Source organism: Pinus tabuliformis, chromosome X, assembly GCF_031772625.1.
Source record: "Pinus tabuliformis cultivar Carrire ecotype Pingquan chromosome X, CPIR1, whole genome shotgun sequence".
In the NCBI taxonomy this organism is placed as follows: Eukaryota; Viridiplantae; Streptophyta; class Pinopsida; order Pinales; family Pinaceae; genus Pinus; species Pinus tabuliformis.
Window position 1 is genome coordinate 1,640,849,168 of NC_142308.1, and position 72,089 is coordinate 1,640,921,256.

Sequence of the window (72,089 nt, forward strand, 5' to 3'; positions counted from 1 at the left end):
ATGAACATTTGATGAATATATGGTAAAAGAAGAATCTAGTTGGTTTTTCACCCTTTTGGAGTTTTTCCCTAGTCTTTGACCTAAATCCTAGTGTCTCTATTATGTATGCTTTTCTTCTATTATTCTTTTATGTTATATCGCATTGTTGATGTTTATTGTTCTCTCTACATAATTTATAATGATGATATGATGTTACGAGTTGAAGATGAAAACGTGGAAAAGGTCATAAATGCATTTATCTATAGCATAGAATAATTTAGCCCTAAAATTAACCTGGTATCATAGCTGGGCTAAAGAAAAGTCATTGAGATCAACCCCCTTGAATATACCTATGTTGGAGTCCATGAGTCAGCAGAGTGAAAGGGATGAAGATGGCAGAGACCTAAAATAATTCTAGGGTTTGAAATAAACCCTAGGGAGACCTTTTTCTTTTCCAATAGAAGCTAAGGGTTAAAGAAACCCTAGGAGTGGTCTTGACGCAAGGCCTAGCATGTTTTATAATGTTCATGACATGAAATTATCAATGAGAGTCCATTAAGATATTCAAGTACCCGTAACAAATTTAGAGAAACCATAAGAGAAGATGTGGTGTAGGTTCAATTTTCATCATACACATTGATGGTTGGATTTGGCTACCAATGAAAGAGATAAAGGATACAGATGGTACTCATGGGGATGCATCTCTTCTGAAGATGACATTGACATATGGTTGATGAATAGTGGTGCATCTTGGCTAAGTTGGAGGCTAGATATAGAGGGAGTTGACAATCCTCATTAAAGATAAGCATTTCCAAGTCTTATATTATTTCATTATGAGACTTCTCTTGTTTAGATGTATCATTTTAGACTATTTTTCATTTTTCCTGCATGAATATTTGAATGCTTATAACATCTTCGATGAGGACGTGATTAAGGAAAACAAATCTTTCTTGATGATCATCAAGATGCAGAGTAATGTTGGAAGAGTAAGCTCCAAGAGGGAGTTGGTGTAGGAAGAGTAAGCTCCAAGAGTGAGCCAGTGTAGGCTAATGAAGAAGCCACTCTCATATCTAGAGAAAGGATGACAGTCCTACCTCATCATCAGGTACACTTTCATTATGTTTATTTATTTTTTTATTATTGCTCCTTCTTGTGTCCTAGGGTCATCAGGTACAACGAATGAATGTAAGGACATAGTCCTCAATATCGGGATTGAGAAGGATGCAGAGCCATCTCATGATTACAGTAGGCACTTGGAAGTTGGACAAGAGCTTAGACCTTGAAGGAAGGATTTTAGTCTGCCAGGTTGATAACTATGATTGAAGAGGCTTCCTATTCATAGGGAGTATACTGCCAGGTTGAATTCAACAATCTGATGAGATGATAAGAGTTATATGTCCTTCATACAAGGACCATTCTAGATGACAAGATACAGTAGAGTCAAATGCTTCCACGATATTAAATTCATCATTGATAAGGAAGATGATCTCAGAGGGAGAGGGCTAAGATGATATCTTAGACTCAAGCAAGTCCCCTGGATTTGACATACTTGGATTGATGGACATTTGATGCAGACTCCCACCCCTCTTCAAGGTTGAAAGTATGTATTTGATATCTAGTTCCATATATGTTAATCGTTTTTTTCTGGATCATATCATATATGTATTCAATACCAAAGGGAGTTAACCTTTGAGCCCATATAATCAACTACTTGAGATTAGAAGTGTAATAGAGAGTTGGTAAGGAATTCCTTGTTAAAAGAAGTATGCTATTAGATACTTGGCATGTTGGATTATACTAAAACAATTGAGAGCGAATCCTCTTTAGATTTAGATTTGATGATGATTTGGCAGCTACATGGATACTTGTTTTTCATTTTGAGCTGGATAGAACTTGTACATGTACATTAGATTGTTGCTAAACATGTGCTAAGACATCTATTAATCATGGATTGAGATACACTTCCAGGCTCGATGGATACACTAATGTCGATGGATTGGATATGTTGTCAACAAGAAGAGTACATTAGGGTTTTGTAGCTTGTGGTCTACCATGATTTACTAGATGATCTAAAAAAAAGAAGTTTGTTGATTTGAGTATCGCTGAGGCAGAGAAAATTGTGATTGAGAAAGATCTGTGGAGAGTTGTTTAAGCATTTGTTGGACATGACTATGGTATAATTCAATAATATGAGTGGGATATGACTCTCAGAGAATCCTATGTTTTATGACCGGTCCAAGCATTTTGAGATTAGATATCATTATATCTAGGATATAGTGTAGAGGGAGCAGTGAGGCTTCAATAATGAATTGTTGTGGAATTGAAGAAGTGAGGCTTCAACAGATGAGAAAATTGTTCTTACCAAGCCTTTGCCAAAAAGGAAGTTCTTGGTCTTTAGTGAACAACTTGGACTGATGGATGTGACCCTCCCGAGAAAGGGTCATGGTTGATTGAGGATACTAAGTTATGCTCTTCTCCCCTATTTGAGCTCCTAGGGAAAGGAATAGAAACAAAAAGATCACGGGGTTGAGGGAACTCTAGACAATAGGATGTGTGATCCTTGTCATTTATGGAAAGTTGGATATCTTTCCTATTGTCACTGTAAGGTGTACATGATTCTTGTGATTTATGACAAGTTTGGTATCATCCCCTGCCATCAAGTCTGGGACTTGATAGAGTATACCCCAGTATGCATCCTAACCACAAGTTGGGCTTGTCGGGATTGCCACCCATCTGGCCAATGGGTGAGGAGATACTTGGGTTTATATGATCCTTTCCTCTAGTAAGTTGGGTATCCTCCCCAAGTTAGTGGATGTAGGTTTTCTACCACTTGATTCTTGAGGGTTGATGTGTGATCCTTGTCACTTATAACAAGTTGGGAATCATGCCTATTGTCTTTAGACAATAGGATGTGTGATTCTTGTTACTGATGGAAATTTGGGTATCCTGCCTATTGTCGATAGGATATAGGGTGGAAGATTAATCTCCCCTATTGTTCGTGGATATGGGGTGGAAGTCGAAGCTCCTCTATGATGATTCTTCTTCTTCAAATTGAGATATCATTGTTCAATTGATGATCAAAGGAGACAAGTTGAGACAATATGTGATGAGATGAATATCTTTTTGATGTAGCTAAGATGAAGGTCATGGAACTTGACCTGGAAACCAATAGGGTTTGAAAGATATAATCAATCTCCCCTACCATTAGATGTGGATTATTCTTCCTCTATGAGACGAGATGGGGTAACATGTATATCTAAGATGAGACTTATGATGCAGATGGAAATTCCTCCCTAACTGAGAGGGAGTCTTGAAAATTAGGTCAACTATGGGACAAATTTCCCCATAGAAAACCATCCTTCCCCAAGGAAAGTCCATCTTGCCTCGAGGAAGAATTTGAATTGGTTAAAGTACAATATTGCTATTAATATGTTTGGGGCACTCTTCTTGTTATTAATATGGCACAAAATTTGGGCAAGCAATAATTGAGAAAATTATATATTATGAGCAAATTCAAACTTGTGATTTCCCCTCCAAATATATTAAGTCGGCTTCTCTATTATGAAAGGTCACAAAGCCCTTTTGGATCCTCATTGAATTGTATAAAAGGAAACTCTTGGATCTCATTCAAGGCACATCGATCCTCACATTGTCCAAGTTCTATGTAGCTCGCATTTGTTTGGGGGCTCGTCGATTACCTGTGGCACTTGCAAATCTTTATGGATCGATATACAAGTTATGTGGATTGATTTACATACTCTCTGATTCGCTTATATTATTTTGTTGCTCATTGTGACTATAAATTATTACAGTGGCTCATATAATGCTTTGTTGCTTGCATTGGTAACTAGAGTGGCTTTTTGTTTCTATTGGATCATATGAAATCTGAGAGGCTCACTTTCTTTTGGCTTGTATGAAATCTTAAAGGTTCGCTTTCTATTGGCTCGTATGTGTTGAATATGTTGTCATTGATGTTAAAGCAAGAGCAGGGGTAGGTGTGCAGGATTTTATTGATGTCAAAGTAGGAGAAGGAGTATGTATACAAGGGATGGTGCAGCTAAATGATGTACTGGGTTGAAACCCTATCCCTAGGGTTTGGCTGCCTTAGAAGTTGAGCACACCGTATAGTGGTTGGAGTTTTTGAGGAAACAGAACATCAATTTTGCCTTAGAGCTCCTTGTTAATGGATTCTTCTTCTCATACTGATTTTGTTAATATGTGGAGCGTCTTCAACGGCCTCACAGTTTGAAATATACACTCAATCAAAGTTGAAGACCTAACTTGTGACCCAAAATCCCAAAGGGTTGTTGATGTGGAAGATTCTCCTTAATGACGATGTGGCAGCACATTATGGCACATATAGATAGGATATTAATCAAAAGAGTAATTTTTATTTAATTATTGATATAAATAAATTTAAGGGAAGAAAATTTTGAAAAGAGGATCGTTATTAAAAAGGTCATGAAGGGGTTTTAATTAATGGTTTGATAAAAAAATGAATCATTCCTAAAGTACAAAGTCGGTCTTCGTGAATCCATTATTTAAAGTTAAAATTGGGGTTCCCTCTAAAATATTTAATTGGACTGTTCTCAAAGATTGTATCCACATTCTATATAAAGGCATCTCAGAGGATATGGTTTGATGAGGAAGAAAATAAAAAGGACTTGGGTCAATCACCTGCGGTTGCGGTTCTGTGAAGCGAGAAGACGTCTGAGGAAAGGGAAAATTTTGGCAAAGGGTCTGGATTTTATTTTGTTAGCTTTCACCTTTCTTTTTGGCAGAAGGGTTTCGTGGGATTTTTCTTTTTGTAGGCTTTCGCTGGAGGACGTATATCACAATTATAATCTCTAGCCATGGAGCAACGTACGACACTATGGAATGTCTCCATAGGCAGAAGTAATCGATGATTCTTGGTTATGAGGATTCGTGGATCTTGTTATGGTATAAGCTCTCTTCTAATACCTAGCGTCTGCATCGAAGACAAAAGTTATGATTCTTTTTCTGTGACCTCGGATCTTCTACCTAGATCAGGTCCTGTTCTAGTTCGATTTGCCCTTCATTTGAGCTAGGAAATGAGCCATAATTATACTTTAACATTGGCTGGCATCTCTAAAATTAACATTCAGCTCTGTGACAAAATGAGAAGAAGGCCAGAATCTGAGGAAACTCATTTGGGAAGAGGTCCTCATTAAATATATGTGAGTTGACATATAGATGACTAAAACTTGCAGATCTAAAGTGTCAATTTGTAAAAATTAATGTACAGCTTTATGGACGCTGGAGACTGTTGTAGCCCCTGTAGATTCACTGGGTAATATTATCAAATACTAGTGTGGACAAAAATCATCACTTCAAGGATCATATTACTAAAGACATCTAGAGATCCCTTTTGATCCCGCAACAATCCTTCAACATGTTGAGCATATGTCACCACATAACTGAATTAATTTTGGTTTCTTCCCTGTGATGAAAAGTTGTGACGTTTTCTGAAGATTATAAGCTGTCATCTAAAGGCCATATTTGTGGCATGAAGAGGAGTATTATGCCGCAGATGAAGGTCATCTTAGCCACAGTCTAAGGAAAAAAAATGGTCTGAAATAAACGCTAGAAGAATCCTCCTTTTGAGCCTTCATCACTGATTTCATGACACAAATAATGACCGAATTGCTAAGAAGTCGCATCCAATTATGGTATGATTCCATGTGAAGAAGACTTGTTGAGACGTTTCTTCCCGAAATACAAAATCAAAATTTTTCATTCATCTCTGAAGAATTATGTCTAAAAGAACTACCCCAAATGAATTGAAAAGTGGTGTATGGTCTAGATAATAGCAAATTTATAACGTAGTTTTTCAGACCTAAATTCAAGTCTACCTAAACAAACTTTTTTCACTGAATACAAAAGTATACATTGAGGCCAAAATTTGTGTAAGGATTTCCCTGCGTGGAGTTTCACTTCCACATTTTTCTTTGTGCTACAGTAGTTCCATGACTAGTGACCGACTACAGGATTCTCAAAGCTTAAATCAATGATAGGACATTTTAGGAACATTGTGTTGATGCGTTAAGATTGTATTGATGATTCAAAATCCTATCGGTGTGTTGTCATTAGTTTTATATTCATTGATGGTGAATTGCTGAACATACTCAAATTGATGATAAACACAATGCAATGTGACTGACATCGTCTACAAAGAGGATGTTGGCAGAGTTGAAGTAGAAAGACACCAAAATTGTTACAACTAACGATTGCAGGCATATTTTATCAGTAGAGACACTAAGTAACCCTTATCAATAACATTAATGATGTAAGTATGGGGGATTACCACAATATGACAATGGCAATAATGTTGGTATTTCAGTGACCTTATTACACAGTAGCAACTTGTGACCTTGATATAAGTAGTTGTAACAATAATCCTGAAAACAATGAACTAGTGACCTTGCATGGCAGTGGATAGTAATCTTGGTATGACAATGACGTACCATATGCTTCCTTCCATCATCGCTGGTAAATGTTGTATGTCCATCAAACATAACACAACACTTGGTTTGGACGAGTTATTTTGTGTACTATATTTTCATATGATGTCGCTTTATGTTTTGATCTGATGCTTGGAATGTTTTGAAGTAGTAAACTAACCAATTGTGTGAAACATTAAGGAAATACTGATTCGCCATGTTAAGCACACACATGGAATGGACAACAGATAAGATAATTGTGACATTGCATTTATTCATTAATATTTACATATTTATACATTTCCCTATGACCAGTGGTCTCTTGGACTCCATTGACTATTCATATTTCACACCAACCCTGTTGGCTTGTATGGGCCTAACCCAGGTTTAGAGGTGATTTAGCCAAACAAATCTCAGTACTACTGGCCCTTTCGGCAAAAGTGCGTGGAGCGCAGACTGAGGTCTCACCCGAAGTAGTATGGGAGGGTGCTAGAACCAGGTTTCCGCACCCTGGGGATGTCTGATGGGCTTCTGGAGGTTCACGGTACGACCCGTTGCTACACATACTTGCTATTCCTTCGCAACCGGTGCTGTTGTTTCTGCACAGCCCTACTCAGGGCGCGACCCGTATAATACCCTGGTTCCGTGCTAATTAACTGATTACTTGTCTTGTGTATGTAAGATTAATGGTTATTACAGCATATTCAACAATCACATCAGTGTGCGCGATACATAAACCAATATAAACATAAAGAAGACAATGCACAACAAATACACAAAAATAAGAATCAACTTCTCTTTATTAATCTTCAACCTCGATTACAGACTCGACACTGCCTACACACTCAGCTGCAGGGGTCTGTGCACTTAGCTGCGGACTCTACTAGGCCTCTACATACTCAGCTGTAGAGCCTCTTCCTACTACTATGACCCAATACACTTAAAATCCTACTTTAAGCTCGAACCATTCCTTCGCTATCTACTATCTTTACAACCTAGATCCTTGCTCAATTTATACAATCCCATGGTCCATGGACCATGGGTAGGCCGACATGACTTTTCATTACATTACATTACTTTAGGGTGGACAACCCTATGACTTAACCTCTACTTCGCGCTCCGCGCCTGCAATTCGCGGAGTCTTACAAAACCTTTTACCAAAACTTGGGCTTTGAGCCCCAAAACATGTTGTGGGGGGGATTCCATGCCCAACAGGCCCCCAACACAATCATCGTGACTCGTCCCGAGTCACTCTGCTGGTGCGGTGATCTTGGCATGGAGCCCCTCCAACTGTTCCCGTACTGCTCGGAGGTCCGCGGCACACTGTTCTGTGGTTTGTTGGACCTGCTGCATGCGTTCCTCTGATGCTTCTTTGTGAGGATCCGCTATCTGCCTTAGCGCATATATCTCCTACATTTGTGCGAGCTTCCCCTCAATCTCAGCCGTAATGATGAAGGCCTCATCAATCCAAGGCTAGACGCGCGCTTTGAGAAGTGCCTCTTTCTGTCTTGCAGCATCCACCTATTCCTTCAATGCCCTCGCTTGCTGCATCTTTGTCAGCCATTGGGTGAGGACGACTGTCTGCGCAATTCCCCTTACACTGTCATACTGCTCCTTCATTTCGCATGCCTCTGTTTCCAAGCGTTGTATGTTACAAGGATGTGAGGACGTTAAAAGCTTGATCCAACATACGAGTACAGTCCTGCACTGCTCGTCCAATTTCTTCCAAGCCTATTTGAATCACACTAATGCATTGTTCTTTAACTTCTGGACGAGTGGAAGGTTGTGTCTTCATCCGCAGCTTAGCAATCTAGAGGTTCAGCTCTAGCTATACTCGCGTTGTTTCCTCTCGCGCGCTTCGGACTCCACTGTCCAGACAATGGATCCGCATCTCTATGGGTAGGTCTGTAGCGATGGACAATTCTAGAATGCGTTGGCATGCTTCATCAATGGTTTGCACGATCTGTTGATTCTGTGACACTAGCTCGTCACGCTGCAGGATGTGCTGTTCGATGTTGATCTTCTACTCACTCAATACCTGGATCGCGCGACCCTTCCTGGCGCGTAGCTCTACTGTTATGTCATCCTGCAGGTGGTACAGGGTGTCTTGTGGAAGGGAAGCCAAATTTAGGCCAAGTCCCTTGATCTTGCCCACCGCGGCTCTATCCTCCTCGCTCTCTGCTGTTACCGCTCCTTCCAGTAGCACTATGGTGTTGGCCATCTTTGCACGTAGCAGCTGCTCCGCTGTTGATGTACCTGTGGTGCCATAGGCAACTACTGTTCCTTGCTGTGGGGACCGCACCTGAAGTTCCTACAATTGTGCCCTTAGGGCCCCCAACACAATCTGTTGCTCCATCATGGCTTCCTGGAGCGCTTCCCTGGTGACCTCGCGAACCCTGTCACCAATGTCGTAGATGTCGCCTGTGGTCAGTGTAATTGGTTCGATGTCTAGTTTGGATGCCTTAACCCTTTTCCGTGGACCTAATCTCTCTATGACACACGACCATTTCAGCTGGGTGGACGTTGTGCTTGGGTCCACACCTTCTGTTGTGTCTACTCCCTGTCCTGGAGACAAGTTCTGGTCCCCTTCCTCCTGAGTCATGGTGGCCCCTGTTTCTTGCGCTGTTGTTGCTTTTTCGGCAGCCTTTCCCTGCTCTACGGCTGCTTTCACTACCTCGTGGACAGCCCTTACCTCCGCGGCCGCTTGTTCGTTACGTATTTGATGGGCCAAGTGGGTGATACACAACTTTGTTGCAGTCTTCTACTTTTGTGCTGATGTTCTATCCTTCGTCGTCAGATCCGGGGTGCGCCACTTGGGAGGCCATGATTCCAGTACTGAGAAGATCGCATCATCAATGACGATAAAGGGGAGCTTGGTCCATGTCTACGTCGGATCTTTACACGCCTTGATATACACATTATGCATATCCACCTTGAAGTCCGCAAAGCTCCACAGACTATTGTACACTGTGGGGGACAGGCACGGCCACCTGTTGATCCACATCCGGATGCTTGTCTGCATGAGCACCCAGAAGATATTTGTTTTGTGGATCCGCGTGGCATTCTTCTTAGCCCAGAGCGACGCGTACTTTGCGGCCTTTGGTAAGTCTTGTTCAATATTAGGGAACTGACCGTCCTCAGGTAGTTCCCCTGTTACCAATAAAATCGACAAGAGCAACCACGCATAGTGGAAGGTCTTGCCCTGCTCCTGGGCTTCTTTGCAGTTAGTTAGGAACTCCTCGCAGAGGAACTCGACCCAGTTGAATTGGACCCCCTCTACGCATTGTTCTGTCAGTGCAACTACTAGCACTGGTACCTCGTCTCCGTGGTATTTTCACATTACCTTCCCGGCCAGGAGTTGGGTGGCTACGTACACCCCTTTATCTTTAATGTTGCTGATTGTGTAACCCCTCTTTTTCTTTTCCAGTTTGTATTTCTTCTTCATGGCCTTTGCGAGCGCCAAATCTCCGCTTTTTCTGGGTATCTTCGCGGGGTCCTTTCTCTTACAGGGGAGCCGAGAAATCTTATGAATAAGATCCACCGTGATGGGAATAGGCTCCTCCAGCCATAAGTGCCCATTGTGCACCACGCAAAGCAATTGCATGATAACGAAAATTATGATAGGCGCATGGTGAAAGTGTGGAATCCATAGTAGCTGGAGTAGTCCGGCCTTCTCCACACCACGCAGCCATTTCTGTAGCTCTAGAATTGTAACTAACCCCTCTGTGCTCTGCTTCATGAGGTTCTCAGTCTCTAAATGTGGGAACTTCTTGCTATCTGCAAGGTCCCAATCTTCAAACTTCATTGTGGGCACATGGCCCAAGGCCGAGCCCTCAAACACAATTCCATCGGGGAGGAGCGGGGTTTGGAGTGCGCTCTTAGCAGCATCCAAATCCTTGGGTACCTTAGCTTTCCCTTTCTGCGGAGGAACATACTCGAGCAATTTCGCTGCAGTGCGCACCGGCTAGATGTCTTCTTCCATGTCTTCTGCTGCTTCTATCTCATCTACGAGAGCCTGTAGGTCCTCCTCTTCATCGTCTGTCTCAATGGTGACAACCTTGCCCTTTTCTTCCATGGAGAGTTTACCAAACCATGGATTCTGTGGGGACATGCAGACTGGTCCCGTTGCCTGCTTATCTTTCTTGGGCCTCAGCGTCCGAGGTGATTTCATGATTTTCGACGCGACCCCAGTGTCTCTGGGAATATCCTGCACCGTGGGGTTCTGCACGGCCTTGTCGGTGGTTTCTTCAGCACAACCTAAACCTCTCCTAGTGGTTGTCATCTTTCTTGAGTTGTCTTTGGTTGTTCATGAACTTGGGGGCTCAAATCTCGCTTGGCACTCAACACTCTGTGCTCTATATAATTGCTCAAATCTCAAATGAGCAAGTGTTGTCTCGTGGTTAGCCCTTAGAGTTTTAGTGCCTTTTGAATTCAAATCCAATCGTTCCCCCCAATTCCGAGCCATCAATGATTTCTTGCTGGCAGATTTCCCTAAATCTAGCTCTTAATTCATGTCTTAAATGTCCATTGCCCCGTCTCTTTTGCCTTAAATTAGACATCTCATCATGAACAGTGACACCAACGGTTACTTCCTAGCCTACCTGCGCGGCAGTGCAACCCCCTGTGCGCGGGCGTGAACCTTGTGCCATGCTGAGTTTGTGTGCACCTCCCTCATTGTGCAGCTCCCAAACAAACTCTTTTAGAGTCCCGCGCTCTCTTTCAACTGTCTGGAGCGCTGAGACTGTGCTTCCTCTAGCTAGTCAGGTGGTCACACCACCTGTGCGAGACTTCAACTCGCCTTCCTGCATAGTCCGTGGAAACTCCTCAATTGTCTGCGCGACCGCCGGCACCACGCGTTCTACTGTGTGCAGTGCGCTCCCCCGGTCACTGTGTTTGGTGAGGTGCAGCCATAGCCATGGCAGCAGAGTCATAAATTCTTAGCGACACTCTTCTAATGCAGTGGTATGGTCCTCTGTGTCTTTCTTTGTCATCCTTGGTTTATCGATGAGACATGCTTGCATGATCTTGTCTTCCAACCTTTTAATTTCAGTGTCCATCCACATGTTTTTCTTCCTCAATCGTACCTGGTCCTTTTCGAGTTTGCGAAGTCTAAGGTTCCCTCGTCGGATGGCTTCTTGAATCCTTATATGTTTGACCTCGTGTAGATGTGGGATTTCTTCCTTCTGGTCATCATGCACTGTCACTACTACAAGGTCCAGTACGTGTGGATTCCTTTTTGTATTTTCTTCAGTAATTACCGTCTCCATTCTGTTCTGCTCCTTTGGAATTGTCTCGGCGTTTGGGGTTTTGCACATGGTTCGATAGGCCCATCGAACCACTGGCACGTGTAAGTCCCATTCATTTCGTCTCGCCTGGTGAACCTCGTTCAGTACTCCGTACACCCTATCGAAGGTTTCGTCGTGGAGAACTAGTAGCATGCATTGCTTTCCTTGCTGCGATTTTTTCTGATTCTCTATTCTGGGGCTGGTGTGCGGTTGTGCGGGTTTTATAGCATATGTCTATACCCATCGAGAAAGGTGGGTGCACAAGTTGTTCTGCCCTTGTTGACTGATTTGCATTTGAAGCTAGGTTTTTCCAAACCATAGGCACATCATCCTTCTACATCCCCGGTAGTCCGCAAAATTTCCTTGATGCGTACCCCACCATCATGTGGGTGTTGCGTGCAGTTCCCATTTCAGCGCATTTAACTGTTGTTGTTCTAGTACTATGCTTTCAAATTTTCTTAGAAATTCATCCATCGATGTTAATCCATCATATGTCGGAAGCTCCCTTGCCTCTGTTATCACGCAACATAATGATCTGGTCATTATGTTATAGTTCAGCATTGTTACTTCGTGCAGCTGATTCTGCCATTGCTCTATCTCTTCATCTGAATCCGAAGTGCAGGAGCTTTCGCGCTCCCATGAAATCCTTCGATCTACAGTCAGATTCACCCAATCGTCTCCTTGTGCAGTTATCTTGTAGATACAGTCAAGATCGTCATCACTATCATCGTTGCGCACTGGTTCAGTGTATCGCGCTCCTTCGGCTGGATCTAGCAGTACTATTACGCGTAGTGACTTTTCTCAAAGATTATTTTGCGCTTCTTCAAATTTATAACTCCATTCATATCAGTAGCCCAGTCGATTCCCAGTAGTGCGGGATAGGGATTGTTGTCATCGACAATCTCTATCACTTCAAAATCCACCTGCACGCTCGCACCTTCAATATCCACTATTACCCCTTGCAATCGTCCCATGGGAAAAATTTTCTGTTGGTTCACCATTCGTAACTGAATAGGGGACCATTGTAACGTGAGTCTACCCATGCGTTCCCATTTTTTCTTTGGTAGTACATTTGCGTCCGAACCCAGATCCAAGATTACCTAATCCATTTCATACTCACCTATTTGCATAGTCAACCTCATTTCCCTTCCTATGCGCAATGCATGCTTTCCAAGTTTCTGGACCACGTGCAATTCTCTTGATCCCGTGCACCTAGTGATAAGTTGCTATAGTCCTTTGACTTCCTTGTTGTCACACAGTAGTTTCATGCATGTCTCCAGAAAGGTAGTGAGCATTGAAGGATCCATCCCTAGTTCTAGTTGATCCTTACTACCTGAAGTGGAGGCCTTTGTAAAGCTCTTCTTAGCTTCCACGAACGTCTCCTTTGCACGTTCTAAATCAAACTCGGGTTCCTTTGTAGGAGCCTTGCAAACCCACACGCTTTCTTATGGATGCTTCCCTTTATCAGCTCCCATGGTCATACCAATCTTGAGCATCATGTTTACATTTGGATCTTCTTCGCGCGGCTCAGACCTCATCATTTGTAAATTCTGGGTTGGAGGGGGTTGGAGTACCCCCTTTTTGTGCATCCTCGCTATCAGCGAAGGGCAATCTTCTGCCTCATGATCAAACTGAGTACAGTACCAACATGATATTCTAGTTGGGTTTGTACAATCGTGGGCATAATGCCCTGGCCCTCTGCAATTGTAACAAATTATTTGGCCGCGACCCCTTCCTAGTCCCATTGTGCCTCAACCCCGACCGCGCCCAACCCCGACCGCGCCCTTGAAACCCAGTGCACGCCATCCCTACATTTGGGTCAAGGGCTCGCATTTCGGTCTGCACCTTGTAGGCAGGAGTCCGATCCATCATTAGTTCATAGCTTCGGCAGGTGCATTCGTCATTGTTATAGACATTTTTGTGCCTTACAGCTCTAAGCATGAAATGACCATAAACCAAGGGCTCCTAAGTCCCTAAAAGTGTTGTTCCAACCCCTAAAGGAACAAGGTCAACAAATTACAGCTTCTCCCAGAAGTTCTCCACCAGAAACTGCTAAGAATAAGTCAAATCATGATCATTTCAGCTGCTCCACTAGCCAAGTGCGTTGCATAGCACCTAAGTCCACTAGCTAGGTGCATTGCAACGCACCTAAATGCACTACCAAGGTGCGTTGAGCGGGAAATGACAAATGGTAGTGTCATTCCGCGAGGTGGAGAGACAATGGAAGCTTCCAGAATCTTCCCCAATGACACTTGCCTCACTGAATTCGACCAAGGATGAGTAAGAGGCTTTCAGTCTCCAAGTGGAAGCAAGAACTGACAGAGAGAAGCCACTAATCAAATCATGAGCTGACTCATCCTCCTTGCATACATCTATATATGGATCCCTCATCCCAAAGATCCGGGGGCTGGAATTTTGCACATTGTAAGGAATTGCTGTTGGTTTTGAGATACATATCAGAGAATTGGGTGATCTATGCTTTGTTGGGGGTGAAGAAGGGACTTCTTTGCTGGGAGGTTGATGCTGGGTCAGGAATCATCAGTTGTAACTCCTCCTGGATCTTCTTGTATATCAATAAAACTATTTGAGTTTCTTCTCCATACTTGTGTTTCATTGATGCTTGTTACATTTGTATGGTTAACTTAAATCTGATCCTAAGTTATTTATGAATACAAACCCATGTCTTTGTATAGTTTCTTTCTTCTGTGATCTTACAGGTACTTGGTGAAGCTGGGCAAGTAAGGGAGCAGGTAGCTGGAAGCTGTCAAAGAGGAGAGGGATTGGATCAAAGGACTAGCGCAAGACACAGGTTGGTTCATCCTATTCCTCTTTGTTTATAGCTCATAAAGAAGAATACAAAAGTAGTTTTCTCTGTTTGTTTCTAAGGTAGCTGTCACACCTTAGTGGGATAGAGGAGTTCTAAATAGACACTTTTCCCGATAACAAAATGGCGACTCCACTGGGGATCGTGTCTAATTAGTTTGTTTGTGTTTCTCTTGTTGTTTGTTTCATAAACTTATAAGTAGCAATCGAACTGCATTTTCCATTAACAAATGCAAAGTAGACATCTGCTGCTTTAATCCATCCACTGGATCTGTTTATGATTTGAACAGTTGATTCATAGACCAACTGATTGCCCTTGTGATAGCTCTTAGACCCCCCCTTAGATCTACCTCTGATTGTGCATTACTGATTGCTTTTACTCGGCCAAAAACCAAAGATTAAACTGCAAACCGTGACCCAGAACCCGGATAGAATTCTCGTTTCTGCCCCAGCGCAGGCTCTGTGAAGAGGTTCTGCATTTCAACGCATTTCCCGAGAAGGCTACCTGCACTGCAATGCAGTTTCTCTGTGTAACAGGTGCGCTGATCAGCCTAGCCCTGTGCAGCTGAGGTTCTTTGCTTCATTCTTTCCAGTTTTGTCTCTGATTTTTGCAGCCTGTGATCAGTATATGACTGTTTCAAACCCCTTTTCCTTACTGATATTCCGCCTCATTTGTATAAAAGAACTATAGACATTTTTATGTGTTTGTTGAATCGTTTACAATTTTCCATTGCAAAAGTAGAATAGTTGTATTATCGTCCTTTGATTTAGATCTGTCGCTAGTGTCGATTTTGATCATAGGATAGAGTTTATTTTCTGTTGATAGTCGATTATGCTTTTAATTTTGCCTTTGGTTTGAATTTGTGACTTTCTAGTGTCGAAACAAGTATTTATTTCAAAATCATAAAGTGTCGTAATCTCTACCTTTTGATTTCGAAAAGAAGCTTGTTTGTGTTTGTCGCTTGAAAGCAAATTCAGATTTGTACATCAACTTTCTTTTTAGGCATCAATATTAAGAAAGTGAAAAACAAATACATGCATGTGCATTTGCATATTGACAGTCTGTTTGGCTTGATTTAGGAAAGTGCATTTACAGTGTGCTCTTCGCTCTTTGCGAAAAGATTATGTCTTTCTTTTCCCCTAGTAGCTAGGATTTTCATTGCTGAAAAGAGATAAAAGTTTGTTTATCATCTTTAGATTGCATTTTAGGAATTACATCTACATCTCTTGGTGAACCCAAAAGGCAAACTTCATAAGAAAGATCAACTTAAAATAAATTCAATGAACCTAACAACGCTTTGGAACTTAACGTGCAACATTTAGAGGTCCAGGCTAGAGACGTATTCTGGCGTCGCAAAGCCTGGTAACTGTTGTCCTCACTGATGGTTGGGTGATTCCTCCACTTTGAGACGATAAGTGCCAGTACGGACTTGTGCTCCCACATACCGTCGAGTATATATTGGGAGACCCCTATAGGCTTAAAACCTTTTATCCATAGGAAGCCGTGTCGGCCGCCCTACTGATCGCAATGCACCGAACACAACATTCGGGAAGATTGACTGCCGTACCGTAAAAAGTATTCTGCAGTTTTGCGATTGGTTTGGTACTCCCTCTACCTAGACCTCCAGAGCAGTCCCTTTCGTTCCTTTTCAGAATCCTTAACAGAAAAGGTCCATCTGAGCACTTGTCACTTCAGGCTCATTAAAAATCGAAGGAGACTAGAGTCATCTTTTGTTTTTTCTCGACTCTTAAAAACTGAAAAAACAAGTTGTGTCAAAAGCGTCTAAAATTCATTTAATTCGAAAACATACCTTCCCTTTATTTTAGTTGATCGAGTAATCCACAATCATGGAAGAAAGTAAATTGAAACCTCGTCGTTCACGGAGGCTTACGAGTCAACCGTCTTTGTCTCCGAAATCGAAACCAGTACGGACAAAGCGAACTCGTTTAACCGGTTCCAAATCTCCTATCAAAGTTAGAACAAGTGTTCCAACGACATCAGAGACTCCGGTTACTCCAAACATTTCTGGAATCCCTGCCTCAACAGAAGAAGTTCAACAGCCACAGAAGGACAGTGGTACTGATCCTAGTTTGAGAATAAACACTTGTGTTACCGTACCAGTTCCATCTACAACCGGTTCGGAGAGTCTTACTCTTCAAACATTTGTCGCTGCTTCTTCGGCACCAGAAATATTTTACGGACCTGACGGTCTTCCCCTTCCACCTGGTCTAATTGCAATAGAATAAATTGTAGAAGATCCTCAAATAAGTACTCCAACGCACTTTGGAGTCGGGATCACTCTATATCCTTCGACATGAGAAGTTAGTCTACCACCAGCGGAAGTTCCTGTAGAATCGCTAGGTAATCTTTTGGATAGACTACAAATGTCGGAACAACCGTCAACATCTAGGACTGTGTCATCTGACACAGCGACGGCAGAACTCCCTGCTATCACTCCGACAATGTTCGCCGACATACCATCTGTCCCTACTAGCTCTCAACCGCTAGAAGGAGCCCACTTAGGGGCTATTTCGACAGTCTGGTCCGTTCCTGTTTGTTCATCCGGAATAATATCCGGAAACTCTTATGTTGAGTCTCGACAAATTGATCCATTTGGAGGTCAATTTGGGCAATCCGGTCCCCAAGGGCAAACAATTCCCTTGAGTTCTGTATTACCACCGTATGGGGGGCAGTATGCCCTTTCATTATCCCCTCCGGGAGGATATCCATACGGGAGTTCACAACAGCATTCAGGTTATACTGGAATTACATCAAGTGGTTGGGTACCTATACTACCTCAACAACCAAGAGTTGTGTATTCGATGAAACAGTGCGTACCTATGTCAAACATCCCGACTACGCCAGCTATTGTGACGGTGTCGCAAGTTCAAGCGATGCCTGTTGTATGCCAACCTCAAGTTTCTCAGGTTGTAATGCAACAGCCCCTTGACCCTGCGACTCAACCACAATCGTCGACTAGTGGGGCAAAACAGGTCCAGACGGGTACAATTACCCCTCACCTTGGTCAAACGGTTAGTATCGGACAACAACACATGGCCTCACAACCATGGCTGGTGCAATACCAACAACCGCAATTTCAACAAGTATACCAAGGTTCTGAGCAGCAAATCTTTGCGAACAGTGGACAGCCGTACATTCAAAACGGTCAAAATCAACCATTTTACAATGGTCAAGTCCACCAACCTTACCAAACATACCAGCATCAAATGCATTATGCCGGTATGCAAAGACCAACTGCTCAGGTGATTCCATCGTATCCTGGGTATGCTTCACCTAACCTGAATCAACAGTTACCATTCGTGGCAACTTTAGAGTTACCTGATTTAAACCGGTTAACAAACGATCCAATTGCTTACGCCCCTTGGTGGCCAGCGATTCCGCATAAACTTCCATCAGATATTCCTAAATTTAATGGAAATCCGGGGGAAGATCCATCAAATCACGTAATGACCTTTCATCTATGGTGTTCATCAAACACCCTAAATGATGATTCGATAAGACTTCACCACTTTCAGAGGACGTTAACGGGTCCAGCGGCAAAATGGTATATTGAATTGCCTAGAGCTTCTTTCAACAACTTCAGTACCTTAGCCACAACCTTTTTAACCCATTTTCAATTACCAATAAGGTACGAAATGGGAACAAAACTTCTTACCAACTTCAAACAGACAACGGCCACTCACATATCTGATCATATACATGAGTGGCGACGTCGTCGTAGGATGGTAAAAACGTACGTCCCCGATCAGCTTTTAGCTGAATGGTTTATTAAGTCATTACTGCCTTCCATCACGGAAGATGTGGCAAAGGGGGGAGTCATAACAGAAGAGCAAGTTATCGCTCGTGCACAATATCTGGACTTGATTTACACTCAGTCCGGCATGCTCTACGACAAAATACCTGACGCCCCTAGACCGGAATTCTCAATTCCTCCTCCTCCTAAATCGAACAATGACTCTCATGCCGGCGATGGCGTGATTGGCACGATAGACACGAAATCGACAAAGGCTACATCCAAGAAGGCCCATAAGATTTCAGGTCAAAATGCAAAAGATGAACTTCTTGCTTCGGAAGTAAATGTCGTATCGACAGATAAGGGCAAAGAAACCAAACAACCAGGAAGCAAGAAGAAAGGCAAAGGGAAGAAGAAGAAACAGGATGAATCATCACCTGAAAAATCTTCTTCAAACCCTCCTGGAAATAGGAAACCAAGATTCCCATGCATGATATGCAATGAGGATCATCGGACTGCAGATTGTCCACACAGAGCTGAGCTTAAGAAGTTCTTTAAGAATTCGAAAACCTCAGCAGTGTTAACTGATCCGTTTCCAAATCCAGGAGCAAATCTGGTTGAAAGTGGAAATGCTTCCCCGTCACAAGTGCTAATGTTGTCGATTTCAAAACAGCAGCATGATGCTTTGATTTCGACAAGGAACAAAGATTATGGGAATCCATAGCTGTCGAACAACAAGGAAAAAGATCAACCAAGCAGTTCGACAACAACTTCGACAGAAGTTGTACCACCCACCATCCCTGAATTGACGATAAAACTGCCGAAAGGAGTAGTACACAAGTCGACATTTAATCCCCCCGCTAGAGTGGCACAACATTATAACATAGTGGAAGATTTGGCCCAATCGCCATCTGCTATTGTTACACAGTAATTTGTCACTGCCTTCCTGTCAGTCACCCTGCTGTGCCAATCACTAAGTTCATGCTTTCTGAACCGGCCCAAAAACCCATTTTTCTAAAGTTTTATTCATCAGCGCGTCTGTTTGCAAAATACCCGCGATGACTGGCGCTCCATAGTGTATTCCGTGCGCTGCCAGCTCGGAAGGACATCACTTTTCCGCGCTGGTCACCAGCGTGCCTTTCCCGTGTTCTTCCGCGCTGACATGACTGTCCCAGTTATGCAGACGCGGCGACATCGCATCAGTTGCCTCATAATCCGCGCTGATCCAGTTTGGGCGAATTTGTTCAAACAGCCAGCCTTCTAGATCACTCCAGGCTTGGTTGTTAGCTTTGTGAATGTCGACTCCCTTCTATGGCATGTCTGTTCGACCCTTTGCAACAACCTTCCCTTGAAGATAAGCTCATCCTTCCACCCTTTTAGGAGGCTCCTTCTCCTACATATACTTCCACCATTACCATGAGCAGCTAGTTAGACATAGCTTGGATTGTATAGAGCTTATAGTGCTCGGATTGCTGCTACTATAGGTATTTGGTGTGCTAGGTGTGGAAGTGATTGATTGCTTAGGGAAGGTTGTTTTGTGTTGCTTGTGTGTGAGAGAGAGTTGTTTGTCTTGGGAGAATCATCCTCAAAGGTGAATGCTTGAGATACATGCTGACTGACCCCTCCTGAGAAGGTTACCGACGTCAGAACATTTGGTTGTACTCTTCTCTATTCTAATTAATAATAGATGACTGCTATTATTGTTCCATTCTCATTTGTACTTGCAATGGTTAAATGTGAGTTGCATCTTTTCTGACTGATGTATGGTTACTTTTACTAGATTTCACGCTTGTGTTTGTTTCTCCTTCGTGTGTGCAGGTATCTATTCGCGGAGATCGCGGAGGATTGTGACCAGCCAAAGCGAAGGAGCGAAGGCAACATCTCTTCGTCAAACGACAGCGCTGGAATCCAAGTAGGTGCTCTTTACCTCTTGTTTAATTGTAATTAGGAACATGCATGGCAGCATTGTTTGATTGTTGCTAGACCCTTGCTGGGCTAGTAGGGATCGCCTCTACCCGTAGAGGGGATTTACCTCTCCAACAATTTGGCGACTCCACTGGGGATCAGCCTTTTTGTCTCTTGAGTCCACTTTTGTGTTTGACTTTGATTGGTCTCTTTTTCCGAGATTCTGGGATTGTCTCTCTGCTTATAAACTTTCTGGGTACATCTGGGAAGTGTCTTGATTGTTAGAAGGCTTTTGCCTTTGGTTTGGGAAGTTTTGCTTTGGCTTTGCTTGTTTTTTATCCTCAGCGCGTTTTAACTCGGAACAGTCACGCTGACATCGCGCCCCTGTTTCTTTGGTATCCTTTTCATCGCGCCTTTACGTCTAACAGTCGCGCTGACCTCGTTTTTAGAGACAGCGAGCTTTATTCGTGTCCTTCCGCGCTGGCATCGCGTCCCCGCTTCTTTGTGATCTGTGTCATCGCGTCTGTGTGGTTTCTTTCCGCGCTGACCTCGTTTTCCTGAGACAGCGCGCTTTATCCTTGTCCTTCCCCGCTGACGTCGTAAAGTTGCTACAGGCCTCCTCCTGTCAGCGCCGAGTTGCTGAAGGCTACCCGCGCTGGTCCTGTAAAGTTCATTTTTGACCAAATTAACCTCCTGAACCTCTTGCTTTGACTATCCCTTCTTCTCTCCACCTGCTCTATGACTTGCTTTTCACTGTCTGAACTCTGAACTCCTTGATTGTGAAGTCTGGATCCATAGGGTTCCGTTTTGCTTAGTTTTGGTTTTGCGAATACCTTCACTTTTGCTTTCGCTGCTTGGTTTGTGTTTACACCGTCACTTTTTCGATTACTGAATGGTTTTGAGTCTCTAATTTACTGGTTGTAACTCTCATCCTTCGGGTGTTTTCCCTTTTCTGTTGATTTTGCACTCTAGCCCTAGGGTATCTAGTGGCCCTGTGTGTGTCAAGCCTTCCGTAGGGATCTTGTTTGCTTGTTTGACCAGCCAACTTCAGATTCATTTGTGCACTTGTTCAGTGATTGTTGAAGTGCTTTCGGTTGTGTTTCCGAGTGTTTTTCGCTTTCTCCTTGCTTGCAATCCTTGCTTGACTTGCCGAGCTTAGATCACATAGCTCGTGCAGAACTTAGTTTTCCTTTTGATTTGGGAATCTTTGTTGAGTGTTTTGGGAACTTTGTGTGCTTTCATTAGGCAATTGCATTTTGCTTGGTGTTCTGGTTCCTCCAAATTATTTTAGATGCTTTGTGTCACTGAAAGAAAATCAAACTAGTGGCTTTGCTTTTAAAAATTGAAAAGGAAAAGAATGTTTCATTGATTTGCATTTTCAAAAGAAAAAGTTTCCTTTCCTCGCTTTTAGTTGCATTAGGCTGTTTGATTGATTGTGTTCGTTTTGTTTGTTTGAAATCTCTTTACCCTTCTATAGCTAGAATTCATCGAACAAAATGATTCTCTTTGACATGTAGTTTACATCTAGGTAATTGTGAGAGAACATACGATAGGACCTGAAATCGAAACTTAATCTCAAGATCAACTATAAAATGAACCGAATGAATCTAAAAACGCATTGGAACTAAACGCAAACATCTAGAGGTCTAGGTTAGAGACGTGTTCCGGCGTCTTTAAACATAGTCACTGTTGTTTCACATTACGGTTGGGTGATTCCTCCTTCTGTGACTCGATAGTGGTCTAACACGGACTGTGCTCCCACGTACCATCGCGCATATAGGGAGACCCCACTAGGCTTTTATCCTTCATCCATAGGAAGCCGAGTCTGCCGCCTTACGATTCGCAATGCAGTGAACACAGCATTCACGAAGATTGACCACCCGTACCCTAAAAAGTATTCTGTGGTTTTGCGAAAAGTCTGGCAAACCTTTTACCTAGAATCTCCAGAGCAGTCACTTTTGATCCTTTTCGGACTCCCTAAATGAAAAGGTGTAAGTGAGCGTCTTGTCACTTCGTGCTCATTAAATATTCGAAGGAGACTGGAGTCATATTTTCGTCCTTTTCTCGACTCTTGAAACATGAAAAGGTCAAGTCTAATTCCAATGTCTTAAAAAATTTATTCGGCCACGATAACATTTCCTGTTAGATCTTGTGTGCGCTAGTTTGAGTAGGGTTGTCTATCGTTAGTTTCCCTTAGGTTTTTGTGTAGGGTTTGTCATCCTGGCTGACCCGTCCACCCCCGATCCAAGTGATCAAGGCTCTCCATCTTCGGTTCCTTCTGAGGTACCAGTTGTAAGCGATACTCTTCCTGTCATTCCGAGTATCCAGCCCATCAACGTACGTGCCCCAGGTGACGTAGATTACATAGAAGATTGGAATCCTATCTCGGAGCCCGATTATACCCCTCGTACCCCTCGTACTCCTCTCTGTATGTCGTCTCTGATGTCTACTTCCCCTATGGATGAGACAGCTTCTAGCACCGGTGAGACGCCCGTGGCGACCGACATTGAGACCCTGATCCCGGCTTCCTCTCCACTCCCTCCACGATACCAATCAGTGAGGGATAGGATAGCCGCTAGGACTACTTCTACGACTATATGGGATCCTAGTCTCATCGCCTCCACCGGGCCCTTCGTTTCGCAACCCCTTAGTACACCCCTTACGTCAGGGCTTAACATGCCCGTTACCTCAGTTCCCACTAGACCCACCGTCTGTGTAGCACGTTCGACTCCGATCGTCAGTGCTGTACCGGCGTCCTCATCTACGAACCCTGAAGCTGGTCCCTTTTCTGGTGGCATTCCAGGAGCAGGACCGTATGATGCTTTTGGGCAACCCATTACGGACCCAGATTACGAAGGTCCCCTCTTTTATTATGATGAGAATGGTGAGTACCTCGAGAGCATTTCAGTCCTTCCTCATCGTCCTTTCGAAGAAAATGAGGAACCTTTGAACATGAGGTACGACCCCACCTCTCATGTTTTTTATGGGAACCGGGATCCTCCCGTATAGCCTCACGGACCACCCAATCAAGGCCAGCCGCCTTATGTGCAAACCCCTCAAGGGCAACCACTTTATGGCCTGCCTTACCCAAGACAATCTGGGGGCCCACAGGGACAACCCTACCAGGGACAACCCTCAGCCATTGGAGGTCCGTCGTATTCGTTTCAAGGTCAACCTACTGGGTATCCAGGGCAACCTGGTACTCAGCAAGGTTACCCGACTGGACAACCAGGGCAGCCTTACGTTCAGCAAGGCCAACCCGGTTTCTCGCAAGGGTACCCATCTGGACAAACTGGGTCAGCTTATAATCCTCAAAATCAACCAGCAGTCCAGCAGGGATATCCTCTTGGGCAGGGTGGGCAACCCTATGTTCAGCAGGGTCAACCCACTGCTCAATCCATGAATCCTTCTGGGCAAGGGGGGCAACCTGCTATACAGCAAGGCCAACCCTCTGCTCAGCCTATGCACCAAGGAGGGCAGCCTGCTATGCAGCAAGCCCAGCCCTCTGCTCAGTCTGGTCACCCTGGGGGGCAAACGAGCCAACCTTCTACGCAGCAAGGTCAACCCGCTATCCGCCCTAATCGTCCAGCTGGACAAGCTGGTCAACCTCGGTGTCAACCAGCTATCCAGCCAGCTCAGTCATCCGTTCCGCAAAGACCACCCTTGGTGGCGCATGGACAACCTGGTGCCCAGCAAGTTTATCCTGCTGGCCAACCAGGCCCATCTCAAATCCAACCAAGTCAACCTTCGGGACAGATGGTTCAACCCCAGCCGGTTCAAGGACATTACCCTGGGCCTCAAACTCAAACAGGTTATCAACCTCCTTACCAAATGCAGCCTACCTATCAGGCTCCGTATGGGGCCCAGCAACCATATGGCTACCAGCAACCCCAGGGGAAAAATCAGTTTGCCCCGTATCAAAATTATCAGCAACCACAGGTCACTCCTTACCAAAACTATCAATATGGTGCACCTGCGGGCCAAGCTGCTAATACATGGGGTGCTGGGGGGCAGTATCAGGGTCAATCGTCCGCATATGGACAAAATCCGTATGGGCAGAACCCCTCTGGACAAGGTCCCTACACGCCCGGCCCCCTTGGACCCGGCCCGTCGGGACAAGGTCCTTATGCGCCTGGCCCTTTCGGGCCAGGTCCGTCGGGACAAAGTTCTTATGCTCCAGGCCCTTTCGGGCCAGGTCCATCTGGACAAGATCCTTGGGGGCAACCACCATCTGGTTGGAACCCTAATACTGCCTCGAACCCTCAGCCTCGGATGTCCTTTAATCCTCAGCTGCCATTTTTAGCGACATTGGAACTTCCGGATGTGTCCAAGTTAACAAATGATCCCATTTTGCATAATCCATATTGGCCGCCGGTTCCAACTAAAATACCTGGTGATTGTCCAAAGTTTGACGGTAAGGCAGGAGAGGATCCTCAAGCACATGTTATGACTTATCATCTTTGGTGTTCATCGAACTCATGGCTTGATGACTCTATCCGGCTTCGCCTCTTTCAGAGGACTCTCACCGGTGTAGCTGCCAAATGGTATATTGAGCTGAATCGCGGTATGTTTCAAGACTTCAACTCGTTAGCTATGGCATTTTTAACCCATTTTCAGTTGCCCATTCGGTACGAGACTAGGACTAATCTCCTCACGTCTTTGAAACAGGACATGGCTACGCATATCTCTGATCATATACATGAATGGAGAAGGCGTCGTCGTTTGATCAAATTCTGGATTCCTGATCAACTCCTGACCGACTGGTTTACAACCTCCTTTGTGCCCAAAATTGCAAAAGATATTGCCATGGGAGCTTGTGTTACTGAAGAGCAAGCGATCACGCGAGCTCAGTACCTAGACTTAGTCTATTCTCAGTCAGGTACTCTATATGAGTATTTGCCAGATGCTCCGAGGCCTGGGCAGACCAAGGCTCCGCCGAAACCATCAGTAGATGGAGTCATTGGCTCTGTCAATTCATCGTCGAAGAAATCCTCTACAAACCCTGGAAAGCAAAAGCAAAATGCTTCCCATGAAAATGCTTCTCAGGGCCCATCGAATTCTGTTAGTACCTCAGAGGTTAACGCCATTCAGTCCACCGCGGCGGACAAATCCTCGAAAGGGAAAGGGAAGGGAAAAGGAAAACCGAAAAATGAGAATAAACAACCCAAGCAGGAACCTTCTAAAAATTCATCTGAAGATGGAGCCAAGCGAAAACCTAAATACCCTTGCCTCATCTGTGAGGAAGATCACTATACCAAAGACTGCCCTAGGTGGTCTGAGGTTAGTCGGTTATTGAAAGGCGCTCCTGGACCTCCTGCCGTGTTGAAAGAACCTTTCCCTTCCCAACAGACGCATCAGGTGGCTGACCCTTCTCAGTCCTCTTCCTCGTTCGGTTCTCAAGTGTTCATGGCTGGCACCATTCCCATCCATGTTTCGACTCGAGCAAAAGATTATCCTTCTTCAGCCGGGAAGGAGCCGAAGATTCCCTCCAGCGCTCCTCCATCCAGTTCTGGTCCCCTTCACATCGAACGGCCCAGCGCTGAGACGATCCCCCGACCCCCTCCTAAAGGTGTACTCAGGAAGTCATCCTATAACCCAATGCTCGTACCGCCCAGCACTATAGCATTTTCGAGGACTTAGCTCAGGCTCCATCTGCTATGTCCGCGTTAGAAGTCCTCCAGAGCTGCCCCTCACAGAGGAAGTCCCTGCTATCAGCCATTGGTGGCATCGACCCGGCAGATTCGGATTTGATTACTTTTGATCTCGAGGGTTTTTCCCAGAGACTGCCTCACCAAGTAGCATTCCTTATCCAGGTCATCATTAATAGCAAAACGATTCATCGTACCGTTATTGATGAAGGTGCCTCAACCTGTATCATGTCAGTCGCTTGCTGGAAGGCTATTGGTTCCCCCACTCTGAGTCAGTCTCCTACGACCCTAGAAGCGTTCGATGGAAGAGAATCTCGCCCTTACGGTATTCTCCAACGTTTACCCATTTCCTTATAAGGCAAGACAGTCGAAGTAGAGGTAGAGGTCGTTGACGCAAATCTCACGTACAACCTCCTCCTTGGCTGCAGCTGGACATATGCCATGCAGGCCGTAGCGTCCTCCTTATTCCGTGTCATTCGTTTCCCTCACCAAGGAAAGATTGTCACGGTGGACCAGCTCTCTTTCTTCGCCTCTTCCTCCGAAGGTAATGTGCCATTCGTGGAGCATACCTCCAAGTCCTTAGAAAGTGTGGGAGCCAGACTTTTCAAAGATCCTGCTTTGATGGGAGTTTTTCCCCTCCCACCTCCCAATTTCGCCTCTGTCAATATGATCTCTGTACGTTCAGATCCATGGGTTCTTCCTCCCCCGAATCAGGAAGACTCTTGGGGCGATATGATGCCATTGAGTCCCGCCGAGCTCAATTACATCGAGATTGTCGCTGCATCGGCTCCACCCCCTGAACCTGCTTTTCCAAGCAGTGTTCCCGATTCATATGATCATTTCCCATGGTTAGGAGATGAGCCTACTTCGGACCCTTTGAAAGAGATTTTCCCGTCCGATGAGGCCATTATAGAGATTATGTCTCTAGAAGAGCTCCCTTGGTCAGATCACCACCATCGCTCTTCGTTTCTCCCTCCCCATCCGAAAATGGCCGCATGTCTCGAGCGGTTTGCTTCATGTGTCCCATCTCCGCCTCTCCAAACACCTATCCAGCTATATCAAGTGTCGTCGGAGGGCAATTTGGTAAATATAACGCAAACCCAGCCAATCGACATCTCTGTCAAACCAGGGATTGTCGAGAATATTTTCATTGGAGTCACATGCACTCCTGAGGAAGTTCAACTTTATACCGCTTTATTTCGTGAATTCCGAGATGTCTTTGCATGGTCTTACGAGGAAATGCCCGGCATCGACCCTAGTATTGTGGTGCATGAAATTCCTACTTACCCAGGCACTAGGCCTGTTCGTCAGCGCTTACGTCCGGTGCACCCTCGAAAGGCTGCAGCCATCAAGGCCGAAGTTGAAAAGCTTCTTCGAGCTGGTTTCATTTATGCCATTCCCCTCACGGAATGGGTATCCAATATAGTCCCTGTAAATAAAAAGCAGGGTACTATTCGGGTCTGTGTTGACTACCGCGATATCAACCGCGCCTGTCCAAAAGATAACTTTCCTACGCCTTTTATTGATCAGCTTATTGATGACTGCGCGGGAAGCGAGATTTATTCCTTTATGGACGGCTTCTCTGGTTACAACCAGATCAACATAGCCCCCGCAGACCAGCACAAGACAGCTTTCATTTGTCCTTGGGGTACCTTCGCTTATAAGAAGCTCCCTTTCGGTCTCAAAAATGCCGGTGCCACTTTCCAGCATGCGATGTCGTATGCTTTTCATGATATCCGACACATCGTACAGCCTTACCTGGATGACCTCCCAGCTCATTCAGCTAAGCGTCCAGACCATCCATCTCATTTACGCGAAATCTTCCTCCGCTGTCGACACTACCGTATTCGACTTAATCCGCACAAGTGTGTCTTCTGCGTGGAAGATGGCCGACTACTCGGGTTCATCGTCTCCCGAGAAGGCATCCGCTTGGATCCCCTCAAAGTTGAGGCCATTTTGAATCTTCCTCCCCTTGCCTCTTTGCAGCAATTGCAGAGCTTGCAGGGAAAAGCTAATTTTCTCAGACGATTTATCCCGAATTATGTCGAGGTGGCTAAAGGCTTCACGTGGTTATTAAAGCAAGACACACCCTTTCGTTGGGATGCCATCGCCCAGGAGTCTTTTGAGCGCCTTAAAGACCTTCTTGTCTCAGCTCCGCTCTTAAGACCTCCGAACTATCACCGCGACTATATTCTCTACTTAGCTGCCGCTGACACCACCATCGGTATGGTTCTAGTGCAGGACGATGATGCTGGCACCGAGCATGTTATCTATTATCTTAGCCGCAACCTTCTGGATACGGAAACTCGCTACGCATACATCGAAAAGTTGGCATTGGCAGCTGTCTGTGCCATCCAACGATTCCGGCATTATATCCTATTGCGCACAACGACCGTGATCTCTGATTGCAACCCCATGACCTACATTTTGTCACGTCAGCTGCTGGGGGGAAAATACACGAAGTGGATTGTAATCCTCCAAGAGTTCGACTTGGAATTCACTGCAGCCAAGTCTAAGAAATCTCTGGTCTTTGCTGAACTGCTCTGTTCCTTACCATCTCACTCTGCACCATCCCGCTCAGAGGAGCATATTCCGGATGAAACTTTGTTTCTCATCAGCACCCTCGACCCGTGGTACGGGGATATTATCGTATATTTACAGATGTCTTCGTTCCGTCCCAACGTATCGAAAGATGCTCGACGATGAATTCGTCACCAAGCTCAACCATATCGTATCTTGGGCGATACCCTGTACCGCCTCGGCGTCGATTCTGTTCTTCGCCGATGCTTAACTCTCGAGGAGGCTGAGCGAGTCTTGAATGACTGCCACTTCGGCGCTTGTGGCGGCCATATGTCCGGATATGCTACCGCCCAGAAGATCCTCCGGGCTGGTTATTTCTGGCCTTCCATCTTCAAGGATTGCATCCTTGCTGTACGTGCATGTCACGAATGCCAGGTTTACCACCAGAAGATGCGTGCACCTGTTGCACCACTGCACCCTGTTGTCACCGTAGGTCCATTTGCCAAATGGGGCATCGATTATACATCCTGTAACCCTCGTTCGGCCGGGGGGCATGGGTACATTATCGTTGCTGTGGATTATTTCACCAAGTGGGCCGAAGCGATGCCTACATTGAACGAAGACAGTCACACAGCGGCGCAGTTTTTATTCAATCATGTTATCACTCGTTTCGGAGTCCCTCAGGCTATCGTTACAGATCATGGAAAGCATTTCCGAAATCATATGATGACAGAGCTAATGACCCAACTAGGCTTGCGCCAAGATAGTTCGTCACCATACTATCCACAATCTAACGGTCAAGTTGAAGCCGTGAACAAAGTTTTGATCACTATGCTTCAACGCACCGTCAATACGCACAAGTCTAACTGGCATCTTATGCTTTTCCCAGCCTTGTGGGCCTACCGGACTTCTGTGAAGGATGCCACCGGTTTCACTCCTTTCCAGTTGGTTTATGGACTGGAGGCTACCCTTCCCGTCGAATGCGAGATTCCTTCATTAAAATTAGCTGTCGAGTTACTTCCCAACACCACTCCGGTGGAGGAACGGCTTCTTTACCTAGAACGGTTAGACGAGACTCGTCGTTTGGCTTCTCTGGCTATCGAAGCGCAGAAGAAGAGAGTCAAGGCTCACTTCGACTAGAATATTCATCCTCATTCCTTTGTTGAGGGAGATTTAGTACTGCTCTATGACCAAGCTAAGGATAAGCTGGGGGCAGGGAAACTCGAATCTATGTGGTTAGGTCCCTACATCGTGAAAAGAGTTTTACAAAATGGCGCATATGAGTTGATTGATTATGAAGGAAATCCTCTTGACAAGCCCCGCAACGGGCTGTATCTGAAGAAATATTATGCATAACTTCGCGCACTCACTTTGTATATACGTGTGTTTTGTGTGTTGTGCATGATTCCGTTTTTGCTTTGGTGTGAAGGCGTGTTTTGCCTCTTATTGTGCTCTCTTTTTCTTGTGCAGATGTCTAGTGCACCCTATGTTGGTTTCGCTGATGGCGCCTGCCGTAGCACTTGCAATTTTTCATCTGCGGCGTGGGTGATCTACGATCCTCACGGAGAATTATTAGACCTTCAGGGTGTCTGCCTAGGTCGTACCACTAACAACGTTGCCGAATACAGCACTGTAATTGAATTACTTGCCGAAGCAGTTGACCTCGGCATCCGAGAATTAGTGGTGAACCTGGACTCCCAGCTGGTCGTCCATCAGCTTAACGGGCGATATTCCGTCAAAGACCAACGCATACTAAGGTTGTACCTACGTGTAAGATTGTTGGAACGGAACTTTGATTACATTACTTATCAACACATTCCAAGACGATTGAATACGTTGACTGATGCATTGGCAAATCATGTGTTAGATAGACATTTGCGTAACAGATAACATCATACAAGAAGAGATAGAAAGAATAATAGAGTAAAGCATATGTAAATATTTTCTCAAGCATAGTTTGCATGTGTGTGTGTGTTTTAAGCTTGTTTAAAAATATAAAATACATGGGTCATGTGTCGTGCAAATTCATACACAAGATCACAGTTGTACTGAACAATCGCATAACATAAACAAAACATCATCACATGTAACAATGATCCATCCAAAAAGCCGGTATGTATATATATATCGTGTGGCGCACTAAGGCGCTCAAAAATAAGTGTATATGTCCAAAAAAATCAGTACATCTGAGTCATGTGTCTCAAAATAACAGTGGAAATAAAACCTAGGTAACTATTGAGCCGGGTGATGCTCTTTGTAGTACACAGCTGCTCGTGCTACCCGCCTCAGAAGGCGGTGCACCCTGGGTTCCACCCCCACTGTATGGATCTGGTGCTCTAAGGGGACCTCCTCGACCCCCTGGTAGTCAGGCACTCCCTCCAGCAACCCCTCAAGGTTGCGAGCTACAGTCTCTGACGTGTCAACCCCTGGAGGGACTAAGGCCAGGGCTCCAGCTCCCTGTCCCTCTCTCCGTGCCTCGGCAGCCAGGCCAATCGGTCTAGTGGGCCCCACATCTGCATACCATGACATTTATTAGGACATGTACATGAAAAATTCAAAAACATTACAAAACTGAAAAAGTCAAGTGTTATACCTGCATCATCCCACTGTTCCCCTGGGGGCAGCACCATATCAGGGTCATTGCGGAAATCCATACCCGCGTATGGCCAGTCCTCCACGAAGATAACCTGCTGATCCAGCCAGTCCCGGAAGAATGCTCCCCAGGAATGCGGCCAGCCACCGCCTCCGCGTGGCATGATGCGAGCCCATCGCGTGGCCCTCGTCTCCCGAGGATCCCTGGGAGCATCCACGGCCATCGTCTGCAGCCGCATGGCTGGCACTCGCTCTAGGATAAGCGGGACTAAGATAGACCCGTAGCCGAACTGCTTCGTCTCTCCGCGACGACAGTTGCTGAGCTGCCTCTTCATGTTGTTGGTCACCGCTGTGGCCCAATCAAACACAGTAGGCTCAAGGCAATCGAGAGCTAGCATAAGGTGAGTCTTCGAGGCCTCGTGGTTGGACATGCTTCCCGCTGCCCGGGTCACCATGAACAGGATGGTGCGAAGGACTATGTTTCTCACCGTGGGGATTGCCACTTTCCCACTCCGCGTCTTCTCGGCTTCTGGACATACTCGAGCCATGAGATCGTCTAGAGGACCGCCGCCAGGTCGTTGTCCCTCTATGATGGGCCTTGCACCCCGGCGTGACAACCCAGTCAGGAAGAAAATGTCCATATGGTCGAATTCAATGTCTTGGCCCCGGATGGTGAATTTCCCATCCACCAGGTTCCATGCCCTGATCAGTAGCTCGAGGAGATCATGCTGGGCCCTTAAGCGCGGTGTGAGGAAGAACTTCATGAACCCGCATGCCCGCATGGCATTGCAGCACTCCACACTTGCAAATGCAGCTATGTCCTCAACCTCGTGCACTCTTTCCTACCATTGGAAAGCCATTGCGTCCTGCACAAGCCATGAAAAGAAATTAGAAGTGCTGGCATGAAATTTTTCACGTTCAAATTGAAACAAAAAAAAATTTCCGCGCCAGCGCGGCTGTTTTAAAAACAGCCGCGCTGGCCATGACAGCCCTGTGTTATTTTTCAAGGTCAGCGCGGAAGAACACGGGTTTTCCGCGCTGACCCGAAGTTGGGTGCGTTTTGTCCTAATTCGGCCAGCGCGGACCCGCGTGGGAAATCCGCGCTGACCGAGAGCGCATCCATGCGCCAAGAATTTGTCCAATTGGGCAAATTCGACCGTTAAAATCCTATAAAATATGATCAAAATGCAGGGCAAGGAGAGGAGAACCTACCTGGAAGAAACGGTTCGAAGAATGGTGTCCGTACGAGCTGGAAATCACTCCATCAACTTTCTGGCTTCTCCACGTCCTTCATGTCCCAAAATGGTAAAATGGTAAAAATAATTTTTCACCCTCCCCTATTTATAGTAAAAACTCATAAATGACCATATTTTGGTTTGCTACCATCTTTTGCCATGGATTTAGCCCTAGCCCTATTGAATCCATGTTTTAATATGTTTTTTACACATATCGAATGGATTTATGCGGGTAGTGTTCCTGTGCAGGTTTGAATAGACGGTGAAAATCATCATGGTCCTGAAATCACTTGGTCCCAACAATGTCGTCTTTGAGCTCTTTTCCGACATAAAATGAGAAAAGATGGCCGAGCCTCCTTTCAGCTCGTTAAAGGGAACGAGAGGCGGTCATTTTAAGCTCTTTTTCCGACCGTATAACTTAAAAAGATTGCCGGGTGTTTGTCGTTTCGCACTCGTTATCGGCTCTAAAAACGACGTGTTTTCGACCGCTTTTTTACTTTTTCAGGTCAAGAACACTATTTACGAAAAGTACTCCTCGATCATAATGGTCGGGCGGTTCTTTCGAGCATTGTTTTATACTTTTTCGTGCTCGAGAGACACAACTGTACGAAAAAGGAGCCCCTTGGAGTCTTCTTTTCTGCTGTCTTTTCAGGCTCTCTAAACAAGAAAAGACGCCGAGTTTTTCCTTTGTCAGGCTCGTTAAACACTTGATGACATCGGACATTGTCAAAATGACACTCTTCAAGCATATGCTATCCCCGTCAAGCTTGTCATCCAAAAATAACCGGGGTACCTGCCAGAAATGGTGGGGAAAATGGAACTGTAATCATAGTCGTGTCGGCAGTATGTCGCTCTTGAACATGGCACTCTTCTGCTTCGTGTCTGGGTGGGACCATCTCATCTTGTTTTTCACTAGCCTCCGTGGGTTTGGGTTATCCCATTCGACCTCTCATCTGCCCATTGTCATCATCACTATACCCTTTGCTCATTTGATGTCAAATACTGCCAAACCCGCTACAGTGCCGCCGAAATGTTCAAGAGAAGTTGACCTCTGCAATAATACAACCTCATCTGCTATCTCACACAAATCATTTTTCCTCTGTCTCACGTCGATGATGTGGGAAACATTATGGCCCACCTTCGATCAAGGTCACTTCCTGTCGACTTCAGCTCATTATCCGGGAAGGTGACTTAGAGACTCCCTTCAGGTGCCTTAGAGCCTGCATGCCTCAATGGCAGGTTCTTCGTGTTCGACGCGAGGTTTACATCATTGGCCTCCGATCGAATGATTCCGTGGGTGTTCGACACCAGCTCATTGATTCACATGCCGCGGATTGTACCTATAGTACCTTGAGGGCCATTGTCATTATTGGTGGTACCTCTCGCGTCTGTTAACAGTTTTCATCATTGACTGGTAATCAGACGATGTTCATGCATGTTCGACTTCAACCCATATATTCACATGCTTGAACTTGTACTTTGTTCGGATCGGGATGGAGCGCAAGACCCTGGATCTCTGTCTGTTATGGTCCAGGTTGCGATTTTGTGGATGATCATTACATTACTCATTGATGGATGGCTGCGCCCATACCCGAGTCTTCATGGATGGCTGCGACCATACCTTGTCATTATTATGGTCTCTTCAGCTGGGTGGCTGCGTCCATTCCACAGACCTTTTCGCATGTCTTTTTGGATGGCTGCGCCCATGCCTAGACTGCATGTACTTGATTGTCAGAGATTTTCGGTCCTTCCTGGCGGTGTTCCAGTTCGGCGTGTGTTGTAAAGCATTTCACCCCTCCCACTCTCTCGGTCTTCATGCTTTAGGGGGCATCTGTTACACAGTAATTTGTCACTGCCTTCCTGTCAGTCACCCTGCTGTGCCAATCACTAAGTTCATGCTTTCTGAACCGGCCCGAAAACCCATTTTTCTAAAGTTTTATTCATCAGCGTGTCTGTTTGCAAAATACCCGCGATGACTGGCGCTCCATAGTGTATTCCGTGCGCTGCCAGCTCGGAAGGACATCACTTTTCCGCGCTGGTCACTAGCGCGCCTTTCCCGTGTTCTTCCGCGCTGACATGACTATCCCAGTTATGCAGATGCGGCGACATCGCGTCAGTTGCCTCATAATCCGCGCTGATCCAGTTTGGGCGAATTTGTTCAAACAGCCAGCCTTCCAGATCACTCCAGGCTTGGTTGTTAGCTTTGTGAATGTCGACTCCCTTCTATGGCATGTCTGTTCGACCCTTTGCAACAACCTTCCCTTGAAGATAAGCTCATCCTTCCACCCTTTTAGGAGGCTCCTTCTCCTACATATACTTCCACCATTACCATGAGCAGCTAGTTAGACATAGCTTGGATTGTATAGAGCTTATAGTGCTCGGATTGCTGCTACTATAGGTATTTGGTGTGCTAGGTGTGGAAGTGATTGATTGCTTAGGGAAGGTTGTTTTGTGTTGCTTGTGGGTGAGAGAGAGTTGTTTGTCTTGGGAGAATCATCCTCAAAGGTGAATGCTTGAGATACATGCTGACTGACCCCTCCTGAGGAGGTTACCGACGTCAGAACATTTGGTTGTACTCTTCTCTATTCTAATTAATAATAGATGACTGCTATTATTGTTCCATTCTCATTTGTACTTGCAATGGTTAAATGTGAGTTGCATCTCCAAGTGGAAGCAAGAAATGACAGAGAGAAGCCACTAATCAAATCATGAGCTGACTCATCCTCCTTGCATACATCTATATATGGATCCCTCATCCCAGAGATCCGGGGGCTGGAATTTTGCACATTGTAAGGAATTGTTGTTGGTTTTGAGAAACATATCAGAGAATTGGGTGATCTATGCTTTGTTGGGGGTGAAGAAGGGACTTCTTTGCTTGGAGGTTGATGCTGGGTCAGGAATCATCGATTGTAACTCCTCCTGGATCTTCTTGTATATCAATAAAACTATTTGAGTTTCTTCTCCATACTTGTGTTTCATTGATGCTTGTTACATTTGTATAGTTAACTTAAATCTGATCCTAAGTTATTTATGAATATAAACCCATGTATTTGTATAGTTTCTTTCTTCTGTGATCTTATAGGTACTTGGTGAAGCTGGGAAAGTAAGGGAGCAGGTAGCTGGAAGCTGTCAAAGAGGAGAGAGATTGGATCAAAGGACTAGCGCAAGGCACAGGTTGGTTCATCCTATTCCTCTTTGTTTATAGTTCATAAAGAAGAATACAAAAGTAGTTTTCTCTGTTTGTTTCTAAGGTAGCTGTCACACCTTAGTGGGATAGAGTAGTTCTAAATAGACACTTTTCCCGATAACAGTCATGCCCTACTGACCTACAGAAATTACAACAATTGCTGGGATGTCTGCGTATACTTCTGCAACAGATGACAATTATCCATGGTGTTTTTTCCTCCTATCTAGCAGATCGCACACCATAATGCAGACACCGCGCTCGGCCCTACCTGTGCCTCTGATCTTAATGGCATTGGCCCTCCTCCTACCAAGTAGTTCACGAACACTAGATAGTGGTCCTTGTCGTGCCCTTGGCCTTTGCATTTTATGCAACATACTTCCTCTCGCACCTCCGACTGAGGTGTCCTGTCCTATTTCAAACTTTGCATCTCCAGACACAGATTTTGTAGTTGCGCGTGGATTTGTTGGACTCCCAACCAGGGTCTTGTATAGGGTTCTCATTTCCATCTCCAATGCTTCGGCCTGGGTGGAAAGTTTTTTCTATGACAACGCCATCCTTAACTGTGGCGTAAGTGACGCCACAAACTATGCACGATGTTGTTCATTTATTAATGTCATATTGGCTTCGCGGATCATACTATTCAGCCTTTGATCCAGATCCCAAGGGGTCTCGCCCAGGAGCATCCCGATCTCCTTAAACCTGATGATTGATTGTGTCTCTTATTTTGGCTTGCTAAATTCCCTGTTTAGCGTGGCCTGGATCTCTGTAATTCCTACATTTGGGTGGTCATTAGAATGCTTGATATACCATGTTAATGCACGATCCTGTAGCGTGCTCACCAGTGTAGCCTTTTTAATATTATCATCCACGACGCCATGTGCTTCCCATACTGCTCTGACCATGAACCAGAATTGGTCTGGATCTTCATTTCCCACTCCTCTGAATACTGGTAGTTTGATCGCACTCGCCATACTGAACTGTGGTGGCGGAGGTGGGGTGGGTGGAGATGGAGGTGAGGAGGGTGATATGGGTGGCAGTGTGGGTGGAGGTGGTAAACGCAGAATTTGCTGCCTTATCAGATTGACTGCGCTTCTCGGAGAAACTTTCATGAGCTCTTCCTCACTTTCCCACGAGGGTGAAATTAAGGGACTATTTTCCAACTCCTTACTACTTCCGCTCCTGTAGATCTTCCCGCTTTGCGTAGTTCCAAACATTAATTTATTCACATAAACCACTTTTCACACAATAGCATCTTAGTCCAAGTGTTCAAAGATTTAATATACTTACCTAGTGGTCCCTTGAGAAAATGTCACTCTGCCTCACTGTAGCTGGTGGTCGTGTCTACCGCGAACTCAATCATAAATCCTCCTATTATTCGGTCGAGCCAATGGTCCACAACTCATGCTATCTTATCTTCTGATGCTTCTATTCTACGCACTAATTCTGGAGTCCACACTATTGGTCTGTCGAGCCTACACCTTCCCTGGTTGTCTACTAACTTTGCGATCCACTCATACAGTTCAGAAGAAAAGGATGTAAAGAAAATTTCATGGATTTCCATATACAAGTAGCGCTCCAACCACTGTTCCTTAGATACTCGCGGATGTTTATTCTCCTACGCCGCGAACTCGTGAATCTTCTTGTCCAACCACTCTTCAATTTCTTTCTTCATTGGATTCTAGTGGCACGACATCAGAAATCCTTTATGTAGATCCCGGTCCTGGCAACGGAACCATTTGTTGGCTTGTATGGGCCTGAACCAGGTTCAGAAGTGATTTAGCCAAGCGAATCCCGATACTACTGGCCCTTTTGGCAACAATCCGCGGAGCACGGATTGAGGTCTCACCTGAATTAGTATGGTAGGGTGCTAGAACTAGGTTTCTGCACCTGGGGATGTCTGATGGGCTTCTGGAGGTTCGTGGTACGACCCATCGCTACACGTATTTGCTATTCCTTCGCAACTGGTGCTGATGTTTCCACGTAGCCCTACTTGGGGCGCGACCCGTATAATACCCCAATTCCGTGCTAATTAACCAATTACTTGTCTTGTGTATGTAATATTAATGGTTATTACAGCATATGCAACAATCACATCAGTGTGCGTGATACATAAACCAATATAAACATAAAGAAGACAATGCACAACAAATAAACATAAATAAGAATCAACTTCTCTTTACTAATATTCAACCTCGATTACAGACTCGACACTGCCCTATGCACTCAGCTGCAGGGCTCCGCGCACTCAACTGCAGACTCTACTAGGCCTCTGCACACTTAGTTGCAGAACCTCTTCCTACTACTACGACCCAATACACTTAGAATCCTACTCTAAGCTCGAACCATTCTTTTGCTATATACTATCTTTACAACCTAGAGCCTCACTCTATTTATACAATCCCATGGTCCGCGGACCATGGGTAGGCCGACATGACTTTTCATTACATTACATTACTTTAGGGCAGACAACCCTATGACTTAACCTCTACTTCGCGCTCCGCGCCCGCAATTCGCGGAGTGTTACAAAACCTTTGACCAAAACTTGGGCTTTGAACCCCAAAACATGTTGTGGGGGGATTCCATGCCCAACAAACCCTTAACGATTAGGTGTCCAAAATCCCCCCCTTAATCCGAGGGGTATATACGAGTCCAAGAAGAGCGCTGTAATACAAAGATGCAAAAATGCATGGCAGCAATTGGTTGAATGTGCTATATCAAATAAAGGTATAAGGTGGGAGAACTTGAGGTCCCAACCAGCAATGGTTTAAGGATGACCACCAACACTAGAATGCTTAGTGCAGTTCCTGGAACTCTTCCAAATTTGGAAAGAAGATGAAGTCTCCTACTAGAGGAAGTGATCCCATTTTTTGTGTAAAGGAAGACCTTTTGGTCTTAACCTAGAATGCTTGGTGCAATTCCTCGAACTCTTCCAAATCTGGCAAGAAGTTGCTAGTCTTCTGCTAGAGAAAGTGTCCCTAATTTTTTGAAAAGGGAGACCATCAACCTAGAAAAGGGAGGTCTCAACCTATAGAAAAAGGGAGAACCTCAACCTGAAAAGGGAGTCCACCAACCAAAGTGCATGCTCATGGGCTTCTCTATCTCTGGCTACAACTCAGAATCTAGGTATTGTTGACTCAGAATCTAGGTATTGTTGTCTCTACCTATAGGCTCAAGCACCAGGGTCACGTTGTGGCTCGGGCTTGTTTGATTTATCTTTGAAACTTGTAGATGACTATCGATTCCCCCTATCAGATACAAGGTGAGAAGATGAAGATAAATCAACTACAATACTTTTCATACTCAAGAATAAATTCTATGGTATGATTGGAATATATTCTTGGCAGTTGAATCCCATTGCCAAGAAGCGATCCATCCAAGATAAATATTTATTCTTATAGGAGGCATGTTTCTAAGACATTTGTTTGAATGATGAGTGTGTTGACCACAGTTATCATATGGATGAAGATCAACATAATGATCTCTCACATGGAAAACTTGGTCACAATGTTGGCATCTACAAATATGTTGTTGTATAGGAGGAGCAGGAACAGGTGAATATGAACTATCATGCAAAAACACAACACTAACTTTATGGGCTTGGAGTAGTCTGGAGTATGAAGAGAAACCACCTTATCATATCCAAGACTTGTTTTATGCTTGTTGTCAACAAGCTCTTCCCAAGGTCTAATGATGGGCTTGGGAAGTGTTGGATGAATTTCTACATCTCTATGCAAGTATGCTCCTGAAATTAACATTTAATGGGGATCAACCTCAACTTTACTGACTTGATCACTTGTTGGCTATTGATGAGTGTCTGTTTCAACCTAAAATAGAGGATTTTTCTTAACAAAACAAGTTTATAATGATGCATTTTTTGTTGTAACTCATCTTGATGTAGTTGTGATTCAAGTTGCAAAAAATAAAATTTTTCTTGTACATTTTGTAGACAAGTTTGAATATTTGTGAGATTGTCTTTATTGACTTTTACTGTATCATGAAAAATGGAGTGTATTAAATCATTTAGCAACTCTAATAACTCATTAATTTTGGCCATTTTTTCAAACTTGGAAACTAAAGGTGTCACAAAAAGTGCATCTTACAATTAATATCTTAGGCTAGAATCTACACAAAACTTGTTGATGGAATGGGAATTTTCTAGTTTGCACACCAAATGGACTATAGCTGCATTACTACAAATTTTTTTTTGGATACTTCTACTCAAACACTACAATGAATCTCGATCAAAAAATCAACATGAATAACTAGCATTAAGGTTTGCTTACATTTTTCAATTGGATGCGCTATTGTATTGGTGCTCCAACTCATATTTAAATGGTAAAAACAAAATAATATCTCCTTTAATCCCTCCTCTAATAAGCTTTTGTGAGGCAAGCCTTTAATAAAATATTCCTATTATCAGATGTAGCAATTGAAATTAGGCGCTCTAGGGACAAGATTTGCTTCACGATCAATCAATCTTCATTCCCTTGGTAGTTTTCTCGTATTACTTTTCTGAGAGGGATTTCTTGATGTCTTCAGTGCTAGTTGTGATGATTTCCACAAATTCCCAAAATCTTCAACTTTCACATCCAATCCAAGCTCTGCATCGATGTCTTCCAAGGCATATATGAGAAGGAACTCATAGTTTCCATAGTTGAGGAAGTTGAGAGGCTCTGCAACCACAATGTGGTATGAGCTGATGCACCCCTCTAAGTGTGCAGGGAAGGATAGAGTGGTTATTCATTGACGTTGAACGCTTGAAAATGGTGGCACATTCTTCTGTGGGTTCTTGATTTGTATGATAAAGGATCCTTTGGGTTCCATGTTCAAGGAGGGTTGAGGCTCTCAACACCTTCAAACTTCGAAACTTCGACTTTGAAATGGTTAGATTATATGTTTGATTCCAGCCAAGTAAAAATTTTATACAAGCAGTGTAACCCTGTAGAGATAAATAAATTCATAACAAAACACCATTTATGACAACTCCCTCATAGTGAAGAGCCATGGTCACCATGGATCAAAATCCATGTTTTTATATATTTGTTAATCAGTAACAAAGGTTGAACCATAACCGCAAGAGCTTTTCTCCACATGAGAAGAAAAGTATGAGATGCAAAAAGGAAATAGTCAATACTTCACCCAAAGGGCATGGTACAGAGTTTCGTTTTTTTCGTTCCATTGTTAGAAATTGAGTTCGTTGAATGGAGCATTGGAGTGGAATACTCAATGCATCCCCCTCCCATGGTATCTCGACCAGAGTGGTTGCATATCTTTGTTGTTCTCCTTTTACAATACGTCGAGTACATCCGGGCTTGAGTAGGACATAGGTAACAAATGTCAAAGACAAGCTACATTTCTGTAAGGGTAGAAAACATTTCTTTCACCCCACAAAATAAGGAAATGGGAACACACTACTAATAAAGCTCACAATTAAAAATAATTGCTCATAGAAAAAATTCTAAAGGAATCTCTAAGCATTGGAAAGCGTACAAAAAAAGGTAGAGGGGCAGGTGCAGAGGAACATTAGGTAAAACTTATGACCATAGATTAAGAAGTACACGAATGTGCACAGAAAATGCCACAAAATTAGTGGCTCAAACTTGGGTAGGGAAGGAGTACGCTCTGATACCATGTTAAACACGCATATGTTAAACACACATATGGAATGGAAAACACATAAGATAATTGTGACATTGCATTTATTCACAAAGATTTACATATTTATACATTTTCTTGTGACCCTTGGTCTTCATATACCAAGTGGTCTCTTGGACTCCAATGACTATTCATATTCCACACCAACCCTTAGTGGATTAGGTGTCCAACACACCCCCCCTCTCAATATTTCCAAAAGTATGAAATCTCAAAGGCTCGCTTTCTATTGCCTTGTATGGCATCGCTCTTTTATTGGTTCATATTATTCAGTGGAATTAACATTGCTACAAAGTCACATTGGAATCACTTAACATTATACAGTGGATCACTTTCAAGCTCACACGGTGGCATCACATCACTATATGTGGAAAATACACAATGGCTTTACATGGTAAATATATACAATGGTTTCACTTGGTAAATATACACGATGACAACGCATGACAAATACACTCTATGTATGACATCATTTCTATGTGTGGCATTGCTTACATGTTCTTTGTGGGGGGTCGCTTCTATACTCTCGTTTGAAATTGACCTCAAAATGACAGTGATCTTAGTACATGGTAGTGATATCAATAATCTTGCTTATGTTACAGGAAGGTCTGTAATAGTGAACTTAGTATGGGCATGACACTTGGTATGAAAGTAACCTAAATGATCTCAATTAGTATATGGTTAGGGATGTATGACAACTCATATGATAGTAATATACATGGCACGATGATGACACTTGACAATGATGATATTGATGACACTTACTGCAGACAATGATATGAAAACAACTCTCTTGGACTTGTTTGATTATTGAAGATTAGATTGTTCAGTTCACAAACATAGTTGTGAACTAACTTGTGTTGGCCCTAAGAGGTTTGATGTGATTAATGAGTCTCTTTCTAATTGTACTTTTTATGTCAGCTAAACATTTGATGAATATCTCATAGAAAAATAATTTGGTTAGGTTTTATCCCTTATGGGGTTTTGCCTTGGTCTCTAACATAAATTTTTGTGTCTATATTGCGTATGCATTTCTTCTATTGTTCTTTTCTATCATGGAACATTGTTGATGTTTATTGTTCTCTCTACTTAATTGTTGATAATGATATTATGTTATGGGGTGAATATGAAAATGTGGAAAAAGGTCATAAATGCAATTATCTATAACAGAGAACAATCTAGCCATAAAATTAACTCAAATGTATCCATTAAATCAAGTTTATTCTAACAATATGAATGAACATTACAATGTGAATAGAAATAAAAGGTTGAATTAGAGTTTAAGTCTCTTCAATTATTTTTATTACATGAATAACATTTGCTAGGTTAATTGAAAGATTAGACAATTGTGCTATATGTTTTATAAGAAGGAGAATATGTTTCCCTCTCTGATGGGGTCAAGTGGTGGAATTAGCTTTAGATCACCCCCTTTTTATTTCCCCCTAGTGAGATCATTGGTGTAATGACAGAGACTGGAAACCTCCAAGGGACAAAGATGGCTTCTGAGCCTTAGAGTCTTCTAGGTCATGAATGCGCTATTTGTTATCACAAAAAAAGTGGTCACCTAGCCAAAATCAATAGGTGGATCAAAATACTCTATGTTAGTATGAGTTTTATACATTAAAACCGACTTTCACCTAAGTAAATAGCCTCAGGAACCATTTTCCCTAAGTTATCTATTAATTAATCAACTTACCTTAGAATACCACATAAATTTATTAATTTAATGTTTTTTCTCATAACCTTATCCATATAGGTGAAAACAATCTTATATATTTTCACTAACATTTTCCATTTCCATAGGAATAATTCAATAAATCATTTATTTTATTATTATTATTTAATCTTTTAAACGTTCTTATGGAGATAATTTTATTAAATCATTATTTGTAAATTATTGATAACATATTTTACTATGTCACTAGAAGTAAATTTAATAAATCCACTGTTTATTAATTATTTCTAACTATTTGGCCCATTCTCCATTAATTAACTCAATAAATCATTATTTTTGAGTTAGTTATCTAAATAAAGCACACTAACCTTTATTTTTTACCTTTTCCTCTCACAAATAACAATAAAGTACCAAATCAGTTACATCTTGATTTGGTTCAACATATATTTTATTATATTTGACCTCATCAAATCTAGCTAACATTTTATTATAAATAGAGAGGTTCTCCTTCTAATTTCTCATGATCCATTTTCATCACTAAACGATCTTATAACTCTTGAGATTTCTCCATTAGAATCTCTCCACTTTTTCTTCTTTTTGATTTTGGATTATTTTTCCCTTTGGAGAGAGTGAACCACACAAGCTGCAACAAGGATCATACACAAATCCCGCCAAGGAAGATGATTTCCTTTGAGCCATACTCAAGCAGAGCTTCTCACTAGGTGAACAAATAATAAGTCCTTTTTGGGTTTATGGAATTTGCCTATGTTATATAGCTCCATATACTTTTGTTTCTCCTTTTTGGTTTCTATTTTGGAATTTTATGCAAATCTTATGACAACTATATTGATATCTTCCACTCCTATGGTTTATATCTAATTCTTCATTGTTTCTCATTGGATTAGTAGCAACTCGTGGAGAAATTTGGCTAACCCTTGTGTATAAAGACATTCAACAAATGGTGACTCCACTAGGGAGATGAACATGTCAAGTATCAGGTTACATTTTGTAAGCTTTCTCCCACATTAATCTTTTAGTAATTTTCCATTTTTGGTGATTTTTGGAGAAGCTTCATGTCTTTTTTCCTTTTCAAAGTGTTTTTTTGGTCACAAATATTGGAGCAACAACATATGCCAAATTTGGAGTAGACCCTGAAAACCAGAGGCCTCAAAAAGTCAACATAGGTTTTAACCCATTTTCTGCATTAGTCAATGCATTAAATTCCCCAATATTTTCACTGGTCAACACACTTCCAGGTCATTTATCTGCATTGGCAAACATTTTACTTTTTTTCTAGTTTCTTCTAGTTTTTCTAGTTGTTTCTTGGTTGTAGGGATTTAGTATCCCTCTCCAGTTAATAAGCCTTGATCTCTTCACTTTATAAACCCTAGGAGGAAGAAAGAAACCCCTTTGAGGGCTTCTAGTACTTCACCAAGCTGGGTTTGGAGTGTTGAATAGGTAGTTTACTATAATAGGTAAGATAAAACCAATATATGACTCTTTTATAGATATGATCACTTGCTTCTCCATTAGATCTTGAACTTAAGAAAGTCCTTCTTTTGACCAGTATTGATCTCCCTTTGCTTTTCTCTTTTGAACCCCCTTTGTGCTATATTTTTTTGAGTCCCGTTTGCAACCATGAACCACGGTTTCCATATTGTAGCCTTTATAGAAATTTGGTTCTAGGATATCAAACTAGATTCCCTATCAATTCTTGATTTGTTTTCTACTCATTAGAGCCTCCTTTTCCCCCTTTTCTGCATCTTTTTCTTTGTGAAAAACCATCCTAGGTTGGGTAATAAATTTCTTATGGTGAATAATTGATTTCTATTTAGTTACAACATATTGTTTACTATTTTATGTAGTTTACTATCTTGAATTTAAGTGCAAAGTAAATTTATTTCATGTTGCATTACACATGCAGTTGCATACACCTACACAACACTAAGTTAAAATGCTTGGTTCATGACCCTAATATGAGCCTCTAAAATCAACCCTAATATAATACACATTAACTAATACCACTTAGGCATCAAAATAATCTACTATTTAGGTTAGGATCAATGGGATATACATCCAAACAATAACCATTGATTTCTATACATTGAAACATAGAGGTTATCTATAGGGAGCTCAAAATCCTTCACCATCTAGTGGTAAAAAATGGTGCATAGAAGAAAATCGTGAAGGGGATAAGTCTTAGACTGTGGATATTGATGGTTCCCCATGAGGCTCCCAACTCTTGGTTGGGAATTCCAGTACAAAGTTGACACCCAGAAGCTAAGATTCTCTTGTGCCCATTGAATGAAGGTAACCTTAGCGGCCATTCTTGAAGGAAAACCACTCTATAGGTGGTGATTGTGGGAAGCAACCACACCTCTTCATACCTTCACTTAGCCTTGGCCCAGATCATCTAGTAGCTTGGTTCTTTAGAAGGCCATCTTGAAACACAATTTAGGAATTATTTGAGGCATAGTTGATCTTCTAGGTTAGAGTCTTTTTATTTTGATAGGACAAGACTACTTGATGAAATTAGCATAAGCACTTATTTAGGAAACATCATTGAACAACTACACATAGTGGACTAAAGTTACATCAATGTTGATACCGAGGTGATATTAGACATAAGAGGTATGTTCAAATGCACATAGTTAGATGCTCACAAGGGATATGAAGTTGTTGATCCCATAGATGATGAAAAGTAGAATATATGTTCGATGTTCTTTACCATCTCCACATCAGGGGGGGAATCTCTATAATTGGTGGATTGGCTCCCTACTTGGTCATAAAAAATGTTTTGGGGGTCAAATGTAGGGGTTGGAGACTCCTTTATGAGCAACATTGATTTCACAAAGAACGATGAGTGTATCATGAAAATGTAGAAGATGAGGGACATGATGGGAATAATGTTCATACATTTCACACAAAGTAGATGGGTGGTTTACGCATAAGGTTTTATTCTTATTATATGAATCAGGGACAATGATTTGCACTTTAGGGACCATTAAATCTATCTTAAGTTAATCCAAGTTTATAATACCATTTAATTCAGGGATCTAGAGACAATTATTGGTGTTGTGGCCTTAAATATCACATAAAGCACAAGGACGTGGAGGCTTTGGTGCAAAATTTTGGGTGCTCACATACGAAGTTGTCTTCTTAGTTCCCCCTTTCTCCTCGACCATGCACCCCTTTTTAGTTTCTTGTACAACAAGAGTAGACTCATGTTGAGGTTATAGCGGAACTTAAGAAACATAAGGGGTCATTAAGAGTCAAAGTCGTATAAGGTTTGAGGTGGTTGGGAGGAGTTGGAGAAAGAGGATCCAAGTACCAAGTATTCTTATTGTCACCCTTGTTAGCCTTTTCATATTTTCATATCGATTATATGAAAAGGGATGTTGAAATTGTAAACCATTTAAATATTTAGCTTGCGTTTTTGTAGTCAACATCATACCTTGTCTCTCTTTCTCTCCAATATTAATAGGTTGAATTACTATAATATAAAAATCAATGTACATTGTCAATAATTTTGTCTTACACTAAAATCAATGCACACTATTAATCCAATCATTTTAAAATTAATGTACCGTCATACATCCAATTACATCAAATCAGAAATCAACATCTACACTGAAATCAATGCATCTAATGCAAGAAATCAAATAGGATTAGAAAAAAACATCTACACTGAAATCAATGCATCTAATGCAAGTAATAAAATAGGATTAGAAATCAACATCTACACTCAAATTAATGCATCTAGTGCAAGTAAGAAAATAGGATTAGAAACCAACATCTACATTGAAATCAATGCATCTAGTGCAAGCAATAAAATAGGATTAGAAATCACCATCTACATTGAAATCAATGCATTTAGTACAAGCAATCAAATAGGATTAGAAATCATCTACATTGAAATCAATGCATCTAGTGCAAGCAATCAAATATAATTAGAAATCAACATCTACATTGAAATTAATGCATCTAGTGCAAGCAATCAAATAGGATTAGAAATCACCATCTACAATGAAATCAATTCATTTAGTGCAAGCAATCAAATGGGATTATAAATCATCTACATTGAAATCAATCCATCTAGTGCAAGTAATCAAATATCATTAGAAATGAACATTTACACTAAAATCAAAGCATCTAGTGAAAGAAATCAAATAGGATTAGAAATCACCATCTACACTGAAATCAATGCATCTAGTGCAAGAAATATTCTTCCCCCTCTCCCCTCTCCATCTATATATATATCTCCCGCCATTTCTCCTTCTTTGCCTCTCTATCTCCACCCCTCAAACTAACACACTCTCTCACTCCACATCTATCAATATCTCTATCCCTCCCTCCCTATCTCCATATCTTGATTCTCTCTTCTTCCCTTGCTTCACATTCCATCTATATCTATATCTCCCTTTGTCTCTCTATATCAGCCCCAAAACATACACTCTCTTTCTCCAATATATCTATCTATCATCCCCTCCTCTCCCTCTCTCTATCTCTCTCTTCCCCTTCTCTCCCTCTCCCCCGATTCTATCTCTCTTCCATCCTACTGTCCTCTCTCTATCTCTCTCCATCTTCCTTATCACTCCCTTTCTCTCTCTCCAACTTTCTCTCTATGTCTTTATTCTTACCTCCCTCTCTCCCCCTCCATCTCTATCTCTCTTTCCCTACCTCTCTCCACTCTCTCACATCCTCTCTCTCTTCCTTCCTCTCTCTCTCTTCACCCTCCAACTCTGTTACTATATGCCTCTCTCTCTCCTTATCTCCCTCCTTCTCTCCATATCTCCTTCTTTGTATCATTATCTCACCCCCAAACATACACTCTCTCTCCATCTCTCCCTTGTCATTCCCTCTCTCTCTCTCAACTTCTCACTCTCTGCGTCTTTATTCTTCACTCCCTCTCTCCCCATCCAACTCCATCTCTCTATCCCTCCCTCTCTCCTCCTCTCTCTTGTCCTTCCTCTCTCTCCATTTGTCTCCTTGCTATAGGGATTAATGCACGGGTGGTTGTGGTGGAAATACCCTCAAGGATATTCCCAAGATCCTTGGCAGAAAGATCAAATTAGTTGCAGCTGATAGAAAGAGACATGTACATATCCATATAAATGAAATTATAATCAAAGCAAAAGGGAAGAGTTTTACCTCAGATCTTGGTGCAGTGTTGCTAGAGAACCCAATGTAGTGGAGTGGAAGACCTCTCAGCTAGCTCCTAGATCAATACTTGCACATAGACAAGACGAGAAGTAATACTACAACATATAACCTTGATAATCAAAACAAGAATACATAAGGATATCTAACTACACATATCTAAGCTACTCATAATCAATGGTATTGCATAAACATGTAAATGAATCATAACATCAACACCATGGAGTAGACAACACAACTGCAGGTCTATATTAATGATAGGAAAGAGTGATTACAACCATCAGTTGCATCAAGCTTCCCTTACTCCTCCAGCTCCTCTCTCTCTCTCTCTCTCTCTCTCTCTCTCTCTCTCTCTCTCTCTCTCTCTCTCTCTCTCTCTCTCTTCTTAACCTCTTGGTGAACCAATGTCTCATGCAAAGCTTCAACAATAAATAGGCAATCCTTTCAATTCTTTTGACCCCTTTCATAATTCCCCAAGCCTCAAATATATAAAATGAGAGGCTAAACCTTGCCAACTCTTTCATGAGTTCCCTTTGGAAAAAGATGGGATGTTTCCATGCTTTATTTCTCTTTCCATTTTCATTAGACTCCATTAGGAATAGAAATATCCTCAAACAGGTCGAATCTGGATGTTTCCTGCTTTTCGGGCTGACATATGAGTAAATAGTGGGATATTATTCAGTCAATCGCTCCTTTGACCTCTGGAAACTCACCAAAGCTAAATAATGTTTCCCATAAGGAAACAGAGAGAGTTATCCTAGGGACTAACGCTGTTGGTTCATGGATGAGGAGCATTGTTGAGAAGGTAAATCCCCTCTACGGATAGAGGCGATCCCTACTAGCCCAACAGGGGTCTAGCAACAATCACACAATGCTGCCACGCATGTTCCTAGTTACAATTAGACAAGAAGTAAAGAGCACCTACTTGGATTCCTGCGCTGTCGTTTGTCGAGGGGATGTTTCCCTTGCTCCTTCGCTTCAGCTGGTCATAGTCTTCCGCGATCCCCGCGAACGGACACCTGCACACACGAAGGGAAAGCAAACGCAAGCGTGAAATCTAGTAAAAGTAACTATATGCCAGTCAGAAAAGACATAATTCACATTTATCCATTGCATAAACAAACGAGAATGGAACAATAATAGCAGTCATCTATTATTAATCAGAATAGAGAAGAGTACAACCAAATGTTCTGACGTCGATAAACTTCTCAGGAGGGATCAGTCAGCATGTATCTCAAGCATTCACCTTTGAGGATGGTTCTCCCAAGACAAACTAGTCTCTCTCTCTCACACAAATGTCACAAACAAACTTCCCAAAGCAATCAATCACTTCCACTCCTAACACACCACACCTATAGCAGCAATCTGAGCACTACAAGCTCTTGTATAATCCAAGCTAAGTCTAGCTATTTTCTAACCAGTTGCTCATGGTAATGGTGGAAGTTTATATAGGAGAAGGAGTCTCCTAAAAAGGTGGAAGGATGAGCTTATCTTCAAGGGGAGTAGTTGCAAAAGGTCGAACAGACATGCCATAGAAGGGAGTCGACATTCACAAAGCTAACAACCAAGCCTGGAGAGATCTGGAAGGCTGGTTGTTTGAACAAATTCGCCCAAACTGGATCAGCGCGGATTATATGGAGACTTCCGCGCTGTCAGCACATGACAACAACTGAACAAGCCATGTCAGCGCGGAAGGACACGTGAAAGCCGCGCTGTGCGTCATCGCGGAAAAGTGATGTTCTTCCGCGATGGCAGCGCACGAAATACACTGTGGGGCGCTGGTCATCGCGGTTATTTTAGGAACAGACGCGCTGATGCACAAAACTTTGGAAAAATGGGTTTTTAAGCCAGTTCAGGGATCAAACACTTAGTGATTGTAACTCCTGGACACAGCAGGGTGACTGACAGGAAGGCAGTGATAAATTACTGTGTAACAGATGCCCCCTAAAGCGTGAAGACCGAGAGAGTGGGAGGGGTGAAATGCTTTACAACACACGCCGAACTGGAACACCACCAGGAAGTACCGAAAAATCTCTGACAATCACATACACGCAGTCTAGGCATGGGCGCAGCCATCCAAAAGACATGCGAGACTGGTCTATGGTATGGACGCAGCCACCCAGCTAAAGAGACCATAATAATGATAAGGTATGGTCGCAGCCATCCATGAAGACTCAGGTATGGGCGCAGCCATCCATCAATGAGTTATGTAATGATTATCCACAAAATCGCAACCTGGACCACAGTGAGCAAGGATCCAGGGTCTTGCACTCCATCTCGACCCGAATAGAGTACAAGTTCAAACATGTGAATACAGGGGTTGGAGTCGAACATGTATGAACATCGTCTGATTACCGGCCAATGATGAGAACCGTTAACAGACGCGAGAGGTACCACCAATAATGACAATGGCCCTCAAGGTACTATAGGTACAATCCGTAGCGTGTGAATCAATGAGCTGGTGTCGAACACCCACGGAATCATTCGATCGCAGGTCAATGATGTAAACCTTGCGTCGAACACGAAGAACCTGCCATTGAGGCATGCAGGCTCCAAGGCACCTGGAAGGAGTCTCTAAGTCACTTTCTCGGATAATGAGTTGAAGTCGACGAGAAGTGGCTTTGATCGAAGGTGGGCCATGATGATTCCCACATCATCGACACGAGACAGAGGTATTAATAATTTGTGATGAGATAGCGAACGAGATTGCTTTGTGGCAGAGGACAACTTCTCTTGAACACATAACGGCACTGTAACGGATTTGGCAGCACTTGACATCAAATGAGCAGCGGGTAGGATGATGACGGCAATGAACAGATGAGAGGTCAAATAGGATATCCCAAACCCATGGAGGCTAGTGAATACGAGATGAGATGACCCCACCCAGACACGAAACAGCGGAGTGCCATGTTCAAGAGTGACGTACTGCCGAGACGACTGTAATCAAAGTTCCATTTTCCCCACCTTTGCAGGCAGGTACCCCGATTATTTTTGGACGACAAGCTTGACGGGGGTAACATATGCTCGATGTGTGTCATGTTGACAATATCCGATGTCATTGAGTGTTTAACGAGCCTGACAAAGGAAAAACTCGACGTCTTTTCTTGTTTCGAGAGTCTGAAAAGAATGCGGAAAAGGAGACTCCAGGGGGGTCCTTTTTCGTACAGTTGTGTCTCTCGAGCCCGAAAAAGTATAAAACAATGCCCGAAAGAACCGCCCGACCATTTCGATCGAGGAGTACTTTTCGTAAATAGTGACTTCGACCCGAAAAAGTAAAAAAGCGGTCAGAAGTACGTCGTTTTAGAGCCAATAACGAGTGCGAAACGACAAAAACCCGGCAATCTTTTTTAGTTTAAACGGTCGAAAAAAGAGCTTTAAAGGCGACCGCCTCTCATTTCTTTAACGAGTCGAGAGGGGGACTCGGCAATCTTTTCATCTTTAAACGGTCAGAAAAGAGCTGAAAGCAGACCTCCATTTTTATTCTCTTTAACGAGTCAAAAAGGGAAAAATACTCGGCAATCTTTTCATATTTTACGAGTCAGAAAAGAGCTTAAAGGCGACTCGTCCTAGAGGAACGAGTGGTATAAAGGGTAGCAACTGGTTCCGGTAATGGTGGAACTGCTCAAAACATGTAGTGGTCAAGAGGCTGGCTAATAAAACCACTCATCGCTGCGGTTCCTCAGGAAAGGATAAACAACCAAGTGAGAGCATATAATCGGCCAAAGAGATGGTGGCGATGGAATGAAACAACCAAGGCTCATCTAGCAGAATTCAGCGGATAAAAATGGCAATCACGAGATGTAAATCGGGTATGGGTTCATTTTTACACAAGCTTGAACCATGGAGAACTTTGCTTGGAAATCGGGTATGGGTTCATTTTTACACAAGCTTGAACCATGGAGAACTTTGCTTGGATTCGGTTTCATGTTTACACAAGCTTGAAACGAAAAACTATGCTTGTTATAAGTTCGCATGCCCCCAGCATAATGACGCAAATCGAGGTACATGCCCCCAAGCTTCATTGCATTCGACAAAGTGGATGGAATGAAGGTTCACTTTCGAGATCTATGAAAGACTCGACTTGTATTTTACGAGATCTTAATCAAAATACTCGATTTGGAAAGGGGATTGTTTCATTTTTTAATGAGGTTGACACAGTAAAAGAACTATCCTCATAACCCGTGTTTCATTTTTTAACGAGCTTGACACAAGATCAGGAACTATGCTCCGACACCTAGTTTCATTTTTTTAAGGAGCTTGACACAGGAAAGCGAACTATGCTCCGACCAGACCCAGTTTCATTTTTTAAGGAGCTTGACACCGGAAAGGAACTATGCTCCGACCAGACCTAGTTTCATTTTTTAAGGAGCTTGACACCGGAAAAGAACTATGCTCCAAACGTCGTGTTTCATTTTTTAGCGAGCTTGACACAAGACAAGGAACTGTGCTCAGAATGGACTTCATCATAATGAACGGGAAGTGGAGGCCCCCAAGAAAGTGGCTCCGGAGGGGAGTCCAACATCTTGGAAATCAGGACCTAATGCCCCCAGGACACTATGTACGATGGTGTCGTCACTGGGTACGGGCACGGGTTGGGTGGCCACGTAGTTGATTTGCGGTGAGGCAGATGCAACTTGTGGATGAAAACCAGGAGGGAAGGAGGAGTGCGCCGGAGGGGCTTGTGGACGAACGAACGATAATTGATCGAATGTCATGATTCTTCCATCGTGTGGAAAACAAACCACACGGAAAAGTGAAGAAACAAGGGCTCCCATGGCATACACATAATCACGACCAAGGAGAAGACTGAAGTCTAAAGAACCTTGGGTAACTGAGATGTCTATATAGACAGTCTTGCCTCCCAAAGTAATAGGAAATTGTGGAAGGATCCCTAATGGCTGACTTGTTCCTCCGTCAAACGCGGTGAGATGCGGTGCGACAGGTACAAGCGATGGGGAACCCAAAGCTCGCCAAGTAGTAACGGGCATAAGACTAACCGATGCTCCTTCGTCTAACACAGTGCCGGGCAGCGCCTTATTGCAAGCATAGGCGGTGACCCAGAAAGGCACATGGGACGGAAGGGGAGGGGCAGTCAAACGACTCCAATCAAAGGAAATGACCGAACTACTTGGTGGGGGAACCATATGGTTGCCCCCCTGCTCGGAAAGAACCGAATCTAAATTCTCCGGAGAGGTTTCAGGAGAACCTTTATCAAGCTCAGGAGAATCTGAGGAGACGAGAAGAACGTGAGAATTTTGCTCTTCCGAAACAGAGTGCTTGAGAGGAGGTGAACTCGAGTCAACACCCTTTCCGACCAACGGCGGGTCTGGAACAGGCTGGGAACAGCCAGGTTCGGGAAGAGGGGCCTGGACAATAGGAGAATCTGAAGCGATCTCTTTGTGAACAGGGGCGTGATCTACAGCTGTAGAAAGACGCTGATAACCAGCGGGGAATGGATTCGGAGGAGCAGCAAGACTTTCCAACACAACAGAGGCTTTATCCATGAGTGGACAAAGGTGAAGGGGATGTTTGCCTTCACAAAGTCGACAGGGGATTCGAAACTTCCCTTTCTCCTTACCATTCCCAACTGATGAGGTAGCATCGCCATGATCATCAGTGGACGATGAAGGGCGGGCCGGATCGTGAGACCAAACCTCTAATACCCTGGGAATGCCAGGACAATCACGAAGGAGATGGTCCTCCTTGCATAATCGACAAGGAAACTTGACCTTCCGCGGAGGGGCAGAAGGTGACCCGACTTCAGGTGTACTGGAGTGGATAGCTGGACTTGAGAGGGGGAGTGTGTGTGTAGACTCTCCCTTAGGAGACTTCTTCTTCTTGGACTTCCTCTTCTTCTTCTTAGCCACCTGGTTATGCGAATCGAGACTTTCACCAGGCGAAGTGGAAGAGGACGACGTAGAAGTAGGCGTCGAAGGGGAGAGATCCACCTTTGGATCAACATGATGTCGTTCAGGTGGAGGGACTGACGGACTAACAGCCGATACGGTAGGGACCAAAGAGGTGGAAAACAACCACACAGGCAACCCGACAGTTAACCCTGGTAGGGACAACGTCGCCATATACGGAGCACCAACATTCCCAAGAGGAGGGAATTGTCCTGGGTTCCCATCAGAGGGGGAACCTGGGTTAGTGAATCCTGGAAAAGTTGCCATAGCAAATGAAAACGAAACCTACTCAAGCTAACGCACACAAGATCGAACAGGGAATGTTATCGTGGCCGAATAAATTTTAAGACACAAGAACCAAACTTGACCTTTTCATATTTCAGGAGTCGAGAAAAGGACGAAAAGATGACTCCAGTCTCCTTCGAATGTTTAATGAGCACGAAGTGACAAGACACTCACAGGCACCTTTTCGTTTAGCGAGTCCGAAAAGGATCAAAAGTGACTGCTCTGGAACTCTAGGTAGAGGGTGTGCCAAACTTTTCGCAAAACCACAGAATACTTTTTAGGGTACGGGTGGTCGATCTTCGTGAATGCTGTGTTCACTGCATTGCGAATCGTAGGGCGGCCGACTCGGCTTCCTATGGATAAAGGATAAAAGCCTAGTGGGGTCTCCCTATATACGCGACGGTACGTGGGAGCGCAGTCCGTGTTAGACCACTATCGAGTCACAGAAGGAGGAATCACCCAACCTAATGTGAAACAACAGTGACTATGTTTAAAGACGCCGGAACACGTCTCTAACCTAGACCTCTAGATATTTGCGTTTAGTTCCAATGCGTTTTTAGATTCATTCGGTTCATTTTATAGTTGATCTTGAGATTAAGTTTCGATTTCAGGTCCTATCGTATGTTCGCTCACAATTACCTAGATGCAATCTATATGCCAAAGAACTTCGTTTTGTTCGATGAATTCTAGCTATGGAAAGGTAAAGAGATTTCAATCAAACAAAATGAACACAATCAATCAAACAGCCTAATGCAACTAAAAGCGAGGAAAGGAAACTTTTTCTTTTGAAAATGCAAATCAATGAAACATTCTTTTCCTTTTCAACTTCTTTAAAAGCAAAGCTACTAGTTTGATTTTTTTTTCAGTGACACAAAGCATCCAAAATAATTTGGAGGAACTAGAACACCAAGTAAACTCCTTAATGAGAGCACACAAAGTTCTCGAGACACCAAAATAGTTTCTCCAAATCAAAGGAAAAACAAAGGCTTGTACGAGCTATGTGATCTAAGCCCAACAAGGCAAACAAGGATTGCAAGCAAGGAGGAAGCGAATGTGAACTGATCGATCCAAACAATCGTAATCTATGCTTGGTAGTGAAGAAATCGAATCAACATAAAAAGGTGGTTCAATAATCGACACTAAAAATCAACCAGCAACAAGCAGTGGAAAAGCCTCAAGCAAATCAATAAGAGGGTTGTGGATGAACCTTGAATAGACAAGTAACCCAAGCAAATGGTTTCTCGATGAAACTTCTAAAGGGCTAGGTCACATGGTCACAAGACTCACTCGAATGAAATCAAAGAGAGAGCGTCCCTTAACCAAAAGCAATCAAAACAAGCTAATGAGGGACAAGAAACCACAGGGGATAAGAAAGATTGATGAATTCAGGAGATAAAGTTATAAAAACAACTTTTCAGGAGTCAGCGCAAGTTTTACACTGAGCATCCGAGATGATCAAGGGTCAGCGCAATTTTTACACAGGCCACCCGAGCTGTCAGCGCGACTTTTGCCCCAAAAACCGAGATGATCTCAGAAAAACAGAGTCAGCGCGGAATTAAGCTAGAAAAACACAGTCAGCGCGGAATTAAGCTAGAAAGTGGCGCTGACATCGCGGATATACACGTCTTTTCCGCGATGATCCGATTTTCAGCGCGACTGTTAAAATTAAATCCGCGATGGAGCTCAAAAATAGTGACAGTCAAATCAAAACTCCCAAATCAAAACAGCCAATCTTTCAATCAAACAGGGGCATCTCCCAGATCAACCCAGGAAACGAAAAAGACTGATAATTAATCCCCAATTTCAAAAAGAGAGCAATCAAATTCAAACACAAAGATGGACTCAAGAGACAAAAAGGCTGATCCCCAGCGGAGTCGCCAAATTGTTGAGAAGGTAAATCCCCTCTACGGATAGAGGCGATCCCTACTAGCCCAACAGGGGTCTAGCAACAATCACACAATGCTGCCACGCATGTTCCTAGTTACAATTAGACAAGAAGTAAAGAGCACCTACTTGGATTCCTGCGTTGTCGTTTGTCGAGGAGATGTTTCCCTTGCTCCTTCGCTTCAGCTGGTCATAGTCTTCCGCGATCCCCGCGAACGGACACCTGCACACACGAAGGGAAAGCAAACGCAAGCGTGAAATCTAGTAAAAGTAACTATATGCCAGTCAGAAAAGACATAATTCACATTTATCCATTGCATAAACAAACGAGAATGGAACAATAATAGCAGTCATCTATTATTAATCAGAATAGAGAAGAGTACAACCAAATGTTCTGACGTCGATAAACTTCTCAGGAGGGATCAGTCAGCATGTATCTCAAGCATTCACCTTTGAGGATGGTTCTCCCAAGACAAACTAGTCTCTCTCTCTCACACAAATGTCACAAACAAACTTCCCAAAGCAATCAATCACTTCCACTCCTAACACACCACACCTATAGCAGCAATCTGAGCACTACAAGCTCTTGTATAATCCAAGCTAAGTCTAGCTATTTTCTAACCAGTTGCTCATGGTAATGGTGGAAGTTTATATAGGAGAAGGAGTCTCCTAAAAAGGTGGAAGGATGAGCTTATCTTCAAGGGGAGTAGTTGCAAAAGGTCGAACAGACATGCCATAGAAGGGAGTCGACATTCACAAAGCTAACAACCAAGCCTGGAGAGATCTGGAAGGCTGGTTGTTTGAACAAATTCGCCCAAACTGGATCAGCGCGGATTATATGGAGACTGCCGCGCTGTCAGCACATGACAACAACTGAACAAGCCATGTCAGCGCGGAAGGACACGTGAAAGCCGCGCTGTGCGTCATCGCGGAAAAGTGATGTTCTTCCGCGATGGCAGCGCACGAAATACACTGTGGGGCGCTGGTCATCGCGGTTATTTTAGGAACAGACGCGCTGATGCACAAAACTTTGGAAAAATGGGTTTTTAAGCCAGTTCAGGGATCAAACACTTAGTGATTGTAACTCCTGGACACAGCAGGGTGACTGACAGGAAGGCAGTGATAAATTACTGTGTAACAGATGCCCCCTAAAGCGTGAAGACCGAGAGAGTGGGAGGGGTGAAATGCTTTACAACACACGCCGAACTGGAACACCACCAGGAAGTACCGAAAAATCTCTGACAATCACATACACGCAGTCTAGGCATGGGCGCAGCCATCCAAAAGACATGCGAGACTGGTCTATGGTATGGACGCAGCCACCCAGCTAAAGAGACCATAATAATGATAAGGTATGGTCGCAGCCATCCATGAAGACTCAGGTATGGGCGCAGCCATCCATCAATGAGTTATGTAATGATTATCCACAAAATCGCAACCTGGACCACAGTGAGCAAGGATCCAGGGTCTTGCGCTCCATCTCGACCCGAATAGAGTACAAGTTCAAACATGTGAATACAGGGGTTGGAGTCGAACATGTATGAACATCGTCTGATTACCGGCCAATGATGAGAACCGTTAACAGACGCGAGAGGTACCACCAATAATGACAATGGCCCTCAAGGTACTATAGGTACAATCCGTAGCGTGTGAATCAATGAGCTGGTGTCGAACACCCACGGAATCATTCGATCGCAGGTCAATGATGTAAACCTTGCGTCGAACACGAAGAACCTGCCATTGAGGCATGCAGGCTCCAAGGCACCTGGAAGGAGTCTCTAAGTCACTTTCTCGGATAATGAGTTGAAGTCGACGAGAAGTGGCTTTGATCGAAGGTGGGCCATGATGATTCCCACATCATCGACACGAGACAGAGGTATTAATAATTTGTGATGAGATAGCGAACGAGATTGCTTTGTGGCAGAGGACAACTTCTCTTGAACACATAACGGCACTGTAACGGATTTGGCAGCACTTGACATCAAATGAGCAGCGGGTAGGATGATGACGGCAATGAACAGATGAGAGGTCAAATAGGATATCCCAAACCCATGGAGGCTAGTGAATACGAGATGAGATGACCCCACCCAGACACGAAACAGCGGAGTGCCATGTTCAAGAGTGACGTACTGCCGAGACGACTGTAATCAAAGTTCCATTTTCCCCACCTTTGCAGGCAGGTACCCCGATTATTTTTGGACGACAAGCTTGACGGGGGTAACATATGCTCGATGTGTGTCATGTTGACAATATCCGATGTCATTGAGTGTTTAACGAGCCTGACAAAGGAAAAACTCGACGTCTTTTCTTGTTTCGAGAGTCTGAAAAGAATACGGAAAAGGAGACTCCAGGGGGGTCCTTTTTCGTACAGTTGTGTCTCTCGAGCCCGAAAAAGTATAAAACAATGCCCGAAAGAACCGCCCGACCATTTCGATCGAGGAGTACTTTTCGTAAATAGTGACTTCGACCCGAAAAAGTAAAAAAGCGGTCAGAAGTACGTCGTTTTAGAGCCAATAACGAGTGCGAAACGACAAAAACCCGGCAATCTTTTTTAGTTTAAACGGTCGAAAAAAGAGCTTTAAAGGCGACCGCCTCTCATTTCTTTAACGAGTCGAGAGGGGGACTCGGCAATCTTTTCATCTTTAAACGGTCAGAAAAGAGCTGAAAGCAGACCTCCATTTTTATTCTCTTTAACGAGTCAAAAAGGGAAAAATACTCGGCAATCTTTTCATATTTTACGAGTCAGAAAAGAGCTTAAAGGCGACTCGTCCTAGAGGAACGAGTGGTATAAAGGGTAGCAACTGGTTCCGGTAAAGGTGGAACTGCTCAAAACATGTAGTGGTCAAGAGGCTGGCTAATAAAACCACTCATCGCTGCGGTTCCTCAGGAAAGGATAAACAACCAAGTGAGAGCATATAATCGGCCAAAGAGATGGTGGCGATGGAATGAAACAACCAAGGCTCATCTAGCAGAATTCAGCGGATAAAAATGGCAATCACGAGATGTAAATCGGGTATGGGTTCATTTTTACACAAGCTTGAACCATGGAGAACTTTGCTTGGAAATCGGGTATGGGTTCATTTTTACACAAGCTTGAACCATGGAGAACTTTGCTTGGATTCGGTTTCATGTTTACACAAGCTTGAAACGAAAAACTATGCTTGTTATAAGTTCGCATGCCCCCAGCATAATGACGCAAATCGAGGTACATGCCCCCCAAGCTTCATTGCATTCGACAAAGTGGATGGAATGAAGGTTCACTTTCGAGATCTATGAAAGACTCGACTTGTATTTTACGAGATCTTAATCAAAATACTCGATTTGGAAAGGGGATTGTTTCATTTTTTAATGAGGTTGACACAGTAAAAGAACTATCCTCATAACCTGTGTTTCATTTTTTAACGAGCTTGACACAAGATCAGGAACTATGCTGCGACACCTAGTTTCATTTTTTTAAGGAGCTTGACACAGGAAAGCGAACTATGCTCCGACCAGACCCAGTTTCATTTTTTAAGGAGCTTGACACCGGAAAGGAACTATGCTCCGACCAGACCTAGTTTCATTTTTTAAGGAGCTTGACACCGGAAAAGAACTATGCTCCAAACGTCGTGTTTCATTTTTTAGCGAGCTTGACACAAGACAAGGAACTGTGCTCAGAATGGACTTCATCATAATGAACGGGAAGTGGAGGCCCCCAAGAAAGTGGCTCCGGAGGGGAGTCCAACATCTTGGAAATCAGGACCTAATGCCCCCAGGACACTATGTACGATGGTGTCGTCACTGGGTACGGGCACGGGTTGGGTGGCCACGTAGTTGATTTGCGGTGAGGCAGATGCAACTTGTGGATGAAAACCAGGAGGGAAGGAGGAGTGCGCCGGAGGGGCTTGTGGACGAACGAACGATAATTGATCGAATGTCATGATTCTTCCATCGTGTGGAAAACAAACCACACGGAAAAGTGAAGAAACAAGGGCTCCCATGGCATACACATAATCACGACCAAGGAGAAGACTGAAGTCTAAAGAACCTTGGGTAACTGAGATGTCTATATAGACAGTCTTGCCTCCCAAAGTAATAGGAAATTGTGGAAGGATCCCTAATGGCTGACTTGTTCCTCCGTCAAACGCGGTGAGATGCGGTGCGACAGGTACAAGCGATGGGGAACCCAAAGCTCGCCAAGTAGTAACGGGCATAAGACTAACCGATGCTCCTTCGTCTAACACAGTGCCGGGCAGCGCCTTATTGCAAGCATAGGCGGTGACCCAGAAAGGCACATGGGATGGAAGGGGAGGGGCAGTCAAACGACTCCAATCAAAGGAAATGACCGAACTACTTGGTGGGGGAACCATATGGTTGCCCCCCTGCTCGGAAAGAACCGAATCTAAATTCTCCGGAGAGGTTTCAGGAGAACCTTTATCAAGCTCAGGAGAATCTGAGGAGACGAGAAGAACGTGAGAATTTTGCTCTTCCGAAACAGAGTGCTTGAGAGGAGGTGAACTCGAGTCAACACCCTTTCCGACCAACGGCGGGTCTGGAACAGGCTGGGAACAACCAGGTTCGGGAAGAGGGGCCTGGACAATAGGAGAATCTGAAGCGATCTCTTTGTGAACAGGGGCGTGATCTACAGCTGTAGAAAGACGCTGATAACCAGCGGGGAATGGATTCGGAGGAGCAGCAAGACTTTCCAACACAACAGAGGCTTTATCCATGAGTGGACAAAGGTGAAGGGGATGTTTGCCTTCACAAAGTCGACAGGGGATTCGAAACTTCCCTTTCTCCTTACCATTCCCAACTGATGAGGTAGCATCGCCATGATCATCAGTGGACGATGAAGGGCGGGCCGGATCGTGAGACCAAACCTCTAATACCCTGGGAATGCCAGGACAATCACGAAGGAGATGGTCCTCCTTGCATAATCGACAAGGAAACTTGACCTTCCGCGGAGGGGCAGAAGGTGACCCGACTTCAGGTGTACTGGAGTGGATAGCTGGACTTGAGAGGGGGAGTGTGTGTGTAGACTCTCCCTTAGGAGACTTCTTCTTCTTGGACTTCCTCTTCTTCTTCTTAGCCACCTGGTTATGCGAATCGAGACTTTCACCAGGCGAAGTGGAAGAGGACGACGTAGAAGTAGGCGTCGAAGGGGAGAGATCCACCTTTGGATCAACATGATGTCGTTCAGGTGGAGGGACTGACGGACTAACAGCCGATACGGTAGGGACCAAAGAGGTGGAAAACAACCACACAGGCAACCCGACAGTTAACCCTGGTAGGGACAACGTCGCCATATACGGAGCACCAACATTCCCAAGAGGAGGGAATTGTCCTGGGTTCCCATCAGAGGGGGAACCTGGGTTAGTGAATCCTGGAAAAGTTGCCATAGCAAATGAAAACGAAACCTACTCAAGCTAACGCACACAAGATCGAACAGGGAATGTTATCGTGGCCGAATAAATTTTAAGACACAAGAACCAAACTTGACCTTTTCATATTTCAGGAGTCGAGAAAAGGACGAAAAGATGACTCCAGTCTCCTTCGAATGTTTAATGAGCACGAAGTGACAAGACGCTCACAGGCACCTTTTCGTTTAGCGAGTCCGAAAAGGATCAAAAGTGACTGCTCTGGAACTCTAGGTAGAGGGTGTGCCAAACTTTTCGCAAAACCACAGAATACTTTTTAGGGTACGGGTGGTCGATCTTCGTGAATGCTGTGTTCACTGCATTGCGAATCGTAGGGCGGCCGACTCGGCTTCCTATGGATAAAGGATAAAAGCCTAGTGGGGTCTCCCTATATACGCGACGGTACGTGGGAGCGCAGTCCGTGTTAGACCACTATCGAGTCACAGAAGGAGGAATCACCCAACCTAATGTGAAACAACAGTGACTATGTTTAAAGACGCCGGAACACGTCTCTAACCTAGACCTCTAGATATTTGCGTTTAGTTCCAATGCGTTTTTAGATTCATTCGGTTCATTTTATAGTTGATCTTGAGATTAAGTTTCGATTTCAGGTCCTATCGTATGTTCGCTCACAATTACCTAGATGCAATCTATATGCCAAAGAACTTCGTTTTGTTCGATGAATTCTAGCTATGGAAAGGTAAAGAGATTTCAATCAAACAAAATGAACACAATCAATCAAACAGCCTAATGCAACTAAAAGCGAGGAAAGGAAACTTTTTCTTTTGAAAATGCAAATCAATGAAACATTCTTTTCCTTTTCAACTTCTTTAAAAGCAAAGCTACTAGTTTGATTTTTTTTTCAGTGACACAAAGCATCCAAAATAATTTGGAGGAACTAGAACACCAAGTAAACTCCTTAATGAGAGCACACAAAGTTCTCGAGACACCAAAATAGTTTCTCCAAATCAAAGGAAAAACAAAGGCTTGTACGAGCTATGTGATCTAAGCCCAACAAGGCAAACAAGGATTGCAAGCAAGGAGGAAGCGAATGTGAACTGATCGATCCAAACAATCGTAATCTATGCTTGGTAGTGAAGAAATCGAATCAACATAAAAAGGTGGTTCAATAATCGACACTAAAAATCAACCAGCAACAAGCAGTGGAAAAGCCTCAAGCAAATCAATAAGAGGGTTGTGGATGAACCTTGAATAGACAAGTAACCCAAGCAAATGGTTTCTCGATGAAACTTCTAAAGGGCTAGGTCACATGGTCACAAGACTCACTCGAATGAAATCAAAGAGAGAGCGTCCCTTAACCAAAAGCAATCAAAACAAGCTAATGAGGGACAAGAAACCACAGGGGATAAGAAAGATTGATGAATTCAGGAGATAAAGTTATAAAAACAACTTTTCAGGAGTCAGCGCAAGTTTTACACTGAGCATCCGAGATGATCAAGGGTCAGCGCAATTTTTACACAGGCCACCCGAGCTGTCAGCGCGACTTTTGCCCCAAAAACCGAGATGATCTCAGAAAAACAGAGTCAGCGCGGAATTAAGCTAGAAAAACACAGTCAGCGCGGAATTAAGCTAGAAAGTGGCGCTGACATCGCGGATATACACGTCTTTTCCGCGATGATCCGATTTTCAGCGCGACTGTTAAAATTAAATCCGCGATGGAGCTCAAAAATAGTGACAGTCAAATCAAAACTCCCAAATCAAAACAGCCAATCTTTCAATCAAACAGGGGCATCTCCCAGATCAACCCAGGAAACGAAAAAGACTGATAATTAATCCCCAATTTCAAAAAGAGAGCAATCAAATTCAAACACAAAGATGGACTCAAGAGACAAAAAGGCTGATCCCCAGCGGAGTCGCCAAATTGTTGAGAAGGTAAATCCCCTCTACGGATAGAGGCGATCCCTACTAGCCCAACAGGGGTCTAGCAACAATCACACAATGCTGCCACGCATGTTCCTAGTTACAATTAGACAAGAAGTAAAGAGCACCTACTTGGATTCCTGCGCTGTCGTTTGTCGAGGGGATGTTTCCCTTGCTCCTTCGCTTCAGCTGGTCATAGTCTTCCGCGATCCCCGCGAACGGACACCTGCACACACGAAGGGAAAGCAAACGCAAGCGTGAAATCTAGTAAAAGTAACTATATGCCAGTCAGAAAAGACATAATTCACATTTATCCATTGCATAAACAAACGAGAATGGAACAATAATAGCAGTCATCTATTATTAATCAGAATAGAGAAGAGTACAACCAAATGTTCTGACGTCGATAAACTTCTCAGGAGCGATCAGTCAGCATGTATCTCAAGCATTCACCTTTGAGGATGGTTCTCCCAAGACAAACTAGTCTCTCTCTCTCACACAAATGTCACAAACAAACTTCCCAAAGCAATCAATCACTTCCACTCCTAACACACCACACCTATAGCAGCAATCTGAGCACTACAAGCTCTTGTATAATCCAAGCTAAGTCTAGCTATTTTCTAACCAGTTGCTCATGGTAATGGTGGAAGTTTATATAGGAGAAGGAGTCTCCTAAAAAGGTGGAAGGATGAGCTTATCTTCAAGGGGAGTAGTTGCAAAAGGTCGAACAGACATGCCATAGAAGGGAGTCGACATTCACAAAGCTAACAACCAAGCCTGGAGAGATCTGGAAGGCTGGTTGTTTGAACAAATTCGCCCAAACTGGATCAGCGCGGATTATATGGAGACTGCCGCGCTGTCAGCACATGACAACAACTGAACAAGCCATGTCAGCGCGGAAGGACACGTGAAAGCCGCGCTGTGCGTCATCGCGGAAAAGTGATGTTCTTCCGCGATGGCAGCGCACGAAATACACTGTGGGGCGCTGGTCATCGCGGTTATTTTAGGAACAGACGCGCTGATGCACAAAACTTTGGAAAAATGGGTTTTTAAGCCAGTTCAGGGATCAAACACTTAGTGATTGTAACTCCTGGACACAGCAGGGTGACTGACAGGAAGGCAGTGATAAATTACTGTGTAACAAGCATTATAAAGCTTCTTGCTAGTTCCTGGGGAGCGTTACCTTGGCAAATAGGACTCTGAACTTAGTCCATATTTTAGTCAAATTTCCTTTCTTCCTTGAGCTGATGAGGAGGTCATTTTCTTGTATAATAGATGCCCCCTAAAGTGTGAGATTAGAGACAAAGACAATGGCTAAAATACTTTATAATTGTTGTGTTGGAAAAAAAAGAGAGAGGATCGGAGCTTCAGGACTATGAGAAACCTGATACAACCACATATGTAAAATCTAAAATCATGTCCTGAGTCGGGCATTCCCATGCTCAGTAGCTATGTCAGAGTGATTTCTCAACAAAGAGATATGATGATCGTGTCCACCGATAAGCACAATGTGGAACTTGTGTCATAATAGGATCATCCTGACGAGTTGTCTCCAAAAAATAATATACACAGCTTGGGAGAGGAAACAAGGCTGAGTGATGTAAGCCTCTACCCAAGGTCTTGATCACCGCTTCATCTTAACAACATATTTCGACACATGTGAATAAAGGCGTTGAGGTCGAACATGTACGAAATCATCTGATTACCAGTCAATAATGAAAACTATTAACAGATGCGAGGATGGCCACCAATAATGATGATGGTCTCCAAGATGCACAGTACAATCTAGTGAGTGTGAATAATGATTTTGTTGTCGAACACTCATAGAATCATTCAACCAGGAGCCAATAATGAAAACCCCTGATCAAACATAAGGTAACCTGCCACTAATGTCTGCAAGTTCCAAGGCACTGATATGTTTCTGGATCTACTTCCTAGATAGAGTGTTGAAGTCGATAGGAAGAGACATGTCGAAAGGTAGGCAATAATGTGTCCTACATTAGTCAACACAAAACGGGACAAGAATAATTATTTTTTGAAGATAAATTTTGAGCAATGGGTCAAATCGACAGAGGGCATGATGGAAGTATATGATTTGACGGTTGATATAGGAAACAAAGGATAAATGGATCCCTTGAACAATAAAAGGCATGACACAAAGTTTTAACCAGGCATCTCTAGACTCATGAACACCAAAGAGTGTTAGGATACATGGATGTAGGAACATCAGAGTATATAGGCTAAACTCATAGGATGGTAAGGTTATTTTGAGAGGCCGACAAAGGAGGTTTTTCTGAGGGAGTGCCATGTTCAAGGAATGAGTGTTGCCAAAAAATATTTCCAAATATAGCCATAAAGTAATTGTGTTGTCCAATTTCCCCATATGATTAAATTTGACGAGTACAGATGGGTAAACTGGGTGGTCTTTTCATATTTAGAGACTCTGAAAAGATCGTAAAGAGAAACTCTAGGGGGGTCCCTTTGTCATAGTTGTTAACTAGGTGTGAAAAAGGTTTAATAATATACCCAACATAGTTCCTTTTTCGTAAGTTAGTCTATTGAGTCCGAATAAAGTGATAAACCTATGCTCAATAGACGTTTTCCTCATTTTGTTACGAGTACGAGGGGATGGAGTAAACTCGATATTCTTCGTGAAATTTTAATGAGTCACACGAAGACAAACTCAATAGATCTTCATCAAATTTTAATGAGTCAAATGAAGAAAACTCAAGGTATATTTTTCAGTTTAATGAGCGAGGAAAAAGAGATAAAAGAACTGCTCATCTCTTCTTTGTAGATTTAACGAGCTCGAAGAAGGGAAAAACTCGGGGTATCTTTTTCAGTTTAATGAGCAAGGAAAAAGAGATAAAAGAACTTATCATGCCTTCTTCATAGATCTAATGAGCCCGAAGAAGAGAAAAACTCGGGGATTTTTCAATTTAAGAGCAAGAAAGAATCCCAAAAAAGAAAGCATTGATATTATTGTCATAGGAGTCTTACGAGCCCGATGATGAAAACTCAGAGTTTTTTCAATTTTACGAGTGAGAAAAATCTTCTAAAAAGAATGCTCAGAGCTTCCTCATAAGATTTTAATGAGCCTAAAGAAGTTCAAGAGCAAGAAAATGTCCCAAAAAAGAACACGCTCATATCTTCTTTATAGTAGTTTAACGAGCCCAAAGAAGGAGACTCAAGGTTTTTCGAATTAACGAGCAAGAAAAATACCATAAAAAGAATGTTCGATACTTCTTGATCTCATGCTTGATAATAGAAAGGTCTATGCCATGCATTTCCTCATAAGACCAAGGGGAAACATCGCAGGAATCCTTAAAAGGGCAGGTGAAGCTCGCAATTTCCTTAGGATTGCAGTCGGCTCTAGTCTGAATATTTTCCACGATGCCTGTCTTGACTCAGATATCAATTAGCATTATCTTTGAAATATTGCCCAAGTTCCCTTCCCAATCCATAGTTTAGACAGTCATATAAATCAAGGGAACAATCTCAGGTGGTTCAAAAGGCATGTTTTTTTTACAGATGTTGCATTCAAATCAGATATCGAAGTGCGATGGTGAGAGGTTTCCCAAGGTTGCTCTTATAAAGGAATGATCTTTCAAATAACTTCATCCGTAGGTGGGACTTCATCGAGGAGGCCTTTAGGAGGATTTGTGATGGGAGAGGTTTCCCATGGTCACTCTTCTAAAGACGTGATCTCTCAAATAGCTTCGTCCGTAGGTAGGACTTCATCGAGGGGATAATTAGGAGCTGTGATGGGATAGGAGGTGGTATCATTGGTCGTGACCAAAGTGGCAGGAGAATCTGATGTAGATTGAATGGCTTGATCAGCCAATTCAGATGGTGACGATGACATTTTTTCTCCATAAGAGTCAATGTATAAAGGGGCTAGGAGGATCCAAGGATCGGTTGGGTCATGAGGAATAGTGGAGACCATAGAAACCATCCGTGGAACCTCGAGCAGTGGGAGAGGAAAGCAACCCATCAAGAAAGAACCCTTTAAAATACTGGTACCAATACTGACATGAGTGAGGTATTCCACCCACTAAAGGTATAATGACGCTAGGCAATAGGGAGTAATTTGGGGTGCAGAAGGACAGTTCATCTACCGTGACTATTCTTCCATCCAATGGAAAGAGGATGAGGTGGAAGAGGAAAGACACTATGGTAGTGATGGCATAATTCCAACTGCGGCCCAAAAGAAGATTATAGTCAAGTTTACGATCTAAGACTTCATTGTCCACCGTTACCATTTTCCCACTCAGAGTGATGGGGTAGTTGGAAAGATAACCTTTTGGGATGAATGTATGACCATCGAATGCTTCAAGGGAATTCGATGGCAGAGAGAGGGTTGGAGAACCTAAGGTGAGCCAACATGAATTAGACATGACGCAGGTCAAAGTAGCTTCATCAATGACAATTCTATGTACCCCTCGTCCTTTCGAAAAAATTTGCACCTGAAATGGAAGCTAGTGTGAAAGGGGAGGTTTACATTTATCCATGTGGAATATTGCTAGCATGGAATCCTGAGGGTCAACCGCACCAATAGTCAAAAGCAGAGCTTTCCTTTGTGCTGAAAAAGTTTGCAATACTCGAGTGGAAGCATATCTGGCAGTGCTTGCACCAAATCTTCTATAATATTGTAGTTCTAGGCAGCATGTGCATATGTATTATGTGTTGTGCAAAAAAGTTCCCCTTATGGGGGGCGAATTACAAGATCAACAACTGTCCTTTCGATATGAAGATCGTTGGGCGGTAGTGGGTTTGAACTTAAGGTAGCGTCCTGAGCGTTAGCGACTAGAGATCCATAAGTTTTGGCTTGCATTTGAATATCGATCATTTCAAAAGTGTAAACGGTGGATGGTCCTTCACCAGTTGAAGGATGATGTGAACCGTTGCTGCCCCCTTGCGGGGGTTGAAGTGGGTTGACAATAAGATGTTGCCACTGCTGAGCAGGGAAAGGGTTGTTTAAGACCACAAGGGTCCGATCATTGTCCTTTCGAGCAAGAATATCTGTGCATTCTTGGAGGCATAGACAATAATGTGTCATATGGTCTTCAACATAGATTTTACAAGGGAACTTGACAACTTTGTCCTTTCCACTGTCAGGTGACGCAACAACTTTCTACTTTGGGTTTGATTGCTTGGTTGGCTTCTCTTCAGAAGGAGCGATCTTTTTCTTATTCTTCTTATTCTTACTATTGGGTTTTTGTGTAGACTGCACAAAGTTTATCGCAGTGGTAGGAAGAGTAGCTAATTGGGTAGTGGGATCAACAAACAACTGGGAAATGTGTCCGCTAAGTTGTTTTACAGCAGACCCAGAGGTAGTGTCGATAATACCATCAGCGTGCGCGCCGGGGTTATGATTAGCGGGAGCATTGGAAGTTATGGGGGCATTGGGGATTATGTCGTATAATGTGCCAGACTGCGAATAAATCAAATCTAAGTGTTGGGCATGACGAATGGATTGGTCTTCAGTGACCACACCACCTAAGGCAACGTCCTTGGTGATTTCGGGAAGAAGAGATTTACGGAGCTAATATTCTAATAGATAATCTGGAAGGGGTGCTTTGACTAACCTCTAGCTATGTCTCCATTCATGAATGTGATCGGAGATGTGGGTGGAGGTGACTTGGCTAAAGTAGTAAGGAGTTTAGTCCCAGTTTTGTAGCAGATGGGTAACTGAAAGTGCTTTAGAAATTTCATTAACAAGGCGCCAAAGGTATTAACTGAGTGGTAACTCAATGTACCACTTGGCAGCATTGCCAGTAAGGGTGCAGGGGAAGAGCCAAAGCTGGATACTATCATCCACCATGGAGTTTGACATGCACCATAGATGATAGGTGGTGATATGTGTACCCAGATCCTCCCCTTGTTTGCCTTCAAACTTCGGGATGTTGATAGGAATTTTGTGCAGGATTGGAGGCCAATGTAAGTTATGGTAGATGGGGTCATTGGTCAGTTTGTACAAATTGGGGATATTGAGTGTTGCCAAAAAAGGCAAAGCGTTTGGTGCCCCTGATTCTGACCAGGGTGATGACGAATGACTTGAGGGTCCTTGTGGTCCGCCCATCATATTTTTCTCAGCATTATACATAGGATTTGTTGAATAATAGTTTCCTTGAGGAACAATCATATATTGTTGTTGTCCATATGGGTTGTTAGGCTGGGGGATATAAGCTTGATTTCCCCTAGGATAATAATTTCCCCCTTGACTCAATTGAGGTTGAGAATGGGGTGCCCAAATGGATTGAGCGAGACCAGGTTGAGGGATCCCAGCCACATAGTTGGTTGTCGGTACTTGAATGACATATGGAGGATTCATGTCAATCAATGACTGTCCAATTTGTCCTATAAATGGAGGGGGAACTGTAATTCCCCCTATTGGTATGTGCATGTTGGGAATGGTTCCCCCTGGCATTTGAACCTGGGGGTTTGAACTAAACAAAGGATTCCAACCAAAGGGGTTGCTAAAGGGACCCGTGCTAACAACGCTATTTGGAGTGCTTGCCGAAGGTCCAGGAGCAGACACAAAAGGGGAAGAAACTGGTATGTACTGGGTTCCTCTCATGTTGGGTGTAACTAAGTTGCTCGGACTTGGCACAGTTTGGATAGCAGGGTTCACAGTCAGTGGTGTAGTATTGACTGTTGATTGGGGAAGTGGAGGTGGACCAAAATTGTCCACAAAAGCCCACAACCCATTAGTCGTCGACAGAATGGTGGGTGTAAGTACAATGGAAGACATGGTAGGTACAGGTGCAACTTGAATCAATAGCGGTCCCAACGGATCAGTGATATGAGGATTATAAGGAGGTACAAAACCTTCAGTAAAGAAATATTCTGACAGTATTGAGTCTTGGGATGTATTGACTAATTCAATGTTAGATACTGGAGATTGATTACCTGAAGATGGGTAATCTCGGTCATCGAGGCTTGACGGATCCTCCACAGTCAGCAGGAAGACCTTGTTGTCGCTGAGATTGATGACGAGGGCCAATGTAGCTACAGTGACCGATATATTTTATCAAATTTTTTTTATAGTGGTATTGATTATAGTTCTAGTGATAATAAATGAGCACCTAAAAAATACTCTAAAAAGCCAATCAGCAAGCAGGGGATATGACTTTATCTAATAACCACCATTTGCTAGAGATGAAACCCAGTATCACAATGGATAAAAGAGAGAGATGGCCAAATGTACAATTACGATTACTCTTGAGCTTTGCCTGAACCTCAGATTAAGGGGCCAAGTACTCTCGTGAAGATGAGCATGCTCCCAAAAACCAAAGACATAGTAGGTTCATCTATTTAGGTACTAGGGCATCCCGCTCTAGTCATCTTGTGTTTGTCCCTAAAAATTATGGCCACTATGGTTACCTCAAATCACAGACACTACCGGGGGGGGGACATGGTCGCAGATAGTACATTGTGTGGGTAGGATACCTGAGTCCCTGACTCAGCTCCGATACCCCCGAAGGGATCCCCGATACACATAATACCCAAAGGAGATGTAATCGAAGGTGGGCTACCTTCTTTCACATTCCAATGTTGTCTCACATTTAGCTCCACTTTGACTGGAGTGGTCCCAGATAGTATGAGTGCAACAAGATTTTCCCTCTTTAATGACACTAGTCTCGATTTTACGATCTTGGGTAGTTAACTCACAACTGCCTAACCCAAGATCCTAGCCTAGACTAATATGTGTGTTTACTCAAAAAAGAGTTGCTGATTGATTTTATTACGAGATAAATTTTAAATGTACTTTGTTAATGTCTTTGGAAGGGGTGTTGACGTATGGAGTTTTGTGGGACTCTGACACAAACCATGCAAAAAATGCTTTTAATTTCACTTTGATGAATGAGTTATTTCTACAAGGAGAGGATCATTTATACATCAATATGTACCATGCATCTAGTACAGTAAAACACAAGCACAACTTACAGACATGCAATGCTCTCTAACAACTTTTAAAACCAAATAAATGTAGAATCTAACCAACTAAGCAAAAAAACTGTAAAAATTTTGTATTTTCTTTTTCTTGAAAAACATAAGCAGTTAAGATATTTTCCTAAAAAGAAAAAATTCTCAGGAAACAGGCAACCAAACAAAAATGCACAACTGTAGATCTTTGATCAGACTACAGGGAGCTTCCCCAACCTAGGAGTTCATAGAACAGGTTGTTTATCAAGATTTGGCTGGCTAACGCACTTCAGAAGAGGACACAGAGAGTTAGTGACTACACTAATGCTCTGTTTGCAAGCCAACAGAGCATTATAAAGATCTGGTTACACTGTTGGGGTGCGTTAGGGAGGCAGAAGATATAAAAGAAGTATTTTTGGGATCAAATCAAAGGTTGATCATAGTGAGGAGAGTGTTGAATAGTCCTGAGTAGTCAGAAAGGGAACCAAGAAGTACAAGAGGGCCCGGAAGAAAGAGAGATCTGGGAACTTGGTAGGAGAAAATTTGGAACTAAGTATAGTCCCCATTGGAGTTGCCAATTTTTCTATAGGGATTCATTCACAAATGGTTGTCGTGGAAATAACCTCAAGGATCTTCCTGGGATCCTTGGCAAACAGAACAGATTAGCTGTAGCCGGCATAAAGAGACATGTACATAGCCATGTAAATGAAATGATAATCAAAGCAGGAGGGAAGAGTTTTACCTCGGATCTTGGTGCAGTGTTGCTGGAGAACCCAATGTAGCGAAGTGGAAGACCTCTCAGCTAGCTCCTAGGTTAATACCTACACATAGACAAGACAAGAAGTAATACTACAGCATATGACCTTGATAATAAAAAAAGGAATACATAAGGATATCTAACTACACATATCTAAGCTACTCATAATCAATG